The sequence below is a fragment of the Nothobranchius furzeri genome, chromosome 14 (assembly GCF_043380555.1).
Source record: "Nothobranchius furzeri strain GRZ-AD chromosome 14, NfurGRZ-RIMD1, whole genome shotgun sequence".
Classification (NCBI taxonomy): Eukaryota; Metazoa; Chordata; class Actinopteri; order Cyprinodontiformes; family Nothobranchiidae; genus Nothobranchius; species Nothobranchius furzeri.
Genome location: NC_091754.1, coordinates 42,313,993 through 42,386,081, shown reverse-complemented (window position 1 = coordinate 42,386,081; position 72,089 = coordinate 42,313,993). Strand labels below are relative to the sequence as shown.

Sequence of the window (72,089 nt, the reverse complement as noted above, 5' to 3'; positions counted from 1 at the left end):
TACTGTTTAGCAGTGACTACAATTTGAGCTTTTAAAGGAATTATTTTTGTAATAAAAACTGTGTTTTTCCCACACTTGAACCCAGCTGCTGACCTCCGATTTCAAAACTACTGATGCCTTTGACGACTAGACTGTGTGATCAAAAGATTATTTTCTGGTTGTTAGCCTTCACGCACCACTGCTGTGTATAGAAGCAGGAAGTAACTACAGTCAGACTGTGACCTTGAGGGCGACTGGTGAGGTCAACAGCGGTGGATTTCTCTCATATTTACTTACATAACCCAATCACAAGCTCAGAAGATGAATGGAACCACAAACTGTTTCAGGCAAGGCTGCAGGACATTAATTTGTAAACTCTGATTATATATTTAGAGCTGGAGTGAGTTACTAGAGCTGCAAAGCACAACATGAGGAAATTTGGAGGAGAATTTAAAATTGGAGCAGTGACAGAGGAGGACATGGAGCTAAGCCCAGGGCTGGTCATGTGACAACAGAAGGGAATTATCTTTAAATTCAACAGACCTTTGTTAAGTAAAGCCTAATGACTTCACGAGCCAAGGCTTTATAACAGCTCCTTACTGATCAACAGTGACTGCAGGTGGCGGTTTTCTCCTTGTCGCATAAACAGGATATAGTTAACATCACTTATTAGATCGACCAACACTCAGAACAACAAGGGACTCCGCAAACATCTCAGAGCAAATGTTAGCATTTATAGAAACGAAACAAGAACAAAGACGTTTGAACTCTTTCCCAAAGTCTGAACATCTAAACCCAAAGAGAAACCTTCAGCATCAGATGTGTTCTGCACACCAGAAAAATGTCTTTTAGAGTCCAGCTTTATGGTCACGCAAGACAAAGATTTATGTAGTAGGCCCCCGTGTGGAGTCATTTGTTTGGAGTGAAGAAGAGACATAAACCTAGAAGCACCATGCTGTGAGACTGGTGCACATAGGGCATGGACAAGTGAAGACAGGACTTCCTCTTCTTCACCTTCTCCTGACCTCACCAAACCTCGGACCTCAACCTGATTGAAATGTGGACTAGTCTACGTGAGGAACAGTGGTGGTATTGTAGGAATAGAATATGTATGATTTTGGGTGCTTTTAAAGCTCAATATACTACACTACATTTGACCAATAAGATGTGAATTTCTATATAAATATGGAAATTCAGTCTGATTGGTCTTTGAATGTTTAACCAGAAGAATTAGAATTCTTTGTTTATTCAGGGATTGTAAGACACTTTGTATTAATTCAGACAGTCAAGTTTATAAAAAGTAAGACATTTATTTTCTAAACAATTAAAAACACGACAACTAGAAAACACTTTATGTGATGAATGAATCTAAGTGGGTGGAATGTGAGGTGTGATGATGTGTGAACGTGATGTTATCAGAACCTTCGTATCTGGAGAAACTGAGTACTGAGTGGGAGTGAATTTGGTCTGCTATAAACTATACGTGATGCTTCATAAAACCACATCAGACACAATCTGTCAAGTCTACGTACCCTCTCTGAGATCTCCGTGGTAGAGCTGGAATGTGTTGAAGTCCGGGGATCCCAATAGTCCGTAGAAGAAACCGCAGTGCCGACTAGACTGGTCTCGAGATGTCTCCAGGTCACGACAGGTAGTTATTTGAGTCTATGGAGGACTCTTAAGGAGTCGAAGTTGGTTCAGCTTTGTTCTGAAGGAACCATTTGCGGTCAGCTGTACCGTGCAACAGGTTCTGACAGCTCGTCAAAAGATTCGATGGGAGCAGAGTTTCCCTCCGATGGCCAGTCTGAGTTAGGCTCAACTGAATCACTCAGGAAGTGATGCTGTTTAAATAATTGTCATGACTCCCAGGCTGACACCCTCCTCTGCCTCTGCTGCCTCCTCAATCAAGCCCTCAGCCACTTAATTACCATCACCTGCACCCTGTCATCAGCTCATCACACACACCTGCTCCACCTGCTAAATGACACCCAGCCTGCTCTCCAACCAGTGCCAGATTATACTGAACGGTCTTTGCCAGTAGATCTTCCAGCCTTTCACCTTGTCTGATCACAGCCTTACAGCTTTACAGCATTCAAACAATAAGAAGAACAAACATAAACAGGAAAACAACAGCATTCAAACAATAAAGATAAACAGGAAAACAATAGTTTGAATGCTTCTCATTTCTCATTTCTTTCTTTATTGAACATGTAAATCAATAGACAAATTAAAGTATTCAAAAAGAAACCCATACACACACACACACACACACACACACTTATATATATATATATATATATATATATATATATATATATATATATATATGTATATGTATATATATATATATATGTATATATATATATATATATATACATATATATATATAAGTATGTGTATATATATATATGTGTATATTTATATATATATATGTATATGTATATATATATAAGTATGTGTGTGTATATATATATATATATATATATATATATATATATATATATATATATATATATATATATATATATATATATATATATATATATATATATACAGGTGCTGGCCAGTAAATTAGAATATCATCAAAAGGTTGAAAATATTTCAGTAATTCCATTCAAAACATGAAACTTGTACATTATATTCATGCAATGCACACAGACCAATGTATTTCCGATGTTTATTACGTTTAATTTTTGATATTTATAGGTGACAACCAATGAAAACATCAAATCTGGTATCTCAGAAAATTAGAATATTCTAAAGGCCAATGAAAAAATGTTTGTTTCTCTAATGTTGGCCAACTGAAAAGAATGAACATGAAAAGAATGTGCATGTATAGCACTCAATACTTAGTCGGGGCTCCTTTTGCCTCAATAACTGCAGTAATGCGGCGTGGCATGGACTCGATCAGTCTGTGGCACTGCTCAGGTGTTATGAGAGCCCAGGTTGCTCTGATAGTCGTCTTCAGCTCCTCTGCATTGTTGGGTCTAGCGTATTGCATCCTCCGCTTCACAATACCCCATAGATTTTCTATGGGGTTAAGGTCAGGCGAGTTTGCTGGCCAATCAAGGACAGGGATACCATGGTCCTTGAACCAGGTGCTGGTGGTTTTGGCACTGTGTGCAGGTGCCAAGTCCTGTTGAAAGGTGAAGTCTGCATCCCCATAAAGTTGGTCAGCAGCAGGAAGCATGAAGTGCTCTAAAACTTCCTGGTAGACGGCTGCATTGACCCTGGACCTCAGGAAACAGAGTGGGCCAACACCGGCAGATGACATGGCACCCCACACCATCACTGACGGTGGAAACTTTACACTGGACCTCATGCAACGTGGATTCTGTGCTTCTCCGCTCTTCCTCCAGACTCTGGGTCCTTGATTTCCAAAGGAAATGCAGAACTTGCTTTCATCAGAAAACATAACTTTGGACCACTCAGCATCAGTCCAGTCCTTTTTGTCCTTGGCCCAGGCGAGACGCTTCTTGCGCTGTTTCTTGTTCAAGAGTGGCTTGACACACGGAATGCGACACCTGAATCCCATGTCTTTCATGAGTCTCCTCGTGGTGGTTCTTGAAGCGCTGACTCCAGCTGCAGTCCACTCTTTGTGGATCTCCCCCACATTTTTGAATGGGTTTGTCGTCACAATTCTCTGCAGGGTGCGGTTATCCCTAGAGCTTGTACACTTTTTTCTACCACATTTTTTCCGTCCCTTCGCCTGTCTGTTAATGTGCTTGGACACAGAGCTCTGCGAACAGCCAGCTTCTTTAGCAATCACCTTTTGTGTCTTGCCCTCCTTGTGCAAGGTGTCAATGATTGTCTTTTGGACAGCTGTTAAGTCAGAAGTCTTCCCCATGATTGTGGTGCCTTCAAAACAAGACTGAGGGACCTTTTAAAGGCCTTTGCAGGTGTTTTGAGTAAATCAGCTGATTAGAGTGGCAGCAGGTGTCTTCTATATTCAGCCTTTTCAGAATATTCTAATTTTTTGAGATACCAAATTTGGAGTTTTCATTAGTTGTCACTTATGAATATCAAATTTAAATGTAATGAACATTGGAAATACATTGGTCTGTGTGCATTGCATGAATATAATGTACAAGTTTCACGTTTTGAATGGAATTACTGAAATATTTTCAACCTTTTGATGATATTCTAATTTACTGGCCAGCACCTGTATATATGTATATATATGTATATGTATATATATGTATATGTATATATATATATATATATATATATATATATATATATATATATATATATATATATATATATATATATACATATATATATAAGTATGTGTATATATATATATATATATACATATACATATATGTGTGTGTGTGTGTGTGTGTGTGTGTGTGTGTGTGTGTGTGTGTGTGTGTGTGTGTGTGTGTGTAACATGTTCAATAGGAGAGGAAAGAAGCTCTGGTAGCTTATATAATCCCCCCCCCCCCCCCCCCCCAATATTCACAGCTCCCAGTTCACCAACAATTACAATCAAAAGCAACACCCTTACAACTTTTCCTCCTCCTCCATGTAATTACTTAGTATAATTTTTTATACTTCTCTTTAAACTTAGGCAATGAGGGACTTTGCTTTAGATCCCCACTTAGCTTATTCCAAACTCTTACACCCGTAACAGAAATACAAAATGACTTTAATGTTGTTCTAAAATATGTATGCCTAAAGTTAAGTTTGTATCTGAAATTATACAGGTTATCTGGTTTTATAAATGCCATTAATAATTTGTTTGGTAATAATTTCCTATGCACTTTATACATGAACGTCGCTGTATATAGTTGAAGGAAATCTTTAAATTTTAGTATTTTAGAATATATAAATAATGGATTAGTGTGTCCTCTAAATCTAACATTGTGAACGACTCTCAGGGCTCTTTTCTGTATGATAGACAAGGGTGCAATAGATGTTTTATAAGTGTTACCCCACACCTCTACACAGTAAATAATATAGGGATAAATCAATGAATAATAAAGGACATGGAGTGATTTATAATCCGAGTACTGCCGAGCTTTATTCATAATGTAGATGCTTCTCGCAACCTTATGATGTACATGTTTGTGGTTTCCAAATTAATTTATTATCAATTATTAGTCCAAGGAACGTTTGTTCTGTTACTTGCTCAATTTCATATCCATCCATTTGCAGCTTAACCTCAGTTTTATTAGCCATACCAAACAGCATACATTTTGTTTTTGCTATATTTAATGTAAGCTTATTTTCAATAAACCACTCACATTTCAATTTGGACCATCCTTTCTAAGTCGTTAATATTATCTCCTGCACAGAAAATAGTGGTATCATTGTTAAACAAAATAATGTCAGTGTATTTGTTACATTACTCAAATTATTAATTTATAATAAAAATCATTTTGGACCCAACACAGCATTAACAGCATTCAAACAATAAACACAAACAGCAAAACAATAGTTTGAATGCATTCAAACAAATAGAATTTTATGCATTCAATGATAAAATAAAGTTTGCTGATTGAGACAATTAAGAACCTAATGTAAGTTAAAGCATGATATATTTTTTTCCCTGCAGCTGGGAAAATCTGCTCTCAGAAGAGAGCAAGCCTTTCTCCTGAACACGTGGAAATGCTGACTTTCCTGAGTGTAAACCGGGACCTTGTGTGATTATTTAGCTGGATACTTTTATGTGAGCTCAAGTCTTTTTTGTATTTTAGGTTTTAGTTGCATACATTTGATCTGGTTGACACTGTAGCATTTGTATTAACATGTTATAACAAATTTCATTAAAAGCAGTTTAATAAGCTGGTATCTTGGCTTTATTATTAGATGGCACATACCTGATTACACATAGAACTAGAAGCTAATGATGGGTATATTAGAGCATCCTGGTGCATTAAGCTAAACATTTATGAATGACACAATTAGTCAAGACTAATCGTCACCAAACTGGCGACTAGTCAACTAATAAAATAGTCGTTTGTGGCAGCCCTACATATATACACTGAAAAAATATAAATGCAACACTTTTGTTTTTTCCCATTTTTCATGAGCTGAACTCAAACATCTGAAACTTTTTCTTCCTGCACAAAAGACCCATGACTCTCAAATATTGTTCTGAAATCTGTCTACATGTGTGTGAATGAGCACTTGTCCTTTACCAAGATAATCCGTCCCACCTCGCAGGTGTGTTATATGAAGGGGCTGTAAATTACTGGTAACAGGTGTAGAGATTTAAGAGCGGGGTGATGTCAAGCATGCATTATGTTAGGCTGTAGTAAAAACTGTAGACCCTTGAGTGGAATGCTTTGGTTGGTTCCCAAAGTCAGAGACTCTCTTGGTCAGCTTGCTTCTCACACCAAACCTTCCATCAGGAATCTTGGCGTGACCTTTGACCCAGCTCTCACCCTGGATTCTCATGTCAGTTCTCTTGTTCGCTCTTCCTTCTTCCATCTCAGGAACATTGCTAAGCTGAGTCCCATTCTGTCCCGCTCTGAACTTGAGACAGTTCTCCACACCTTCATCTCCTCACGCTTAGACTACTGTAACCCTCTTTTCACGTGTCTGAGCAGAACCTCCCTGAACCATCTACAGGTGGTTCTGAATGCCTGTGCTCGGCTTCTGACCAAGTCCTCCAAACACACCCACATCACCCCGCTTCTCCTCCAGCTTCACTGGCTGCCAGTCAACTTCAGGGTTCATTTCAAGATCCTGGTTCTGGTCTTTAGGGCCTTACATGGACAAGCACCATCTTACATTGGTGGTCTTCTCAGTCCCAGGGGCATAGCAAGCTTTTTTAACCCTCCCACTGTCTTTATGGGTGACTCCGCGAGGAAAGTTGACCATTGAGCAGGATTGATGGTTTATCCCTTGAGGTCCACATGGCAGGGGTGAGGTGGTGCTGAAATGTCTCCTCAGCCTTCATTAGTTTCTACAGGAACTGTTCATCACTAAATCAAACAAATCAGCTCTAAAACATGCAGAACTGTGCTGAAAGCAGGCTGCAGTGCCAGGCATGTCTGCTCCACTGTACTAAGTCCACCAAGGGACCAGACCAGCTACTCTGAAGTTGCAAATGCAATATTTTGGCCACAGACGGCAGTGGGGGCCTGAGTGGAAATTTGTTAACCCTGTAAAGGGTCATTTTGGCACATACTGGATCAAAAAAATTATTTTAACAATAAGAAATAGTAGCATAGTATACCTTTAAGCAAATCTCAGCCCAATGTTTTGTTTTGTGTTTTACCAGCAAATGCTGTCATCAGTAATGAAACATTAACATTTTTGTGAACCCGTAATGCGTTCATGGACCACTAGGAGTGTGCTTAACCCTGGTTGGGAATCACTGACATAGAAAACCGGGACTTTAGGTTCCACACCTGGTACCAAAATGACATCACATGTGCAACTTGTGTTTACAGAAACAACATGGATGCCTCAAGAGCCGTGTTGGTACCATCGACTGACCTGCTTGCTTGTTTTTACGAGCTCCACATTGGTCCACACAAACCAAACTTAACCACTTCCATATGTGTTTAGTTGTGAACACAAGTTTTTTCTTTAATGGGAGGTATGTAGTTTTAAAATACCCAGCTGTGCGTGTACACGACCTAAGACGCAGCAGAGAAGACAGCATTGCCACCCACAGCACACACTTCTACAACAGTTTCTATCCAGCAACAGTCAGGTAGCTAACGATAACCTCACAACTCAGAGCCTCACGCCCTAAACCTCCTAAAACACCAGGGGTCTCATTTATCAAACATTGTGTAGAATCCTTACTAAAACCGTACTGAAGCTCAGCAAAAAATATTTACTTACGCCAAGCAGGTTTGTGATTCATCAAACATGGAGTACGCACAGCTTCTCGCTGTGCGTTTCTCGCTTTATAAATCAGAAACTACCTAGAAATGTTTTCAGGTTTCTGGATCACATCCTGCCCTCAACACGCCGACTTTCTGCCATAAATGGTCAATGCAAAGTGTCTTGTGGATCTCATGCATAAACATAAGCCGGCTCGTTGCAGCACTCCACCAATAACGATGGCGACCGTAGATCAAGGCAGATCAAGGAAGCGCAATTTCACAGACGCAGAAACTGAGGTACCTGTGGGTGAGGTGGAGAAATGAAAGGAAGTGCTTTTGCAAAACAAATAAGAGAAAATCCACAGAGTGGCACATCGTTGCTGAAGCCGTCAATGCTGAGTTCTTCAGAGAGATCTGTGGCGGATATTAAAAAAAATGGACTCCCGGGTGAAAGTCTCACATGCTAACCAGTCACCCAAACGGAGATCTCCCTTGTCCAAGTAGCCAGGGCGCATGATCAATCAAATCACAGTGACAGGACACACACTGTCACAGACGCATGACATTCTGTCTCAATCTGTCCCCTGTCCGTATTCTGCGCTTCAGGCTGTGTGTGTATGTGCGCATGTGTGTGTGTGTGAGTGTGCGTGCGCGTGTGTGTGTGCGTGTTGGGGTCTTGTTCTGTGTGAAAACAAAGCAGTACAAGTGATAATGCTATCTTCTCAGCAGCAGCACTGCAGGTGCTCTCCATGTCCAACATGTGCGTAAGCCAGGTCCTTAGTCAGCTTAAAGTTGCGCACATTTTTCCGCAACATTTTCTTTCATAAATCCCAAAGTTTGCGTGGAAAGTTGCTTACGCAGTTTTCCGACCCCGTTTTGTGCGTAAGCAAGCTTGATAAATGAGGCCCCAGGAACTGTGCAAACACACCATGACACCTCCTGTATATTTGCTACTTGCACTGTGAAAAGCCAACAACTGTACCAGTACCTCAGTCTGGATTTAGCATGAACTGTAGAATATTGTATTAAATCAGATTCATCATAACCACCTCCTCTCTTCTATTTTGTTTCCGCGTGGGCCTTTTTGCTTCCTTTACCGTCTTTTTAAAGCTTGTTTCTTATCTTTTAACAACACACCCACTTTAATTGATCTATTTACTGATCTTTTATTGACATTTTGTTAGATTTTGTTCTGGAAACTGATTCCTAAGTGCCTGGAGATGTTCTTACTTTTCTTTTTTCTGTCATTTCTGACTGATTAGATTTAGATTTCTGTATGAATATTTTAATAGAAGAAAAATGAAAATAATTGAAACTTTTTTGATTTTGGTCTTTATTAAATCAACTTTGGTGCTTCTGATGGAGTTTCAGTCCAGCACCTGCAGAAATCCCTTCCACTCCTCCAGAGCACTCAGACGCTCTATTATAACACATCTTCAATCTCTCTCCCCCTAATAGGTTCATCTCTGTTGGGAGTTGGACTCTGATCTCTGACTTTATACTGAGCTGGAGCTGATGGTCTTTATCCTCCATCCCCCGACCTCTGACCTGTTAAGCCACTTTGCTCACTCACCACAGTGCTAAGCAGGGAGGAGCGATGTGCACCAGGGATCAGGGAGTTTAGGGGTTAGAAAAGTATTTATTAGCTGGCTGCAGACACGAAATGTAAGCAGAACTTCCTGTTGCTTTATTTAGCAAGTGATCTTCACACTCAGAGACAGCTGATCAAACATCTGACTTCAGAAGTAAAAAGCATTAAATTGTGAACGATGCATTACTTCATTGCTGGGACAAAATTCTAAAACAAAACAAGGTTGAAAACCTGACCTGAGACCTTTCCTGAAGGTATTCTGGGTTTGATGTTCACACATGCAGATGAGAGAGAAACTAGTAGTTGATTACTATTTATTTGTGTTTTTGTGAAATATTTATAGCATCTGCAGAATTTTTGCACCTTTTAAGAAACCAAAGGACTCTCATGTTCAAACTCAAGTTCAAGTGTTCAAGTGAACAAGTGTGTTAAGAGCACTCCAGTCAGCTAGCAAAGACGTCAGGACCGCTCTGATCATAAATCTGGGCTTTCAGATATGTTGGATTGTCTTCGGCCCTGTCCACACGTAGCCGGGGATCTGCCAAAACGTAGATATTTTTCTACGTTTTGGCCTGAAAACGTAGGAAAATATCTACGTTTCGGCCTGTCATCCACACGAAAACGGAGTTTTTTCAAACGAAAACGGATCTTTTTAAAAACTCCGGCCAAAGTGAAGATCTGCGTTTTCTTCGCTTTGGGTGTCTGCGTGTGGACAGACAAAACCGGAGTTTTAAGGTCCGCAACGTCACTTTCCGCGACAAAAAAATGCTGACATCACGTGTGCGACCTGTGTTTACACTAGCCGACAGCATGGATGCCCTCAGAGCTGCGCTCGCTTTATCAACTGTCCAAGCGCTTTTTGCTTGTTTGTTTTTGCAAGTGGAATTACTGCTCCTTGCGGAAGACCACAGACGAAGGACGAGGTTAAGAACGGGGGAAGTACTGCCGCCTACAGGTCTGGCATGTCCTTAACAACGTATTTATCCGGGTACGTGTGGACAGAGTTTTTTTTTTTAAACGAGGTGGTGTGGATGCAAGTTTTTGGAGGGGCGGATATTCGTTTTTTAAAAAAAACCCGGCTACGTGTGGACTAGGCCTTAGTCCAACTTTTGAGGACAAACAAGTGTTTTATCTGTTGAATGTGACGTGTAACCAATCAGAAAGCGAGGAGACGCGCTGAAAGCTCCTCCTCCACCATGTTGGTTTTCTCTGAAGTCAAGTTTAGGGAGATTTCTCATCTGACCACCAGAGTAAATTCTTGTTTGAAGGTAGTTCATCTGCCATGTGTTTAGTCTTGACACACGCTGGTCTGTCTGTGATTTGCTACCACCACATGTGTGCTCTTTCATGCTTTCAAAGTTGTCAGACAATTTTAAATCTTGAGTGAACCTGGAAACTCAATGATAGCATTCAGTCATTAGAGCCTTCTGAACATCTCCACAGCCGTGTACTTGAAGGATGATGTCACTGTACTGCCATGTGATTGGTCTTTATCTAAAAGCTTGGACTCGGTGTAAAAACTGAGGTTGGACTTGCTTCAGAACATAAAAATTGTTTTCCTTTCATGTCCAGATTGTGAGCGTCAAAAAAAATGGATTTACAAATCACAAACCATCTTTAAGGGCCGTGATATACTTGCTATTTAACGACGCAAACGCGTGTTTAAAATGGCTACCGCGCGTTACTCGCATTGATTCGAAGCATTGTTTGTGCGCGTCTCCCGAAATTTGTTTCCATTCCAAAAAGCGTTTGAACGCTGCAATATACAAGTAACCAGTAGGTGGAGCTGACTAAACGAGCGAGACACACTCACTAGTAGAGGTCTTTCACATCATCTACATTATCACTGCTGTCTTCTTTCTTTGTCAGGGTCTCAACATTAACCAGTTAGTTAACTCTTTTATTGACGCCATGTTTGTTTTGGTTGTACCTACAAACCTCTCTTTTCAGTCTAGGTTCTCTCGTGCACCCCCTAGAGGAACACTCCAGTATTACATGCAGATTGGAGCTGTGTAGCAGCAAGCATGTGAGCAAAGACACTGCCTTCTGCCTGAACCCTTCTTTCCACCAGAGCCATCAGCAGCACGTTACTGCAGCAGCTCGTCTTGCTCACGTAAGCTGCTGCTTGGCCCTTCCCACGAGACGCGTAGCAGAGGGGAGCAGCTGTCACCGACCAAGCACGAAGTCATACGAGTGACTTCGTCAGTAAACACAACAACAAGCAGGAGAAAACTACAACATGGCTCCAAAATGTTTGTGTTTTATGTTCTGTCCATTTTATAATCGCCAATACGGACCTGAAAAACAAAGGAGACCGCTAGCTAGGTGATAACTTCTCACGGGGCCGCACATTTAGTAACTAATTTTAAAGTAAAGCAACCGGAAGGCAGTACGTTTCTTTATTCTGAAAATCTCGGAAAGCTTCGCTCCGTTTCTGCGTCCGATTTCCTGTCTTTCCTTCCCCAAAAATGTCGAACTTGACCCGTTTCAGAGGCGTCGCGCATAGAAAATAGAACCGGCGCGTAAAGGCCGCGACATGCTGCTCCTGAGACACGGCCGACTCGCGCTGCTGACGGCTTCAGTGGAAAAGGTTCTGTTGACCACAGCGGTTCCTATCAGCAGCTATGACGTGCTGCTGCAGTAACGTGCTGCTGACGGCTCCGGTGGAAAGGAGGGGTAAGCCAGCGCGAGGTTAAACAACAGGTACATCTCGGCCCTAACACTTAGACAGAACGTCCTAAGAAAAGCGGGTTTCCAGTCAGAACTCCAGTTTTCTGCTTGTGGTAAACTACGTTCCAAAGCCGGTGACTACGGTAGTCTCCTTCACGCTCAGCTGACCTGGCAACAGTGACAGCTTCATTTGCTTTCAGAGGTTTCTCCTCCAGTCAAGTGTCAGTAAGTGTCACGTCCTGTCATCAGCCAGTATGTTGGTGTTCACGTCTCAGTTATCGGGTAGTCTCAGCTCTGTCCACTCCCCCATGTGCTGCTACTCAGAAGTATTTCTCACCTCCTGCTCTGAAGTCACCTGAATGTTATACAGTCAGAAATGTGAGTTAGAGCTTGTTCCTGAAATCGAGCCTCATTCTGTAACATGTAACTCCGTTGATGCACCAATCTCTGTCTGCTCCTATTCTACATTAAGGAAACGTTTAAATGAAGGTACCTTGACCTTAAAACAACAGCCTAGTTCTGACTATTTTTGCCATTTTATCATTGAATCAGCAGCTTTGAGCATTTCCTGCTTCGAGTGCAATTACTAAACGCACAAACATGAGTAACCTTGTGCAAAGATTTACTTTTTGCAAGCTCAGTAGCCAGTTGTGTCAGAGCTAATTAGGGGTTTGAAATTTATAAAGAAGTGGGTGTGGAGGCTGACACATATCCAATTCCATCATGTAAATGTGGTTTGGCTGAAAATTTTCCTGCTGTGTTTATGAATTAGCTGATCGATAAGTCATTTGACCCAATGACGCTGCGTGTGACTGACGGCTCAGTTAAAGCATGAGTTTGGCTCTAAACTAACCAAACAGTACAGGAGGAGGGCTTCATCACACTCGCAACAGAACCGAGTCATCATCAGAACCTTGTTCTAACAGATCCTCTTTCACATAAGCTAGGCAGCAACAGTGTGGAGGGTACAGTCTCCAACGATGTTTAAAAGGCTAAATGTTCAAGCCATTCCATTAACTTGTGATCGTTGTTTAATAAATGCAGATTTAGCATTTGGTTGGGTACAAATCTGTTTGTTTGGTTTTTGTTTCATAAAAATCGTCCCTCACCTCTGTCTGTAGTTTTCTACATGAATATTTGAAGAAAACTGTCAAGAAGAAGAAGAAGAAGAAAATATAATTTCTATAGCGCCTCTCAAGATAAAAATCCTGAGGTGCTTCGGAAAAACAAAAAGTGTAAAAATATAAAAAAAGAATTGAGACAATGGTTAAAAATATATTTGAGATGAGCAAAAAATAGACTATTGTGATTAAAAACATATAAAGAAAAAGAGAGAGTGAATAGGAAAGAGGGAAATCAGTGGATCCTGAGGAAGGTGGAATAGGTGGGGAGAGCAGAATAAAGAGAGAGTGGTGAAGAAGGTCATACAAAAGCCAGCTTGAACAAGTGAGTCTTCAGCTGCTTTTTGAAGGAGACCACTGAGTCCACTGATCTCAGGCTCAGGGGAAGAGAGTTCCAGAGTCTGGGGGCCACAGCAGCAAATGATCTGTCACCTTTGGTCTTTAGCCTGGTGCTGCACAACCAGTAGGCTTTGATCACTGGACCTCAGGGACCTGCTGGGGGTGTAGGGACTAAGAAGATCACCAATGTAAGATGGTGCTTGTCCATGTAATGCCCTATAGACCAGAACCAGGTGTCATGATCCGCCCCAGCCTCCCTGACTGTGTCTCTCCTGCCCTGATTTGCCTAATCGTTCTCACCTGTCCCTGATTACTCTGCCCATGTGTTCCTGATTCCCTTGTGTATTTATACCTCCCTCCTTGTTGCTGTCTTTGTCGGTTCATTGTCGTTTGTGCATGTTCGTTCGTCCTGTTGCTCCCAATCTACGATTAAACGTCTTTTTATTTTTTCATCCGTCTGCCTGATCTTCTGCCTCCTGGAACCCACCACCACACATGGTCCGCCATCTCCTCCCGCAGAACATGACAGAATGAACCGACCAAACCTGGACCTGTGGTGAGCTAACACCTCCTTCTGGAGGATTATTTTTTCTTTTTTTTTTCCCCTTTCAGCAGAGGGTGATTTCTGGCCTGGAGTATTGTGTTCGGCGCATCCTACCTGTTCTCGGGGTGGTCGAAGTCCTCTGGGAGATCCTGGCGCATCCTACTTTGTCTTCGGGGTGGTCAGGGTCATTCACCTCCTGCTGTTTTTGCCCCGTCCCGTTCTTGTCCTGGAAGCCGCGGATCCTGGAGCCTCAAGGAAGTTACACCCCCTACGCACGCCATTGTTCTCCGGTGTGGTAGGGCTGGTCTCCCCGCTCTTCTCCGGCTTCCCTTCACCCGAGCCTCCGCCGATGGACCCAGCAGATCGGGATGTGCACCTGCTCTGATTGGATGTCGAGTACCTGCCGCCGAGCTGGGCTTCCACGCGTCGCTCCCGCTGCTCAACCATTTCCTGGTCCACGCCTGCAGGGTCTGTGCCTGCAGGTTCTCCACGCGGCAGTTCCTGCTGGGGCCTATGCCTGCTGCTGCAGTTCCTGCTGGGTCCCACGCCTGCTGCTGCAGTTTGTCTCAGTGTTCCTGGTGTCCAGTGTTCCTGGTGTCAAGTGTTCGTGTCTCAAGTCAAGTCAAGTGTTCGTGTCTCAAGTCAAGTCAAGTGTTCGTGTCTCAAGTCAAGGTGTCAAGTCAAGTCTTCGTGTCTCAAGCCAAGTCAAGTCTTCGTGTCTCAAGCCAAGTCTTCGTGTCTCAAGTCAAGTCTTCGTGTCTCAAGTCAAGTCAAGTCTTCGTGTCTCAAGTCAAGTCTTCGTGTCTCAAGTCAAGTTCTTCGTGTCTCAAGTCAAGTCAAGTCTTTGTGTCTCAAGTCAAGTCAAGTCTTTGTGTCTCAAGTCAAGTCAAGTCTTCGTGTCTCAAGTCAAGTCTTCGTGTCTCAAGTCAAGTCTTCATGTCTCAAGTCAAGTCAAGTCTTCGTGTCTCAAGTCAAGTCAAGTCTTTGAGTCCCTGTGCCAGGTCTTTGAGTCCCTGTGCCAAGCTTTTGAGTCCCTAGTCTTCGAGTCCGAGTTTCCCAGTCTGAGCTCGAGAGACCCTTTGTGAGACAGAGTGCCGCCTGATCTGAGAGGCCCCTGCTCCGCGTCCCTGGTCTGAGTTCGTGGAAACGTCTGTTGGTCGTAAGACGGAGTGCCGCATGATCTTAGAGGCCCCTGCTCCGCAGCCCCGGACTGTGTTTGTTCCCTGGTCTCGTCTTCTGTGTTCCCTGGTCATGTGTGCCCTAGTCTGGTCTTCGTTCGTCCCTGTGTCTCCTGTGCTCTGTGGCTTATGGGCGTCTGGTATCCGCCCCTTAAGGGGGGGGGGGGGGGGTGTAATGTCATGATCCGCCCCAGCCTCCCTGACTGTGTCTCTCCTGCCCTGATTAGCCTAATTGTTCTCACCTGTCCCTGATTACTCTGCCCATGTGTTCCTGATTCCCTTGTGTATTTATACCTCCCTCCTTGTTGCTGTATTTGTCGGTTCATTGTCGTTTGTGCATGTTCGTTCGTCCTGTTGCTCCCAATCTACGATTAAACATCTTTTCATTTTTTCATCCGTCTGCCTGATCTTCTGCCTCCTGAAATCCACCACCACACATGGTCCGCCATCTCCTCCCGCAGAACATGACATCCTGGATCTTGAAATGAACCCTGAAGTTGACTGGCAGCCAGTGAAGCTGGAGGAGAAGCGGGGTGATGTGGGTGTGTTTGGAGGGCTTGGTCAGAAGCCGAGCACAGGCATTCTGAACCACCTGTAGACGGTTCAGGGAGGTTCTGCTCAGACATGTGAAAAGAGAGTTACAGTAGTCTAAGCGTGAGGAGATGAAGGTGTGGAGAACTGTCTCAAGTTCAGAGCGGGACAGAATGGGACTCAGCTTAGCAATGTTCCTGAGATGGAAGAAAGAAGAGCGAACAAGAGAACTGACATGACAATCCAGGGTGAGAGCTGGGTCAAAGGTCATGCCAAGATTCCTGATGGAGGGTTTGGTGTGGGAAGCAAGCTGACAAAGAGAGTCTCTGACTTTGGGAACCAGCTTGTCTGGGGCACAGATGAGGATCTCAGTCTTATCTTCATTCAGCTGTAGAAAGCTCCCAGCCATCCAGGTTTTAATAAGAGTCTAAGCAGGTGTGTAACAGCTGCAGCTTAGACATCTCATGGGGCTTAAAGGAGATGTACAGTTGGATGTCATCTGCATAAAGTTGGTAGGAGATTCCTTTGAAGGAGCTCAGGAAGTGCTGAAGAGGAAGCAGATAGAGGAGGAAGAGCAGAGGCCCCAGCACAGAACCTTGTGGGACACCATGGGTAAGAGAGGTGGTGGAGGACCTAAACTTGGAGACAGCCACGGAAAAGGAACGCTCAGAAACATAAGAGGAGAACCACTCCAGAGCAGTTGCTGATAGGCCTACCCAGTCTCTCAGCCTCTCCAGTAGCAGGTGATGGTCAGCAGTGTCAAAGGCTGCAGTCAGGTCCAGCAGGACCAGAACAGAACAGTTCCCTGCATCACTGTAGTCAGAAGGTCATTAGAGACCCTAAGAAGAGCTGTTTCAATAGAATGAGCTCTACGAAAACCTGACTGGAAGCTATCATAGATGTTATGTTCATCAAGAGTAGCTCTGAGTTGTTTAGCCACAACCTTTTCCAAGATCTTGGAGATGAACAGAAGTTTAGAGATGGGTCTGAAGCTGCTATGGAGAGAGGGGTTGAGACTGGGTTTTTTAAGACGCGGGTGGATTACAGCATTCTTCAATCAATCAATCAATCAATCAAAGCTTTATTTATAAAGCGCCTTCCGCAACCCTGTCAGGAAGCCCAAAGCGCTGAACATGGTACAGTTGTAAGTAATTATACTGAATAAATCAACAATAAAATAAATTCAAATTACAAAATACAAATTACAAAATACAAAATGGAAATAACAAGATAGATGAAACATTCCGGTAAAATACAAATGTGTGAAACACAATTGGATTGAGTGGATGGATTGAGTGTACCAATGAAAACTGTGGAATGGATTCAACATAATAGAGGGCCATAATCAAACATGTTCTGGAAACGCCAAGCGGAGGAGGTGTGTTTTTAGGTGATTCTTAAAGACTGGCAGAGAAGGGGACAGCCTAACTGAGGGTGGCAACTGGTTCCAGAGTAACGGTGCTAGGACTGAGAAAGCCCGGTCCCCACGGGTACGACACCTAGACCGAGGGACAGCGAGCAGGCCTTGGTCAGAGGAGTGCAGAGCGCGTGATGGGGAATGTTTGTTCAGGAGTGTGGCCAGATAGGGGGGAGCACCACCCTGGAAGAAATGATAAACAAAGACGAGTATTTTGAATTGTGAGCGATAGGAAATCGGAAGCCACTGCAGGGAGGCCAGAACTGGACTGATGTGGTCCCGTTTCCTGGTCCCAGTCAGGAACCTGGCAGCACTGTTCTGCACAACCTGTAGGCGACGCAGTGTTGACTGACACAACCCTGCGTAGAGAGAGTTGCAGTAGTCAAGCCGAGAAATTACAAAGGCATGCAGTACCCGCTCCAGGTGGGCTCTCGACAGCATATGCTTGATTTTAGCAAGGCGTCTCAGGTGAAAGAAACTGGACCGGATCACAGAATTGATGTGAGCATCAAATTTAAGTCCTACATCAAGTTTCACCCCCAAACTGGTAACAACTGGTTTTGAGTATGGAGAAAGAGGGCCAAGATCAGCATAACGATCCACATTCCTGCTGTTGGGGTGAAAAACAATGAGCTCTGTCTTTCCCTCATTCAGATGTAGATAGTTGGACATTAGCCAAGACTTCACCTCATTAACACAGGAGACAAAGGACTGAATAGAGTGACCTTTCTCCTGACACAATGGAGAGTAAATCTGGCAATCGTCAGCATACAGATGGAATGATAGGCCATGTTTACGAAAGATTGACCCCAGAGGTAGCAGATAAATGGCAAACAAAAGTGGACCAAGGATCGAACCCTGCGGGACCCCCCACCGGAGCCCCTCCCAAGAAGAAAAAACATCACCCAGTTTAACACAGAATGTCCTGTTTTGGAGATACGATCTAAACCAGTCCAGAGCTAGGGTTGCAAACTCCCTGAAAAATAAATAAGGGACACCTCGCGGGCAGGGCCGGCCGCTCCAGGCCACCCTTCCCAGCGTGGTGATTTTTTTTTGCTCTTTTTTGTGTGTGTGAAAGGATTTTTTTTTAACTATTTGACTTGAAGTTGGTTTAAGAAGATGCATATTCTTTGTGATATGAAAACATGGGAAACAAATGATCATTTAGCCATTTATTTATGGCGTGAAATTACAAAATTATTATAAGTAACAAAGGTAGTTTTCTTAAACAGAAAACTGTTATGCTCAACTTTTTGTGCAAAATGACAAAAAAAAATAATAAAGTAGGTCTCTTTCTTAAACGGTAGCCTGTTATGCTTTACTTTTTAGAATATAAATAGCTCTCTTTAAAACAACTCTGTTCTGCTTAACTTAAAATTGTATAAATTAATAGAAAACAACAGAAAGAGCAACGCTGTAACTGCACATTGAGTGCAATTAGGAAAGTGCAAACAGAAAGTCTGTGGAGAAGCTGTAAACATATTTGTGCCTCAAAGGCCTCGACTGTAGCCTACGGTTGAACTAAAAAAAAAAAGTCCAAACTCATGAACTCAAAAGCTCAATGCTACATTATGTGAAAACAGACTACTTTCTCCATTTGTATTTCTTTTGAGATCTTGCTGCATTTAGGAGTTGTTTGTCTTTCAGTACTGCAGAGTAAAACTCTGAGCAAGACATGTCACAATTTAGAGTGACAATGAGCTCACATCTAATTATTTCAGTAGAACATTTGTTCCGCACATCAGTCCACTTATTCTTCATGAGAGAGAAAATCCTCTCTGCCAATCCAGTGGAAGATGGGATGCTGAGTACAAATGATACAACAGGCTGGATGTTGGAGAGGTCAGCTGCCTGAAGAATTTCTATACACTTCTCAGCTGTTCCCTTGGACTACAACTTTTCCTTCTCCTGAGGTCCTTTGGTGAGGTGCTCCAGAAGGCTGGTTGCAGTGACACACTCGTCATAAAGCTCATCCATAGAGATGTTTAACCTGCCAATGGAGATAAGAAGTAAACCTGGGTTATAAGCACCACATAGAAAACTTACAGAGGTAAATAAATGGAAAACATTTATTGTATATTTATTGCATTGTATAGCTTTTATACAATACAATAGTTCACTTTATTTATTATGTATTTATCCATCCTTTTAGTTTAAAATTATCCAAACAACATATAAACCAAGACAAGGCTACATTGAAACTAAACACCCAAGTTGAAAAAAAAAATAGAAAAACTAATGACAAAACAGACAACAAAAATAATAAAAATAATAGTAAACAAGCCCCAACACTGTGTTTTTTTTTTCTTCATATAAATACCTTCACTTTAACCAGAGGGTTTAAAAAAAGCAATGTTTACTTACCATATCTGCTTCTGCCGTGGCCTTGTGGACGACAAACGGATCGAGGGTTCGCCGTGCTTACACGTCCTTTATGTTTTTCATGTGGCTACTACTAGAAGCATGTTGCTTGAGGTCAGTCAGTCCACCATGCCCTATGGAAAAACTGCGCCGGTACACGGTGCAGTGCGCTTTATAGGTGTTATCGCGCAGTTTTTCCAGCCAGGAATTTTCCTTTTCCCATTCCTCCCTGTATTTTTAAAGCCTTTTTTCTTCTTTCTCGGAGGGGTACTGTCGTCCGAGACTTGTACAGCAGTGTCGGCGTTATTTTCCCTGTTGGCCGTGCTGTTTGCTGTCGTCTGTTTTCTTCCGGTATCTTCTCCCCAAGCGACCGTTCCTCGACCAATGAAATAAGCGGTAATCTGTATCGTCATATTCGTGTGTAAGCATGCGATCAGTTCATTGGTCACAGAGCAGGCGAAGGGCTGGCTTTCAAACAAAGCGTTAATTCCGGTAAAAGACTACAGACTAATTTTGATCCATACTATATTACGGGACAAAGTGCGTCCCTTTTGAGTTCAATACGGGACGTGCACTTTTGTTTCTAAATACGGGACGATTCCGTTTTTCAAGGGACGGTTGGCAACCCTATCCAGAGCTGACCCTTTGATCCCAACCCATCGTTCCAAGCGATCAAGTAGAATCGCGTGGTCAACTGTGTCGAAGGCTGCTGTCAGGTCTAATAACAGAAGCAGCACAGATGTTCCGTGATCTAGTGATAGATAGATGTCATTTAGGACCCTCAGTAGAGCAGACTCTGTGCTATGGCCAGACCTGAACCCTGATTGGAAAACCTCAAACAGATCAGAGTCAGCTAAATGCGAGACCAGCTGCTGATAAACGACTTTCTCAAGCAGTTTAGATGTAAAGGGCAGGGTAGAGATAGGCCTGTAATTTTCGATCACAGAGACATCAGCACCAGGTTTCTTCAGGATCGGCCGAATAACTGCTGCTTTCAAAGCAGCTGGGACCACACCTGTGCTGAGGCTCCCATTGATAATCTGACCAAGTGAAGGGCCAAGGCACGGAAAGGCAGCCTTCCAGAGACGAGGCGGTAAAACATCAAGTGGAGAGCCAGATGGCTTCTGCCTCGCAACAAGCTTATTCAGCTCAGAGTATGAAACAGTATTGAGGGAGCTCAGGGTGGGTGGTAATGGATGAACTGGAACAGTGTCAATAGAGTTACCAGAAATAGCTGCTCTAATGCCTGATACTTTATCAACAAAGAATTTGTGAAAAGCTTCAGAGTTTCCAGCAGCTGTAGGAGACATGGAGTTAGGCTCCTGATACACCAGAACTGAGTTTAGCGTTTTGAAGAGAATCTTAGGATTATTGGAGTTAGTCTCAATGATGTCTGCAAAATAGGCAATTCTGGCGGCCCTCACTGCATCCTGATAAGCAACCAGAGATGCTCTGAACAACTCATGCGAGACCTGTAGGCCATCCTTTTTCCACTTTCTCTCAGAGGATCTACACGCCCGCCTACAAGCCCGTGTGACATCAGAGAGCCAAGGCTCCCTCCTAGGTTGAGACTTGCAAAGCTTGAGAGGGGCAACCACGTCCAGGACCTGATTACAAAGTACATCAAAGTGTTGTGAATAGTGATCAACGTTAGATGGATCTGGGTTAAAGGTCTCTAACCTTACAGACATACAGTCCACAAACTTTGAAATAGTTTCTGCATCCAGGGCTCTGAACCTAGTAGCTGGAGCTTCATACACAGGGACAGGACATGGCAACGTAACATCACAGAGTATTGGAGAGTGGTCAGAGAACACAGGAGGCAAAGTCACAAGGTTCATGATGGGTAGACCATAAGAGATAACCAGGTCCAGGGTGTGACCCCTGGCATGAGTTGGGGATGATACCCATTGAGTTAGATTGAATGACTCTAGCAAATTAAAAAAACCTTTAACAAGCACATTATCAGGACAGCAGATATGGATGTTAAAATCACCAAAAAATAGGACATAATCATATTTTAGGATGCAGTCTACCACAAGATCACAGAAATCATTGAGGAAGTTAGAGTCAGTCTTTGGAAGCCGATAAATCAGCACAACGAGCAGGCGGGGGGAGATGCACAGTTCAAATAAGCACAGTTCAAAGGAAGAAAATGACATGGTGGGTGTAAGCTGTTTACAAGGAAAGCTGGATTTAAAAAAACAACCAGCCCTCCACCTCTGCCCCGTGGTCTGGGGGTATTAAAACACGAGCAGCCAGGTGGTATGAGCTTGAGTAGGGAACTTGTGTCGCCAAACGGGATCCAGGACTCACAGATGCAGAGAAAACCCAGGTCATGCGTTCTTAAAGTAAGCAGGGACCTGACCAGAAACCAGAGAGGCATTAATAATGGAGAGCACGCTGGGACCCATGGACTGAAAAGCACTTTTAAACAAAGATGAGGGTAAGATGTCGAGGGGGCATGCAGAGGTCTTCATAGATTTAACTAGTTTGTTTAACTCAGGCAAAGAAACAGGAGCAAAGCTATCTAGGATGATGGGCCTGGTTGGAGTCGGGAGAGGCGGCGATAAGGCTGAAGGAGAGATGCTAGATCTAACCTTATTGACTTTGTCCACAAAGAAAGACAGAAAGTTCTCACAGTCTGTAACAGAGTGGATGGAGGCTGTAGGAGAGGCAGGAGAGACGGTGCTGCTGATGGTGTTAAACAGCACCTTGGGGTTCCCTTTGCTCTGAGACACCTGGTTGGAGAAATAGGAAATCCTAGCGTCTCTGACTGCAGAGTTAAAGGATGTCAGAAGATCCTTTAGGTGCAGCAGATGGACGTGGAGATGGGTTTTCTTCCACAAACGCTCAAATTTTCTGCATTGGCACTTCAGGCTGCGAAGGCTGTCATTAAACCAGGGAGTAGGGTTCACTGCAGGAACTGATCTGGTTCTGACAGGACAGATGTTGTCCAGAATGGAGAGGCAGTGCTCGTTAAACTGAGAAGTTAAGGAATCTGGGTCGTTATCAGAAGAACAGGGTGGATCAAAAGCAGCAGAAAAATTGCTAGCTGTGCTCTCATTAAGAAAACGAAAACTAACCAGACGGCGAGCAGGACGCAGCAGGACGCAGAAACTGACAAGTTAAAGAAAATGCAATGGTGATTTGAAATATAAACATCCTCAGGACAAACACTGTCAGCATTTAGACTCAGGGTAAAAACAAGGTCTAGTGTGCCCCCTGGTGTGTGTGGGGCCAGAAACATGCTGGGTAAAGCTGAAGGAGTCCATAAGGCTGGAGAAATTAATGGCAAAGTGATCAGAGGGATCATCAACGTGGATGTTACAGTCACCAACAATCACCAGTCTGGACAGCTTCACAGTGGAGAATAGAAAGTCACTAAACTCCTGAAGGAAAGAACTGTTTGGACCAGGTGGACAATAAACCACAGCACAGTAGAACGGGTTCTTACGCCCGACTTTAATCAGCTGCAGTTCAAAGGAAGCAAAGTGACCAGAGGTTGTAGAGCTACATGGAAGATGGTCTCTGAAAACAACAGCTAGGCCTCCACCACGACCAGAACCCCGGGGCTGGCTAAGAAAAGAATAACCACTCGGGCAGAGTTCAATCAGACCAGAATAATCAGATGTTTGCTGCCAAACTTCAGTCAGAAACAGAAAATCCAGGTTTTTAGAGAGAATTAGATCATTGAGCAGGAAGGACTTATTGTTAACAGAGCGGGTATTTAATAGAGCCATGCTGAGTGAGGTAGAGGAATCAGAAACTACAGAAACAGCTGGAGTTAGTGGACGTAAATTAGCAGGGTTAGATCCACGGTGTTTATAAAAACCACTTATGGAGGGAACAGGAGGAGAAACCACTGAGGAATGAGGATAAACCGACCTTAAAAAACTTGGACGGAGAAACTGCGTCACAATGCGGCCTGGCGGGAATGCAGAAGTGGCGCTCAAGTCACCAAACAAAGGACGAGAAGCTAGAAGATCACGCCGATGTTTACTAGATAAACCACGCTTTAAGAGAAGTCTTATTCTCACCAGGATTCCTGCTCGTTTACCTCTTTTCCTCCGACGTTTTCCCGGGACCGGATAATCATCGCTGGAGGCATCCTGGTTGGAATCATCGTTTGGCTCCGGGCCAGCACGCCACTCAGATAAACAAACAGGGAGGTACGTCCTTGGTGCATTTTGGGCGATCGTGAATGAACGGAAGGACAAAAGAGTCTGGCGATCATAGGAGATGGTAGCAGGGACACTACTGAAGAGGATCACAGACAGGAGCAAGGTGGAAAAGAGGAGGTTGGCGGAGAAAAGTTTGAAAAAGTGACCTGTGACCGTGGAACACAAAGTTTATTTATTGTTTAAAAAACGTTTTCACCAGACCTGCAGAATTAAGAACCTTCAACAGAACCTGTCTGACAACATGAAACAGGCTGAAAGATCTCATGTCCAGTTCTAAAGAAGTGTGATGGTAGTCGATGTTCATTTACACTTTTTCATACTCATGAAGTTGTAATCTGATTAAAACCAGTTCACTAATAAATGTTTGTGGCTTGCTGCTACTTTGCATATCTTAACGTTTCCTTGATGCAGCTTTTAGAACATAGGAACTTTGCTTCTTGGGCTTTCCCAAGGACTTCTCAATATGTTAGGATGGAAAAATTGAGGATCAAATAAGAAAATCTCTCATTTTGAGGAAATGTTTGATGTCCTAAAGTACATCTTGGACATTCCAGTGATCCTGGGTAACCTAACCTTCCTGTTGTCACAAGTCACTCTCAAATTCATCCACACCAACACACAAGCAGCTCTGTCCATCACTTCCACTGCCTAACAAGGCCTCCTGGGAGGTGGCTCTGATTTAGCCATATCCGCAGTAGTCAGCCTCGCTGATGGATGGGCCATCAACCGTTTGGACATGTTTTTGTATACTTTCAAAATCCAAGATGAGTCCAAAGAAGCTGAACTGTAACAGGATTTTGTCCCTGAGGAAATCATCTGCTTTGCACAAATGCAGATGGAATAAGTTGCAGTGCAAGCATGAGATAAAGTAAGTGTTAGATAAGCTCTGGTGTGAGTTACACACAAAAAAAGTCCGATCAAGTCAATTGGAGCTTGGTGTCTTCCCTCACAAAATCATTTAGTTATTTTTCCTTCCAGTGAATTTGTGAGCCCCACATCGTGCCATGACCATGATTTCCTTCTTCTTTAGAAACCAAAGTTAAAGGTACATCCACCTACTGTTTTACTGTTTACAACCAAAAGCCTGTTGTGGACAATGTAGTCAATTTAAATGGAACTCAGTGGGGTGGTGGGAGATGGGAAGAGTCAAAGGCCCCACCTGACATATACAGTCATACACAAACACAGTCACAGACTCCCTCCCTCATGCTCACACATACACATACAACCAAAGACTTACAAAAATGCATGCCGGAAACCCACTCATGCTCCCCATACGCACCCTATTCATTCTGGTCCCGGTACTGCTGCACACTGGGTACAACCATCACCCGTTCCCAGAGTTCGACCCTTTCTGCTGGTGTACAGATGAGCAGGCTGCCCCGCCCAACGCCGAGCAAAGCGACCCACCACCCAGACCCCAACCAGACGGCCGGATCCCCCTCCTAGCCTCCAGCCCCGAATAGAGGTGCTAAGACCCCTAGTCAAAAAAAATCATTACTGATAAAAAAAAATGTTCTGCTACAAAAACATGTCAGCCCATCAAATCCAAACCTGATTGTTTCTAGTAATACTTAACCTAGCCTAGATTTGCTTTTAAGCGAGGAGGAAAAGTTAACTCATCAATATCGTGTTGATGCATTAAACAGATGTTAATACAGCACAAGCTCTCATTCACTCCTCATTTCAGTAAATCTGCTGTGGTCTCAGTGTGACTGAAGGCCTTGCAAGTCTTTCTCTGTGGTAAAAGCTCTGCTGCTCCTGTAGAAGGGGGTAGAAGTTTGCCTGAGGAGTTGAGGTGTGTGTGTGTGTGTGTGTGTGTGTGTGTGTGCGCGTGCGTGCGTGCGTGTGTGTGTGTGTGTGTGTGTGTGTCATTTCTGGGTAAATGTCATGAAAGTCTTGTAATCACACGTTTGGTGTGAGAGTATTTATCACGTACTGTCACTTGGCTTCTCAGACAGGACGAAATAATATCTTCCAGTCAAAATTTAATCCAGCATTATTAAATTAGGCTGATGTGTAGTCATTCTTAATGAGCCCAGAGATGATTGTCATGGGTGTGATGAGGCTGGTGTTTCTCCAGGAAGCAGGTCTCTGTGATGATGCTAATTTCACCTCATGAATCATTGACAGAGGGGTGGGGGCATGGAGGTAATTCACTTTGAAGATAAAAATACCTTCACTAACTTCAACGGAAAGACTTTGAAATGTTTGGAAATCAAATTCTGAGTAATTCTTCGTCTTTGTTGCATCATCATTTGTTTTCAGACCAACAGTAAAATAATGCATTAGATCTAAATCTAAACGTTAAAGAGGAGAATGAGAGAAAATTTAAGGATAATACGTGTATTTATAATCATGCAATGAGGGTATACTATTGTTGCTTTTAAGCTTAATGTATTACCTTTACTTATGACCAATAAGATGTGATATTCTATATAAATATAGAATATCACATCTTATTGATCTTTGAATGTTTAATCAGAAGAATTAGGATTCTTTGCTTTTTCAGTGATCGTAATACACTTTGTATTAATTCAGAGAGAACCAAGTTTATAAAAAGTAAGACATTTCTTTTCTAAACAATTAAAAACATGACAACTATAAACAACTGAATCTAAGTAGATGTTCCATCATCACACCTCACGTTTCATGAGGTGTGATGTCATCAGAACCTTTGTATCCAAAAGAAACAGTGCATTCTGGGTGTGAGCGAATTTGTGGTTGTTATAAGCTAAAGAATTGATTCATCAAAACGGCATCAGACGCAATCATGTGTGTCTACCTCACCCTTTTTGGAGACCCTCTTCGCGGATCCGGAGGTCAGGAAGGTCGGATGACCTCTGGGCACCGAGGTTCAGTAGATTAACCACAGCACCGACTTCTCCAGTCCAGAGATGTCACCAGGCACAACAGGCTGGAAGTAGTTTGCGTCTAGAGCAGCTGTTTCTGGATAGCTGAAGGAACCGTTTCGCTGTGTCAGCTGTAGCGTGCAACAGGTTTTGACAGCTTGTCAAAAGATACGATTGGAGAAGAGTTTTCCTCCGAAGGCCAGTCAGAGTTCGGCTCAACTGTCTTAATTCAGGAAGTGACCTCAGTTTTATTAAAGGTTTTACCGAACAAGCCTCAGAGCACTCCTTCCTCAGATAAAAGCTCTGATTTGTGGATCAGAAAATATCTATGTGCAGTGACGTTAACTTTAACTTGCGTCATGAAGATATGCAGTGTGTGTGTGAGTGTAGATCATGATTCCCTTGTCATATCAAACATTACTGATCATCATACATAAATATTTCAATGTAATAATAATATTCATTTCAACTTTAGTAATTTAAGCACAGATTAATCAAAACATTTCATTTAACCATATTGTCCGTTTAATTATTTGATTAGTTAACTCATATTGTTCATTTCATTATATGATTTAATTATGAAAGTTCATCCTTCTTGTTCTGTGTAGCAAAGCAGTCTTAGATGAGAGGGACCTTGGGCGAGCAACAGTATCTTTCTTGCAGATTAAAGGCAGCAGCTGCAGACTAATGTCTCCATCTGACCGAATACTGGAGAGGTCCAACTGTGGATGAAAAACTGACCATTTCTGGACGCAACAATCATAAATATAATATGATAAGTCAATTAAACCTTCAAACTTTTAATAAGTAATAATAATGATTTGATATATATAATGCTTTTCTAGCCACTCAAAACACTTATATGATGTGATAGTAAGCTACCATGTAGCCACAGCCATCCTGGGGTGGTCTGACAGAGGTGAGACTTCAATGTTTGCACCATCAGCTCTTCTGACCACCACCAATGTAGGCAAGTTGGGTGAAGTGTCTTGCCCAAGGACACAACAGCAGAATACCCCTGGCAAGAGATGGAATCAATCCCACAATCTGGAGGCTCTCTCTGGTGAGCTCTCTCTCCACCCTGGGAAGAGCTGAAAAACAGTGAGACACATTTTTATCCTGAATTTGTTTTTGTACTTAAAAAACAAAAACTAAAGGTTGATGGACTAGTAAGAGTGTGTTTGGAAAAACAATTTGTACAAATCAAAACACTCGAGAATCAGAGTCTGAACTGTGATCTGAACATTCAGTAGTTCTCTCCAAAATTCCTAAACTAACTAAAACAAACCCATACAGAATAGAATAGAATAGAATAGACTATTGATCCCACAGTGGGGAAATATACTTGTTACAGCACCACAAACACGAGGTACATGTACACACACATAGGCAGTAAGCCAGTATTGTAACCTTCAACCACTAAAAACCATGAATAATAAATGAAAGTTGGGTTTGAGAACCATGCAGCATACTGTAAGGGACACAGACATACTATGTTAATCTGGTGAGGCACAAGTATCGAACACATACTGAGAATTGCTGCACTGATGTTAATGTGTACCAGGATAATGCCAGTACCAATTAAACTGAGGAGTTCTACACTCACTGCAGAGGGGATGAAAGGTCTAGGGTAGTGTTCTGGGTTGTCTCTGAGATGTCTCAGTCTGCCTCTGGAGGACCTGTCCATGGCCTCCACAATGGAATGCAGTGGGTGGGAGGGAAGGTGGTCATCTTCCCCAGCATCCTCCTTTCACACGTCTCTTTAGCTGAAACCAGTGAGCAGCCCAGAACCGAGCTAGCTTTTTTAACTAGCTTGTTCAGTCTCTACCTGTCTCAGTCTGAACTGTCTGCACCACAACAGACCACAGCAGAGTGGATGACATATCCAAATACAGAGCGATAAAAGGATTTATGCAGCTGGGAATTAACAAAGAAGGACCTCAACTTCCTCACTTCAACTGGAGACGGCTTTGGTCCTTCTCATACAGCGTCTGTGTTGTTGGACCAGTTCAGTTTACTGTTGAGGAGAACACCCAGGTACTTAAAGGTATCCACCACTTCAATGTCTGCTCCCTGGATGTTTACCGGTGAGTGAGGAAGAGTGTTTCTCTGGAAGTCAATCACCATTTCCTTTGTCTTACTGGTGTTCAAGCGAAGGTGGTTACGCTCACGCCAGTCCACTAAGTCCATGATGACTGACCTGTACTCCAGGTCCTTTCCTTCACACTCAGAGAACTTCTGCAGGTGACAGCTGCTGGTGTTGTAGGTGAAGTCTGACGTGTAGAAGGTCAAGAGAATGGGTGAAAGCACAGTACCCTGTGGAGCTCCTGTACTGCACACAACCACCTCAGACATACAGCCGTGCAGTCTCACATACTGTGGCCTGTTGGTCAGGTAGTTGGTGGTGCATGCTGTCAGATGTTCATCCACTCCTGCACCCCTCCTCCTCTGCTGCAGTAGTTGTTGCTGGATGGTGTTGAAGGCACTTGAAAAGTTGAAGAACTTCATTCTCACAGGGCTTTTTTGTGTCTCGAGAGGAGTCAGAGCCCAGTGTTGTAGGCAGATGAGCCAATGTTTGGTTTATATGCAAATTGTAGTGGGTCTACTTCCGGGCTCACCACTGAACGTACACGGGTGAGGATGAGTCTCTCCATAGTCTTCATCAGATGGGAGGTCATGGCGACAGGTCGGTAGGGGTCTGGTTCTCAGTGTAGCGTTAGATAAATGGAATGTTTGGTTAAGTAAACTGCTTTAGGAGCTATTTATATTATTAACACTACTTGTGACCAATAAGCAGTGATACTCTGTTTAACTAGAATATCATCTGCTTGGTTTTATTGTTTTAATCAGAAGATTCTAGGGTTCTCTTATTCATTAAGGGATCGTACACACTTCGCTTTGATTCAAGGAACAGTCAGGTTTATAAATTTTAAGAATTTATTTTACAAACAATTAAGACTTGACAAAATGTTTAAACTATTATTTACTGTGAGTGGATGCGAACTAAACGATGGTGTCTGGAACTTATGTGTGAATATAACGTATTCAGAGTCTCCGTATCTCAGAAATCTGAGTTCTGGGTGGAAATAATTTGGTTTGCAAATAAGCTATAAAGTTATTATCAAAACTACATTCAGACGCTATCCCGCTGTGTTCTAACTCACCCGTTCTGGAGACCCCCGTTTGGATCCGAGATGTCAAGGAGCCGACGACCTCACAGCACTTGGTTCGTAGAGAAACCTCGATGCGACCAAATCAGTCCTGAGATGTCTCCGTGTCACAATGATAGATGAAACCGAGCGTCTTGAAAACAACTCTGAAGGAGTTCGCGTCAGCTTTGTACTGCAGATACTATCTTGTTGTTCTCAGCTTTGCTGGTGCGAAAAAGGTTCAAGGTTTTGACAACGTGTCAAAATCTTTGCCGGTTAAAAAAGCTTTGCTCAGATGGCCGGTCTGAAGCTTTTCTCTAGAACCCTCGAACTGTTGAACTGTTCAAACTGAGGGAAAAAACAGAGCTGACTAGTTTTAACAAATTGATGTTATGACTGAATAGCCAACCACAGGCTGACAAGTTGAGGAATATTACCAAGTGTCTCAGAGACACACCCTCGTTGATCTGGAGACTATGAATATATATTCTGTGGTGGCGGTGATCGGGCCGGTGAAAACTCCGCTGGTGATCGATTCAGCCCCGGGGTTGTAAACCGCGGGAAATGCAGCAGGAGGGGGAGGAACCGCGGGGAAAAAATCACTGCTAGCACGGGGGTGGCCCAACACAGCCTCAGTGACAATAATAATGATGAGGGCTGGGTTAGTTTGGGAGAAGAGGAACATTATTCCAAGTGGATCAGGCATTTTGATGAGCCAGCTGGATACTGTGGAGACAGGGATCTGTCAAATTCAGAACACATTGATTTTCTGTCAGTTTTTTGGGATGAGGAATTCTGGACCCTCATCACAACTGAAACTAACCGATATGCTCACCGGTATTTAGAGAGGGGGGGACTGACATCTAGCTTCAGATATAATGACTGGTACGATGTAACTGTCCCAGAAATGAAAGCGTTCATTGCCATTCAGTTCTGCATGGGGCTTGTGGAAAAGCCTGAGATTGAGGATTATGGGACTGGCTTTTGGCCAACATACACGCCTGGCTTCAGCAAAGTGATGTCAAGAAATAGATTTGAGATCATCCTTTCTTTTCTCCACTTTGTAAATAATGAGCGTGTTGAAAGGGGTCAGCCAGGTCATGGCAGACTGCTCAAGGTGCGCCTCATTAGTGAGATGGTAATTCCACAATTTCATCCATCTAAGGTCCGCAGAAAGAACTGTCCTTGGATGAAATGACCATTGTATTCAAGGGAAGGTCTACCTTGAGGCTATACAACCCCAAAAACCAGACAAATATGGCTACAAAGCATTTGTTCTGAGTATTATTTTGTTTAATATATGTTATATATGTAGCGTGAGGAAGTATGGGTTTTTCTGTGCCAAAGGTTGTATTTGTCCAGCTGGGTCAAAGCTGGGTCACCAGCACTTTCACCCACAGATTAAGACCTGAGCCGCCAGCAAGTCTACAAGGAATCAACAACATCTAACACCTGCATCACCAGAAGAAGGAGTTCTCACAGGAAGTCTAGTCATAATAAAGAGTCTTACGCTTCCTTTGTTTATTAATGCTAAATAATCATTTTATCACTTAACTCATTATAAATGTATTTTAATCAAATGAATTATTATTATGCTTTGGGTAATCATAATGAACTATAATGAATCAATACTTAATTAATAATGTTTGGGAGATGTTAGTGATGACCTTCACACTCGCTCACACAGGTCTGGATTCACAGTAACTCCAAAACACATTTGCTCTGACGCACAAGTTTGCTTTGGGAAGAGAAGTGGTTTTTGGTAAGTTAGTCAGTTCGAGATTGACAACGAAAGAGAGCGGACGTGCTGAACAAACGCCAACCGGGAACGGAGCCCCGCTGGCTCCCCCCCCCCGCTATTTCTGTCAAGCCAGACAGAATAGCTGAAATGCAACCGCTAACGCAGACTTATCCAGAGTCTTTAATTTGTGAGTTAATTTAAACTTGAGAAAGCACATCTGCTAAACTCTTCATCAACGTGTACCAAGGTCAACTCTGGACTGGACCGTCAGCACACCTTCGTCTTCTCTGCCAGCCAAGGTGTCACCTGGATGAACATCCTCCTGTGAAGTCCGGATCTAAAAGAGGGTCCTAAGGTCGGTGAGGCAGAACACAATAGATAGTGTTCTGATGCAATTTTTCTGATAAGAACTAAGTTTAATTCAAAACATAATTTTTCACTCAGATTCACCTTTTCTCTCCCTGAAGCAATCTCATACACATGCATACACGCATTCATAATTCCATCATTCTCAAATCTTAGCACATCCAACACAAGGTCTATTTGTGCAAGCTTAAAATATCAACTGTTAAAGATTGTCCAACAAGGTTGCCAATGTTGATTGTTTTTCCTATGATTGTCATTTCAAATCGTTAGTTTAAATTGAAGAATTAAACCTCTTAAATTTCAAACTTGTCTTTTCATCGAACTGAAACACAGACACACGGATATGATCGTCAGTTTATCGATGAAAACAACCTTTGAGTCTTCTTATCTCTATAAAATTTGGTTATTAATTTATTAAAATTAATATCTCAAATTAATATGTAGGATGGTTCCTCTTTAATAAAAGAGCCAGAAACCATTACACTACATATATATATATATATATATATATATATATATATATATATATATATATATATATATATATATATATATATATATATATATATAATAAACAAAATAAACCAAAGAAGGGATGAGTGAAATGTGTTCATGACACTGAAGCACAAAAAACAGTGTTCTTGATTGATACGCAGTAAACATAACAAAATACCAATAAAGTAATAAATATTATATATATATGCATACATAGTTATATATATGTCTACATAGGACTGTGTATATATGTATCATAAACAACAACACTAAGAAAATAAGACAAAAACAACAAAAATCTGCAAATTTGATGCAATCCAATATGGCTGCCACCTGATGACGTCATAATGTGCAAATTATGTGAGTGAATTTGTTCGTATCACAAAATTTGGCTCATACTGAAGATTTTTCTGATTTACAATATTCCTCTATCTCTAACCAGATTTAAGCTACAAGCTCTTTAAATAGTGATATAAAAAATCATATTTTACTGAAAAAACTATGGTGCCTAAAGGGTTAACCCTCTTGCACATGCAACACTTTGTTCCTTGTTGTAACGTCCCTCTCAAACACGGTTAACGGGAAGTTTAGAATGAGAAACAGTGTTAAGGTTAGGATGGGGTGAGGGGAAGGTTAATAGCAAGAGGTTAAAGGTTAAATGTCGGTGAAATGTGCATTTTACCGCGGGCGTCGGAAACAAACGCTTGGTCACCCATCGTCAGTTTTTGATGCTTCAGGTTTGAGAATGTGTTGGTTTTTCATGGCTTTAATCCTAGCAGTGGAGAGGAAAAACCTCATAGATATTAAATTGCAATTTCAAACGTGATCTTTCTTTTTGGTTTAATGGAGAATGGGATAAACTCGAGGGATTTTGTGATCAGAGACTCTCCCGGTGTACACTGGAGTGCAGTGATTGTTGTGAGCAAACTTTCCACGCCACTGATGCTTCCAGTGTGCAGTACGGCTAAGATACATCAAAATACTCATTCAAAACTTCTGGGGTCACTGAAAGATGACGACTTTAGCTGCACATTTAGATGTAAACAATGCAATATTGAAATGATATAAGGGTGTTTTATTGCATTATTATCTTCAGTCAGTTTATGTGAGGCAGTTTTAAGTATAGGCTGATAACACACAACAATCTCAAAATGATGACTGTAATCAGATTAAACAATCTTTAATCACAGCAACACCATAACCTCATATTTAAAAGCAAACATGACAATTATACGTCACCAAAAATGCTCTGTTGGAGTTGTAAAGTTGACTTCCGGTAGACAAAAGGAGAATTTTAGGAAAACCGGACAGAGAGTGACTGTAGACAACGAGAATAGGGTTCCTTCTGACATCTATTCCCTGGTACCTGGTAATGCCTTGTCATGGGTAATGTTAGCAGCAGGTGGAGGCTATTGTTGAAGCTGTCCCACAATCCAATGGTCACTCCCCCTCCCTCCGCTTTCGTTCCATTGTCTTCCATCCCTTCCTGTTTTGAATCAGTTAACCTTTCTGTTTGGGGCGTAGCTGCGGGGTCCTGCTCTACAGATTAGCCACTGACGCATTTATCAAGGGATGACAAATGAGCTGTCTTTCCAGATGCCTGATTACTTGACCTTTTATTCCACAGGAGCCATGCAGTTAGCAGGGAGGAGGGAGGTGTTTTCCTGATGGAGTTAAGTGGTGCCAGCCTTGTATATGCTGGCTCGTTGTGAGGGAAAACCACGGCGATGCAACACCTCAATGCTGATGTGAACACGAATTAGGCAAGCAGTTATTAAGATTGGCTGGCACTGAGGCGAGGTAATTGAAATTCTCACATACCCCAGAAACATGCAAGGAGTGGGGATATCACTTTCTATTTGAGGTAAGGAGGTTGATGAGTTTCCTACATTAAAGCCTAGGGAGGAAGATTTTCAGTCCATTGGTCTGATTGGAGATCGTTACATGAGTGGAACAGCATCAGCCCCTGGACATCCCTTTTCTTCTTTTTTCTTGGACCAGCTCATTTCTGATGGTGGAAGCAGAATCTCCTTCACCACCTTAATCATGTGTTGTTGCGTTTTTTGTCCTTTGCTGTTTCCCTGCTCCCACACAGGCCTGTGGTTTCCATGGGTCCACACCACAAACACAGGCTGTGTTCACATTTAGGCCTAGTCCACACGTAGCCGGGGTTTTTTAAAAACGAATATCCGCCCCTCCAAAAACTTGCATCCACACCACCACGTTTAAAAAAAAACTCTGTCCACACGTACCCAGATAAATACGTTGTTAAGGACATGCCAGACCTGTAGGCGGCAGTACTTCCCCCGTTCTTAACCTCGTCCTTCGTCTGTGGTCTTCCGCAAGGATCAGTAATTCCGCTTGCAAAAACAAACAAGCAGAAAGCGCTTGGACAATTGATGGATCGGGTAGTGACAGAGCGCAGCTCTGAGGGCATCCATGCTGTCGGCTAGTGTAAACACAGGTCGCACACGTGATGTCAGCATTTTTTGTCGCGGAAAGTGACGTTGCGGACCTTAAAACTCCAGTTTTGTCTGTCCACACGCAGACACCCAAAACGGAGAAAACGCAGATCTTCACTTTGGCCGGAGTTTTTAAAAAGATCCGTTTTCATGTGAAAAAACTCCGTTTTTGTGTGGATGACAGGCCAAAACGTAGATAAATATCTACGTTTTGGCAGATCCCCGGCTACGTGTGGACAGGGCCTTAGAGTTAGGACCAGTTGCAGCAACAAACAACTTGGCCTGTTCATTTCCACAGAAATCAGACACCGTCAATGAAGGAGAAGAAGCAAATACATCCACTTTCTAAATAAATGACACTATCTGCTCTTGTCTCAAAGAAAATCTCAAGTCTAAATCATCCAAAGTTGATGCCAAAGCCATTTCAAATGAGCGCCGTTCCCGCGCTGATGCCATCTTTGTTGTTTTTCTCCACCCAACAAACAGAGGGCTGTGACTGGCCAGACACAAAACTTCTCAGGCCAATGGTGAAGAGGTGATGAGCACCGGTAGCTGCAGAAGCTCAGAATGGCGCCGCTGCTCCTTATCGAAAGGAGTCAGATGAGTTAGTTGGAGAATCAGACCAGGATGCCTCCTGACTGCTTTTCTCTGATGGTATTCTGGCACGGCCCACTAGAAGGAGACTTCAGGGAACACCCAGAACTCACTGGAGGGATTACACATTCTCTTCTGGTCTGAGTACAGCATGGGGTTGTCCAGGAGGAGCTGGAGATGATGTCTGGGCTTCCCTGGTGAACCTCAGCTCCATGATCTTGGATAAGATGTGAATGAATGAGCTGGATATCATTTTGGTCCAAACAAACACTCTTTGCCTAATTCCAGTCAAGTGTCTCACCTATTTACAGGATGTGTAATTCCTACCAGCGTCATGTCCAGATGCTTTAGAAGCACTAAATCTATTTTAACTAACATATTTCTATTATTATAAGCATCATTTGACAGGGATTCACTCAAACTTTGTTTTGCAGTTAATCCAAAAATGATCACAAGTCACCTTCATGCATTTCTTTGCTCCTGGAGGCCGGAGTCAGTCCAAGTCCATTCATGGAAACAAACTCACTGATTAAACTGAATAGCTGCCTGACTGCTAAAGATTATGTACAGCGTTGTTAAAGAAAAAAAAAAGGTCAAACTTTATTCACGTGTCGGCTGTCGTCGCTCTTTATAAACAGTAAAACCACACAGGTGATTGAATGCACTAAAAGTTTGGATGCATGTTAATAAAAGATTACGCTGCTACAGCTAGTGACAAAGAGCAGGAAAACATTTTTAAGGAATGAAATCTTCCTTAAAACATCTTGGGTGAACATTTCAGAAATGTTGCAGGGTTAAACCCTACATGCATCACTTTAAATGGTCTTCATGTATGTTTGTGTTGTTTATGTTTATGTATTTAGCAGACGCTTTTGTGCAAAGCGACTTACAAGTTATAATCGGCATGTTGCCCTTGAGGCTAACAACAACAACAACAAACAATTTAAATTTATCAAATGATTTAGATGAAACCAATAAATCTTAACATGCTCAGTTTATGAAGTCCAGTAACTCCATGGCCATGCTTGAAACTTTTCAATTTCTCTTTCAACTTACGTGAGTAGGTGTTCACTTGGAGCAGGAGGAGTATGTTCTTAATCCTGCGGGTTCTTGGGAGTGAGGTCACTCAGGACTTCATCAGGGCCCTCTGGGACCCTCAGAGCCCCTCTCTCATCTCTGCAGCAGATGAGGGGATCAGCAGGGTGTGAAATGACCGTGGTGATTGCTCCGAGGCCACCGGGCCTCCAGCCCATTCTCAGCCCTGTCAGCTCTAATAGAGCCGGACGAGATTAGAGACATCCCCACAGTTACCGAGCCTGCCCCACCGCCAGCACCTCCATCACCGTTGCACATTTAAAGGTAAACGATGGAAATTTTAGACAAAAGTGTTTCCTGACTTTTTTTATTACTGCTACAGTTTTAGAGTTTTACTTTAAGTCTGTGCAGTTGGTGTTGTTCTGCTCGCGCGCGTGTGTGTGTGTGTGTGTGTGTGTGCGTGCATGCGTGTGTGTGTGTGTGTATACACATTTTTAACTCTTCATCTTATGAGAAAAAGATCTGATGATGCAAGAAAACTCGGGATCTGGTTAAAGGGGAAGTGGGCAGTTTTAGCCCCCCCTGGTGTCCATTTGTAGAACCAAATCCTATCTCCTTTCTGTGCCTTCATCTTTTTAACACCTAATCTAACAGCTGAAATGTCTCCCCAGCCTTCATCAATGTCTGGAGGAGTGATTAATCACAAAATAAACATATCAGCTGTGTTCTTGATCTAAAACATGCAGAGCGGCAGTCAGTCTGAAGTTGCAAGTGGAATATTCTGGCCACAGGGGGAGATAGGGGCTGGGTGGTCTTTCGTTAACCCTGTAAAGGGTCGTTTTAGCATGTACTGGCTCAAGAAAATGATTTAGAAATATGAAAAAGTTGCAAAGTAAAAGAAAGAAAGTAAAAGAGGAATGAGGACACCTCCGTGTTTTCTTCTTCTTCACTGGTAAGGCAGGCTGGACGCCTTGCAGCGTATTGCTGCCGCAGCAACACTAGGTCTACAGACATACCTGGCTACAGCCTGTTATAGACCCCCATCGCCCGTAGAGAACGCAACAACGCCTCCACCCTGCACCACTCCACCACCTCCAGTAATGTCCTCAGACTGAACACAGTCACCTCCAACGCATCCTAACAAGGTCTGCCGCTCCGCCGCGTATCGGCCACACCTCAGAAGAACATGCCCAACTGTCTCCAGATCTCCACACTCACATCTACCATTTGGGTGCCTACCAACCAGAAACAACCCCCTCCCACTCAGGCAGCTATGTCCTAGCTGCATCTAGGTCTTGACCACTGAGTCATGCCTCCTAAGAAAAATATCCAGCCCACGACCACCCACCCACCTTTGCAAAACATAATAGGACTGCCCAGGGCTCCCCACATGCCAGGAGGCCTGCCACATCTCCATAGCCACCTGACCAATCGCGGAGCGACACTCCGGAGGCCCCAACTCCACCCCGAAATCCATATCCTGCCTCCCTCGTGCACCCTTAGCCACAACATCCACCCTTTCATTACCCTCTACCCTTACATGAGAGGAAACAGGCGCGCAGTTAGGGGGGCGGGCGCCGGGGGTTGCGGGATCTGTCCCCCCCAGATTCAGATCGACCCCGATCCGTCCCCCCAACTAAGGCCAGAAAGAAAACAAAATCTGAGGTTTAGCGCTTGAAGCTCCTTTTTCCAATTACATTGAATGCAGCATGACGTAAACAAACACCGACTCCAGAGGCACCAAAGAGGTTACTGCTAGGACGCAGGATGAAGCAAAAAAGACAAGCAACGATTACTGCGTATTTAAAAAAGACCAACAGTGTAAGGCGGGACTGATCTGTCTGTTTATGCATGTTGGTTCTAGATTCAGTACGTTGTTGTCAGTGTTGGGACTTACTCGTTAAAAGTGCCAAAGCCTCATTGCTGACTTTAACAAGTCTCATCTACAAATATGATCCCTCATGAAGTTACTACTTTACACCAGAAGATAGTGTAGATGTGGAACCTTCAGGCTGAGCAAAGTTTGGGAGTTTTTAGAGTTTGAAAATCGCCTCCCGCCGAGAGGCTCCCAGTCGGGGAGAGGAGGAGATGCGCGCAGCATGAAGAGCGCAAATATTATATAAATCGTATAATTGCCGGCAGGTCTGGTCTTTGCTGACTAATCACTTTGTCTGGTATGACTGACTCTGATTATGAAGCAGAATATTGACTCTGATGAAGAAATTCACTCATCCAGCCGGGAAGATTGACGCTGCTGCAGCATCAGACAGCTGGTGCTGCACGAGAGGTGTGTGGAGTTTACAAGCTCCAGACGTTGGGTTTGATGTTGGTTTAACCTTCTTTAGGACGTGATGGATGTAGAAATGGTGGTAAAACACCGCTAACGTGAGAGACGTAGCGACAATATGAAAGAAAAGGCGTAAAAAGGGGCAGATGCGATGCGTTTATATGGAAGTCAAGTGTGCCACATAATCACAAAAAAAGTAAAACATAAAATTTTAAAAGAGATTTATATATTTTAATATAAATTAAAACGTTCCATATATAATGAAAATTTATAAATAAATTAAAAATCTGAAGGAACATCGGTTGGTCAGGCTGAAAAGTTTGGGAACTACTGCTCTAAGTGATAAGTGAATATTGCTTCTCATATATTTTATGTGCAGTTTTTTTAGGGCTTTATGTTGGTATCATCAAAGATGAGCTTGTGGGGCCTTTTCGGGTTGAGGATGGAGTCAAGCTCAACTCACAGTCGTACTGCCAGTTTTTGGAAGACACCTTCTTCAAGCAGTGGTACAGGAAGAAGTCTGCATCCTTCAAGAAAAACATGATTTTCATGCAGGACAATGCTCCATCACACACGTCCAAGTACTCCACAGCATGGCTGGCAAGAAAGGGTATAAAAGAAGAAAAACTAATGGCATGGCCTCCTTGCTCACCTGATCTGAACCTCATTGAGAACCTGTGGTCCATCATCAAATGTGAGATTTACAAGGAAGGAAAACAGTACACCTCTCTGAACAGTGTCTGGGAGGCTGTGGTTGCTGCTGCACGCAATGTTGATGGTGAACAGATCAAAACACTGACAGAATCCATGGATGGCAGGCTTTTGAGTGTCCTTGCAAAGAAAGGTGGCTATATTGGTCACTGATTTGTTTTTGTATTGTTTTTGAATGTCAGAAATGTATATTTGGGAATGTGGAGATGTTATATTGGTTTCACTGGTAAAAATAAATAATTGAAATGGGTATATATTTGTTTTTTGTTAAGTTGCCTAATAATTATGCACAGCAATAGTCACCTGCACACACGGATATCCCCCTAAAGTAGCTAAAACTAAAAACAAACTAAAAACTACTTCCAAAAACATTCAGCTTTTATATTAATGAGTTTTTGGGTTCATTGAGAACATGGTTGTTGTTCAATAATAAAATTATTCCTCAAAAATACAACTTGCCTAATAATTCTGCACTCCCTGTATAAAAAATTAACACCGTCACATGGTACATAAAATAGACCGCTTTGCAAAACAAGTACCATATAAACATGAAAAACAGCAGATTTAAAGTTTTTGCCATATCTTGCAGGTGTTCTGTTTGGAAAAAATAAAATAAATAAAAACGTTCAAACAGGCAGCCGCTCAGTAACACAGGCGCCTAATTAACAAATAGCAACAGATCGAGTGGCTCAAATAACACTAATAAATAACAAAGATAACTTACTAATTAATCACATGGTTGGAATATTGCTGTGGAGGAAGAGGATACGGCTGACAGACTGCGGTCCCAATCCTGTGTGTCTCTCTTCTAAGATGCGCCCACAGACACTGAAGGCCCCGCTCTGAAGGCGCACTGGATGCAGGGATACTGAAGATGAAACACGCCGGCTTTGAGAGCGCTTGGAAGCACTCTTTGTTGAACTTCCACCATTGAAGCACGTTGTCTGGGTCTGGGTTGTCAGAGAGCCAGGAGGTGAGGTATTCAGAAATTGTAGACTAGTATTTTTGCACATTTATCACAACTGACAAAGTCCACTTCATTTCCAGCTTTGTCACAAACTACCGAGAAACTCCTCCAAATGTCTGACTTGCCTTGCTTTGGTTTTTTTGTGTCATAAAGACCTCGTTTCAGCTTCTTTTCAACATCAGTTGCCGACTCCATCATGCTCATCCCGATCCCGCACTGCTTCTTTTAGCCGACCATTCCCGCCCACAGCAAAATTCCCACCGCCCGCTCCCGCGAGATTTGTGTTGGGTCCTGCAGGATCCAATCCCAATGCAGCTCTCTATGAACCCCCTGAAAGTGAGCTGCCAACATATTCGCCTTCGCCCCATCATCCGATGCCAACCGGCCCCCAACAGGTATCCTGTGCCGCACCTGCACACCTGACATCCTGCGAACCATACCCCACAGCGACGTGACAGTAGTACGGGGCACCAACGTGCCACAAAAATCCCTCCAGCCAGCCTTCTTCACAGCCCTCACCACCCACCTAGCCTGCGCTCTCAACTTCTTAAGGCCAGCACCTATGGCCAGCACGTACACCTCCACCAGATGCTTCCTGAGCTGCCTATAGGCCCAATTTCTGGCCCGTATGGCAACGCCACATGCTTCAGTCCACCAAGGGACCATTGACCGCCTAGCAGGGACCCGCTTCCTAGGGATGCTGGCCCCAGCCACTGATTTCACACACCCAGAAATGGCCAAATACCATTCGACCTCAGCCTTAATAAAGGACATTTGCTTTTTACCTCCTCATTCTGGAGCCTTGCTTTTGGGTCCAGCTCCTGTTACTTGACACAGACTGAGCGGGGCACCAACCAGCAACCTTCCGATTATGGGGCAAGCACTTTACTCCTGTGCCACCATCACAGTGTATTACTGTACATTATACAGATTTGTTTTACTTTAATAATATTGTGTAGCGACATGAATGGTCTCATTTGTGACCCAAAGGTCACACTTCCCCAGCTGGGTCAAGCTGTCCTGGCTATACTTCTATCTACAGATTATCTGTTACAGCAGACATAAAGTCTGCTAAAACCATCTTTAGTCTGACTGCCTTTTATCTGTCTGCTGTTCCATCTCAAGATGAAGGACACTCCAAGATTTAAAATAATCATTTTTAATAAACTCTTTTCACTGTCTATTACAAGGTTCATAAATAATCATCATAAATAATCATCATGGTTCATTATAAATGTATTTAATTACTGAAATGACTTATTATTCTTTGGTTAATAATAGTATTATTTATGATAATCAGTAATGTTTAACAATACCAGAAGGTCATGTACACTTATACACACCATGCAGGACTGAATTCAGGTTAAAGGTAACCACTTCACATGTCTTTGCTCCATAATCAAAGCTTTCTATCTCTGACAGGGCGTGTCCTGAGGTTTGTTAAAACCAAACTCCTCCGTTCAAGTTCAGTTCTGAACCAACCAAAGTCTCTCCGTGGCACGAGAGTCCATGAGGATAAGGGTCAGCCGCCCGAAGCCTCCACCTAAGCTGTTCTGTCACGCCGATAGAATCGTTCCAAATAAACGCCACCTGCACCAGCTGACGCAAAATTCCTTCAGAGTTAAGTTTAGAAGCAAGCTCAACACCTGTGTACCCTGCAGCAACTCTTGGACGAGAGAGTTGGTACTGCTCGGGTCTTCCCTACCGGACCGAGTACCCAGAGGCTGACAACATCCTCCCTTTGACCTCCGGATCCACACAGAGGGTCGTCTGATCGGTGAGGTAGAACACAGATTGTGTCCGATGCTGTTCTCTCTAAGAAACAACTTAGTTAGCTGCAAAACAACTCTTTCACCCAGAACGTGTTTCTCTCTCTGATAGGAACCTTCTGAGATTCCATCCACACATCCAAACACACACATTTCAATTTAGCTTCCATCCAGACACAGGTTGCTTTTAATACCAAGTTTAATATCAAAGCTGTTATAAATTGTCCTTTTTAAATTGTCATTTTAAATTGTTAGTAATAAATTCTTAATTTTTTAAACCTGACTCTTCTTTGAAATGATACACAGAATGGTGTATATTTGGTTATTGAACATGCAAAGATTCCATTAAGTCCTCTGGTTTAATAAATTAACTTTTGCTATTAATTAAATCTCTTAAATTAAATATTAATCTTTGGATTAAATATAGACCAGGCCAGTTGGTGTATGAACTTCTATCGACTATATAAATATCCGTGGATATTTATATATAATATAAGCTTCATAACCCAAATTGTTTGATCTTTTTCAGGATTTAACAGAGCTGAATAGCAGCAGCGTTAAATTCTAGTATGTAGATTATCCACGCTACAATTGAGAGGCACAATTTCCAACTGTCAGTATTTCTTTTGGTATTTGCTATTAATTATTATAATAGAAACATTCATAAATACAGAGTTTTATTGATCCAAAGTGTGAAATGTGAATTTTTCATGTTTCTTTACAGTTCCAAGTAGGTGCAGTTAACATTTCCTTTACACACGTTGAAAATTATTGCATCAGATGATTACATATACTGTAGTTGACAAAAATAGCTTTGTTTTTTGTCAACTAAAATAAAAATAAAACTCAAATTGGACAACTAAATTGTGACTAAAATTAAAAAGAATCATAGACAAATGACACTAATTTCTTGTCAGACTTAACACTGCTTCCAGCCCTGCTGGCTAAGACTGGACAGGAGGATCAGGGGAGGGGGTGAGCAGGTGTATGCATGTCTGTGAACTGTATTGGGGTGAACGTGCATGCACGTGTGCCTCAGTAAGTAAGTGAGTCCCTTAAAGAGGCGACCTCGAGAAGTGCTGATCAAGATGCTCACAGGCCCGTTTGCAGATTCTGGGGTAGGTAGGACAGAGCATCAGTCTACATAAACATTCTGGGGGGGCAAGGGCGCCTCCAGAAAATTTTGATGGCCTGATGGGGCCGAAAAATTTTTTGGGGTGGCACACCAAATTGGTGCTTGTGGTAACACTGGGAGAATTGAAGCCTGTGGAGATGTACTGCATTGCACCTTTATTCATTTTTATTAAAATAAAAGTACGTATCCAAAACATTTAACTTAAATTTTAAAAATGCAAACATTTAAGAAAAATACATTTCAGTTATTTAAAATGTTACCCCAAGTTCATTAAAAAATTTATTTTTTAAAGTTAATTCACCTGTGTTGCTGTGTTCACAAAAAAAACTATGGAGATAAAAAACTTTTTTTAAATGGTGAGCAGCAGAAACATATGTATACGTTTTATTCTGATTATTTCTTTACTCATTAATTGTAATATTTTAATTTTGTTTTACAATCATGTCTTGAATAAACACAGTTAATACATGGCTTGACTGCACATTAATATGATTTGTTAACACTGGCATTTCCGGGGGGGGGGGGGGGGGGGGGGGGGGGGGGAGCAAATTTCTAGGGGTGGCCATGGGTTGCATTTTTCAGCCAGATTCACATTACAGCGATTGTTTTGGTACAGGCCAGAGCTTGTTACCTCTGCCTTAAGGTAGTCTCAAGGGCGACTCCAAACAGCCACCATGTCAAGTAAAAAACGTCTAAACTGTTTTCCATTTCACGAACGCGTTCTGAAACCGCAGCTTGCTGCCTCCAAATTAGCTTGTGTGACACGCAGCACAACACATCTCTTCGTAGAGTTCAGGTAACTCGCTAACTGCTCCTAACATCAGGAACCCTGTGAGCATGAGTCCAATTATTAAAAAATATCTTTTACATCCTCCACGGACAACAGCAACTGACACGTGATCTTTTGCATTTACAGACCTGAACAGGCTTAACAAGTCTGGGTATTTGGTTATTTGTATGTTTCTTTTTTATTTGTTGTTTAGTGTTTGAAGGTTACAATGATATCTTAATGCCTTTGTGTGTTTACCTGTAATTTATTATTTTCTTATTTATTTATTTATTTATTTATTATTTTCTCTCTTCTTCCTTCTCTCTAAGTGTATGTGCTACTGTAGCAAGTGAATTTCCCCACTCTGGGATTAATAAAGTCTATTCTATTCTATTCTATTTTAAAACAAAATGTCCTGAAAAAAAAAGCAACCAGGTCACACGCGCACACACACCTACACACGCATAAACACATGCACGTGCACACACACCTACTCACGCACAAACACATGCACGAGCACACACACCTACACACGCACAAACACATGCACACACACTTGTTTTTGCAACCACGGGACATTCGTCATAACACACTGCTTTTCTGAGCCCCTCATCTTAACCATCCCAACTGAATGACTTTCCCTAGCAAGTACCAAAGTGATGAGCTGGTATTAATATCCCAAAGCAGACTTAGTTTCCTACACAGACGAGGTGCAAGCCGCACGCTGTGGCTCTCACTAATTGTAGTTGTGTTGTTTTCATATTGCTAAATTTTAGAGATGTATAATTCATCACACAAATAATCTGGAACAAAACAAACTCCTCTGAGCTCCCGAGAGGCTGAGCATCTAATGAGTTCACTCTATAAAATATTCATACCTCTGCCAAATGTACTGTCACTTCTGGTGCAACACACACACACACACACACACACACACACACACACACACACACACACACAAACACACACACACACACACACACACACACACACACACACACACACACACACACACACACACACACACACAGAGTCTGACGTCCCATTGGATATATTAGAAGGGTGTACAATCTTAACGGCTCGTTGATCACCGTCACCCTGATGCTGCGGCCTCTCTGCACGACTGCTTTGGTCCAGTATAGAAACAAGTTACCCATAATGCATCAGGAGTTGTCCAGTTCATCTGTCTCGGGTGTTCCAGGTTAAACTGTTTCTATGAAATTTTAAAACAAAACCAATGAATAATTCAATAAATTACATTTGAAACAATTATCTGTTTGTTTGTTGGGGGGGTGGGGGGGATGGCAAAGGGGTTAAGTACTCACAGGTTCGAGCCTCGCACTGTCTGTCATTGTGTCCTTGGGCAAGACACTTAACCCGTCTTGCCTGCTGGTGGTGGTCGGAGCGACCAGTGGTGCCAGTGTACGGCAGACTCACCTCTGTCAGTGTGCCCCAGGGCAGCTGTGGCTACATCGTAGCTCATCACCAACAGGGTGTGAATGGGTGAATGACTGATAAAGTTGTAAGCACCTTGGGGGGTTCCAGGACTCTAGAAGGAGCTACATCAAATACAGGCCATTTACCGTTTTTAATAGTTGTTCCTATAATTCGGAACACAAGTCAGTCCACGGGCACTAGAAGGGTTTTTTGGAGGTGTACATCTTACAAAATATGGGGTACACCCTAACAACACCCCAGCCCCTACAGCACAAAGAAAGTGAAGCAGCACTCCTACCACATCCCAGTCCATCACCCCCAACAGAGACCATAAACTGAACACAGCCCCCCGAAAAACAAACAAGGACCTCCTCTCCTCAGCATAAAACCAGCATGTCCTACAGTCTCCAACTCCCCAGAGTCACAGCAGCTGTCTGGATGTTTCCCCACTAAAACCCCCACCCAGGCAACTATAGCCCAATCTCAACCCGGTTGAAACCACTGAGCAATGCCATCCATACACATGTGCCAACCCTCCACCTCCCACCCATTGCTGCAACCAATAACAGGACCGCCCTGTACTCTCTGTGTCCCAGGTGGCTTGCCACATCTCCAAGTTGACCTGACCTATCGCAGAATAAAACTCCAGCCCCAGATACTACACCCCCAACAAGGGACCACCACCCCCACTGCCGCCCTACCACATATTAGATCCCTGGACCCATCGGTAAACAGCTGCAAAGGCGTTCCCCAAACAGACTCCATAAAATCCTCAGAAGCGCTAGCCCACACACCTCTTCTACCCCGGACCAAAAGAGAAAGGACCACTTCAGGGTCCAGCAACAGCCAGGGCGGTGCCTCAGGCCAAATCAAGGTTGAACACAGCAGCCACTCAAGGAAGCCCAATTCAGTCGCTTTCTCTCGAAGCACATCGGGAAACCCTCCCCCTCCTTGTTGCCTCCCAACCGCTAATACAGGCTCAAAAGAGCCAATGTAGGGGTCACGGCACCCGTACTCTTAATCCTCATCTCGTATGGCATCTCTCCCATCTCAACAAAGAAGTGCAGACACTGGAGTAGACCGAAAAGCTCCACAGCACACCCTCAATGGCGCAGCCTGCACCACTTGCAGGTAGTGGGAGTGGCTGAACCGTACAAAGATCTATCGTAGTCTAAGGCCGGCCTGATCAGACCTTCAGGCAGTTTCTGCTGGTTCTCATTTGCTCTGACATGCACTGTGAGCTGTAAGGTCTTATACAGACGAGTCCAATCAGTAAAATCAAACACAGCTGGACTCCAATGAAGGTGTAGGTGGGGGTAAAGTAAGAATAAATATCTCCCCTGCAGATTTGTGAAAAAAAAAAAAAGAAATAACACAGGCGAATCGGGCCAGGGTTTTCCATCATCCCAGAGCTCATGCGAGCTTCTAATAACTTTAATTTTGTCTTCAGTAAGCTTCTCGCCAAACCTCCTCCTGTCTTTGGATGGTAAAGTGTCTATTAATCTGGATTTTGTACGTCATCTTTTTTAAAAGTGTACATCACATGTTGATAGCAGGTGTTGGTTTTTGCCACCCAGCCACTTGCGCACAAAGATGAAAGATGTTAACACAACTCTCCTTTTTTATGTTTATGTTTTTTTTTTTGTCAGTTTCAGAAGAGGAAACCTAAATACCCGGCAATCAGCACACAAAAGCATGTTGCAATTTTCATAAATAAAAAGTGAAAAAATCACCCGCCCCCCTCGGCTTTTTTCACTGTTCGCACATTGGGTGTAGAACCATTTCAAGAATGATCAGAAGAAATGGAAAGCACCTGATTTTAACATAAGAGTGTCACAGCAAAAGGTCTGAATACCATGTGATATTTCTTCTTTTTCTTGAAAAAAAATAATAAATCTGCATACATTTCTAAAATTCTACTTTTCTTTCAATATGGGATGCTGTGTGAACATTAATGAGGAAAAAATAATTAATTGATTTTAGCAAATGGCTGCAAGATGACAAAGAGTGAAAAATTGACAGGGGTCTGAATACTTTCTGTACCCGCTGCATACCAGCTCTCACCTGCTGAGGCTCAGTGGGCTGAATCTGTCAATGACGATTCGGAGACTCGAGTTGGTTGGCATCTATTCTCATCACCAGAAACCCTTTCAGAATCTATGCTACCGTATGAGATGCAGGACTGGTCAAACAAATATTGTTGCTACTTTTGAACTCAATCATACCACAGACAGGCCAAACAAGTTAGGGACCAAAAATAAGCAAACTGCTAAAATAAACCGAAAAGTGCATTGTTCCATTAGAGAACGAACATGTCAGCAGAAGGACACTTTAAAAAGTCTGTGATGCTGCAGGAGCTATTATTAATTTATTTTTTGGGAATGGGTTCCCTCCCATTTCTCATACTTTTGTGAGTAACACATAAATCACCATTTGTTTGCTGATAACCTGTAAAGATAAGTGTCTAATAGTGCTGTAGACAATGTGTAATCATTGAAGTTTACTGCAACTTCTACGTCACGTAGACTACGTGTATCCTTTAAAAAACATTCAAAAAGGGCACACGGATAAGAGGGCCAGTGCGTGCGTAAACATACACGGTTAAGATGTAACTCAGGATCATTTAAGATCCAGTGCAGAAACTTTACAAGTCTATTTAAAGCCTAAAATTGTCTTCAGCAGACATGAGTCAAAGTAAAGTTTGGTGATTTTTATCAAAAAAGTTTTTATGTGATGAAGTGTGGCGTGGGGGTGAGGATCCAAGCACTGGACCACGAGGAGGAGGCAGGTACACTGAACCAATCCAGGACACAATCGGGGCAGGTATGACGAAATCATGAGGAGACAGGAATAAAACACAAAACAACGGGGGCCGGGAAGCAGCTCCTGAACTCATCACATGGAATTTGTTCACCATCACAACAAAAGCTGACAGCATAGAGCTCCATGCGTTCATCAGATGTGTGTGTCACACAGGGGAATGTGTGTTTTTGTTGCTTTAAATTCTTTTTATAATTGTTGGAATTTCTTAACAGTTTTGTGTTATTGCATTGTTTTGTTGTGTGTTGTTGGTTTTATGTGCATGTTTAGTTTACATTGTTTTGCCACTGTTGACATGACAGTCACCTGAAGAGGTGGGCGTGACTGTGAGAGCGCACCAGGTGTGCATAGTTAGCAGGCTGATAAAGGGAGGAAGCTGCAGAACTGCGAAAAGTAAAAAGAGACCAAAGAAGCAAGAAGGCAGAGGGACTGGACTTTTGGGCCATTCCCATCTGTACCGGGTCGGCCCGGGCCGGGTAGCCCCAGTCGGCCCCAGCCTGGCCCGGTTGATTCCACACATCCTTGTCTTAAGCCCATGTGGAATGATTCTACCCACCAATCAGAGGCTTGCTCTAATGGAAGGTGTGAATTTGCTGTCAGCAGTGGGTGTGTAGGCCCTGGTCGGCCTGAAGCAGACCCCCTCGAGAAGAGGGCTGAGAATGAGCCTTGGTTGGCCCGGAAACATACCAGGCCACCCAGATATGTAAACAACCTACGCTACCCGGCCCGGGCCGACCCGGTACAGATGGGAATGGCCCATAATATAAGAGGACGTAGCACGGAACGCGTTGGATCGCAGGAGGACCGGTTCATCCCTGGCGTGCAGTGACAACGAGTGGGAGCAACGCCTTTGAATGACAGCAGGCAGAGGTTGGACCTCTGCCTGCATCCGTGAGTAGACGGCTTCCACTGTTGTATGCTGGGTGACGCGCCGTATGGGCCGATCCTAAGAGAAAGAGATTGCACCGCGTCACAGACAAAGGTTCTGCCCCAGTGTTCTGTCCCTGTCAGGGAGGAGCGGCGAGAGCCCCCGGGAGATCACGCCTGAGACGAGTGCCTGCTGAGAGCGACCAGAGACCACTGGAGTCGGACGCTGAAGCCGGGATGTCGCCTTTCCCATCCTGGAAATTCCCTCCGCGTGACTTTGTGGATCTGGGAGGAGCCCAAGTATCTTTGGGGGTCTTCTTGAAGAACATGTTTTAAATTGCTTTTATGGACTCAAACTTTTTTTAAGTCGTATACTTTTAGACGGGGGCTTTATTTAGTTAATAAAAGAGGTCGCAGACAAACTTCTGCTCTCTGGTGTCTCTGTCCCTCTGGTTTTGCACCCTCGCTCTCCACCTGTGTCGTTGTGAATCCCTGGTGTGGCGCCTGAGCTCTGCAGCTCCAGTGTTGCCTAGGTTACATTTAAACAAGCCTAACACGTTCAATTCATAACCAGAAGGAAAATAATCATTAGTTTTAAGCTGCCCAGAGTAGGTCTTTGGTTTGGATTATAAATCCAGGTTAAACGGTCTCCAGGCAACAAAGTAGACGGGCCGACAAGGCTCCTTGATCCAATCACATCCCATAATGGCCTAGGAATCCAAGGATGAGAGATAAAGAGTGGGCAAAAAAAATCAGAGTGGGTTTTTCATTTCATGCTGGGAGCCCACTATCCTCTGCTGACCCTTTCATCTTTCAGAGGAGAGAATTAAATTTAAACTCCTCATCAGGAAATCATCTTTCTGCTTTAATATTCTCAGATGCCATGCAGCTTCTCAGCAAGCCAAGGTGACAAAAGGTTGAGGACTGGCTTCATGATCAACGACCACATCAAGACACCATCAAAAAGACGACTGATTTTGATTAAGATGGACTCAGAGCGCTTGTCTTATTAGAGGGTCGTTAGGCTCTGCATGGCCGACAGATTGGCTGAACAGGAAGCGAGGGAGAGGCAGAAGGTAATTGGACTTGGAGTGACCACATAGGTGCCTAATCGCCTAGCGCACCTTGATTGGTTAATTAGGGTGTTGTCAATCAGCCCCATCCAGCAGCTCGCCATGCTTAAAAGGTAGGCGAGTTTCTTGTCACAGCTCAGGGTGATTAAACACCTTAGTTCCATGGAGGGGAGAACAAGTGGACACGTTTAGGGATAGCTCATTTTCAAAAAGCATTGGTGTGAGAGTAAAGAGATCCTTTCATCTTTATATTGTTGCAGCAAACTCATAGACCATCAACAATATTACATGTACAGCAGATGCACAAACAATGCACAGCATCTTTAGTTGTTAGACAGCGGTTGTTTGTGACTCTGGCGATCTGCTTCATCTTAACATCAGGTTCAAAAAGGAAATAGCTCTAATTACATGCTGACACAAATATACTTGTGTCACAATCTGCCCCTGCCTTCCTGACTGTGTCCCTCTCCTGCCTGATTAGTCGCTATTGGTTTCACCTGCCCCTTGTTAACCTGCCCATGTGTTCCTTATTTTCCCCAGTGTATTTATACCTCCCGTCTCGTTATGTCCTTTGTCAGATCATTGTTTGTAGTCACCGTTGTTTTGTTCCTGTCGTTCCCATTCCACCATTAAAACCATTTTTATTTTTCATCCGTGCCTGCTCTCCTGCCTCCTGAACTCTCCACCACACATGGTCCATCACCTCCAATCCACTCAACATGACAACTTGGCAGATTTCAGATACTTTCAGTTTTTCTGACACTCATCACTGGAAAAGATTAATTTGAATATTATAACATAACTGTTTTGTTTTTGAAGACAATGGCCCTACTGGTTCTTTTTCCCATTGGATGCTAAAACTATCTCTCAAAATGTTATAAATTTCACAATAAATGCGCATCACAACAAAGTAATACTAAATGTATTAGGTAGATGGATGCAAAAGCCTCAAGCATTCACACTGAATGCAGAATGTATGTGGTCCCTTTTCCTTATAGCTTCTGAATAGATTTAAAAAATCGAGTTTATTCAAAACGTTCACACCGGCTGCAGTGCAATTCACATCATGACAGATGGTGTATTTCTGGATGATTAAATTAACAAAGCACTACTGCTATTTGAACAAATCTACAAAGCTTTACAGCTATTTAAATTATTCAAATCAGTACAGCTATTTGGTTGACTAGTGGTGATACGACAGCGCAAGCGGGGACAGCAGCACAGATCCAAGTACTCTTTCTAACTGGCTGTCACAGTCTGGGATACGTTACACCTCACTTATCAGGTCTGGGCCTTCTGCTGCAGGTGGGCATGTCTGGGAGTGGAACCAGCTGCAGACCATCAACTCATCAGCTGCCCAGGGATATAAGCTACTGAGAGACGTCCTCATTTGCTGGATGATTATCTCATCCTGGGTACCAAAAAGGCTCAGCCACCTCTCCACAATCACTTGTTGTATTTTAAGTCCTCTATTTCTCCTTGCCACACCTATTAATGCCTACCACTCTCTCTTCATCATCATTCAGATTTCAACCTCAACGACAACTGGACGTCTTCTCAACTTGGACACCCGGCCCATAATCTCTCCGTCTGTCCCTGGCCTCCCACTCTCGACCATCCACCCTTCTCTCCTTGGACCTTCCAGTACTCCTGTGCTCAGCTCCCTTGGCTCTCGCTCGGACCCTTCACTTTTCCCCCCACCTGGATGAACATGTGAGTTACCCCAGACCTGGCCTCCTCCCCTCACGAGCTTCCCCATTCACACCACTGTAAGTTCCCCAAACTTCAATATTCACTTGGATCATAAACTCCCGAACTAACCCCCTCTCTTCTTAGATCTCCCACCCGAATCCCCACTCCAGGAGTACCAGCTGGATTGCCTGCTGCGCCTTTAGTTAACCTTTTCATATAATTCATTGTTTTCACCCTCACCTGAGTTTTTGTGGACTGATTCTGTATGCCATTGTTTAGGCTTCTATCACACCACATGGCACTGGCAGCCTAGGCATTTGTAAGCCTCGGGTGTCATCAGTCGATTGGAAGTTGTGTTGCCTGCCTTCTGGAGAGAGGGGGGATAGAAGCCCAAACTCAATGCACCACTGGCCCTAGTGCTTATCACGGGGAACAGGAAGAGGCGCTGTCTGTGGTGCTGATCACCTACCTGCCTTTGGGATGGACAGTTAGCGGCTATAACACCCCCTCCCTTAACAAAAAAAAAAAATAAATATCCCACCAGCAAGTTACATCACCCTTTTTACACCACCCTGTCTTAAAGTACCCAAACAGACTTGTAGAGATGTAGGATGAAGTTGGAAAATATTTTTCTAAGTTTGTGCCATAAGCAGCTCATCTACTAATCCTTCCTCTGCCCATTTGATAAGTTTAGCTCTGACAAAGCCAGAGATGGATGTTATATTTGTTATGCTCAATGTAATGCTGTTTTTATGCCGAGTTCGAAAACTCGTCGCTGAAGATGCCTGAGAACTAAACTGATGCTGAAATTGAGTTCAGTTGTCAAAGTTAGCAGAATTTAATGGAAAATAATAAAGCTTAGCAGCAAATGAGACGGAGCTTAAAGTAGATTAAAACTGGTGGAAATATCCTAAACAGCTGAAAGCATAAACTGCTGATCTGGACAGCTGATGTTGTTTTGTTATGGTCCTTATATTTGTCATTTGTTTATGGCCTGGCCCTTGACTTTCAGATATCATTTGTAATGTAATTTATTAGTTACTCTGTTACTGTTTCCCCCGTGATCTATGTGGCCCAGCTGCACTCAGCATTCACCCTCCCGACTCTTAAATATTCATAATCAGATATTTATGTTTACTTGCCCAGTTCGTGTGTGTGTGTGTGTGTGCATGCACATGCATGTGTGTGTATGCATGCACATGCATGTGTGTGTGTGTGTGTGTGTGTGTGTGTGCGTGCATGCGTGCACATGCATGTGTGTGTGTGTGCGTGCGTGCGTGCACATGCATGTGTGTGTGTGTGTGTGTGCGTGCGTGCGTGAGTGAGTGAGTGAGTGAGTGTGTGTGTGCGTGAGTGAGTGAGTGTGTGTGTGCGTGAGTGAGTGAGTGAGTGAGTGTGTGTGTGCGTGCGTGTGTGTGTGTCGCTGTGCTCCAGCAACCCACACAGTGTCGATCAGATGCCTCGACGTCTTGGTAGATGCATGCCAGGGGTGGACAAGGCAAGCAAGAGGATTTTGCCCCCACTGCCTGGCTCGGGCCAATATAGCCTGTGATGTGGATGAGATTCTTTGGCTTGACCCAGACAAAAGACAAGATGCTGAGGAGGAATAATGTTTTTGGTGTGTGTATGGTACATGAATACAAATGCAGCACTGTATATACATTGGTTGTGTCTCTGTGTAGCGGTGAGTATTGGCTACATATGTTTTAAGTAAGATGTAATATTCCATATAAATATAAAATATCAATCTGACTGGTCTTGGAATGTTCAATAAGAAGACTTTAGGTTCTTTGACTAGTCAGGGAACACACACACACACTTCATATTAATTCACACAGAGGCAAGAATACAAAAATGAATTTAATTCTATTTTCCTAACTAATGATTATACAGGACAAAGTATGAATTAAATGATGGTTGTACGTATAATAGATGACGAATGAAATGGTGGAATGTAAGCTAGATGTTTTAGCAGAACCTTGTAAGTATCTGAGTAAATTTCAGAAAAAAATCTGTTTCTGCTGTATGGTTTGATAAGATGAACTTTATTCATAAAACCACACGGCACCATTGTGCAGAGTCTACGTTACCCTTGTGTGACTGTCGCTCTGGGCGGTCTGGAAGAGAGGCAGCCAGAGTGGTGTTACGACCTGTCTAGGTGGGTGGAATCCCCCTTCACCAGCCATCAAAACAACCACACGCTCTAAACATATAACCAAGGTATTTATTTACCAAAACGGCAATTAATACTCTTTACACTCAAATCTACAAGCTAACAAAAATTCAACAACTGAGGTAGGAAATCAAACTCAGGGTGAGCCAATGCCTAAAATTATAAACAAAAATGTCCCTTACTGAGTGTTTGTCTAACCTCCATAAAATAAAATTAAAAGAATGACATCAGTCCCTGGCAGCACAAAAACAGGAGACCAAATAGGGTTTAACAAAAAAGGTGACTCACCCCTACGATTCCACCTTTAAAGACTCTAATAAGGATTCACCCTTGGGATCTCTAAGTGTGACACACAAGGAACACACACACACACACCGTGGCTTATTATGTGAAGTGCCTTGAGTCGACTCTTGTGATTTGGCGCTTTATAAATAAACATGAATTGGTTGGGGACAGCTGAACAGGAGATTCCCAATGAGAATTTACACTGAAACCTGACCCTGAGAAGGTCCAAGCGGTTCAGGACTGGCCTATGCCCACTACCCGTAAGTAGTTGCAGAGATTTCTGGGCTTCTTCAATTTTTTCAGAAGCTTTATCAAAGGTTACAGTCAGACAGCCACACCCTTGACACGACTAACCTCCGTTAAGAGGCCTTTTGTATGGAACTGTGAAGCCGACAAGGCTTTTTCCACACTGAAAGAAAGGTTCACACAAGCACCTGTTCTGACCCGTCCTGATCCGTTACAGCAATTTACACTCGAGGCAGATGCCTCTGATACAGGTGTGGGTGCTGTGTTGTCTCAAGTCTCTCCCACAGACCATCGCCTCCATCCATGTGCCTTTTTCTCACGACGCCTCTCGCCAGCTGAGAGAATTTACGACATGGGGGGATCAGGAACTTCTGGCCATAAAACTTGCCCTGAAGGAATGGAGACACTGGTTGGAGGGAGTTGAGCCCCCCATCATTATTTAGACAGATCATAAGAACCTGGCTTACTTAAAGGAGGCAAAGAGACTGAATCCACGACAATCACGGTGGTCCCTGTTTTTTTCTCGGTTCCATTTTGTGGTCTCTTACAGGCCAGGCACAAGGAACACCAAACCCGATGCCCATTCTCAACAGTTCTCCGCTGATTCTGATCCTGAGCCAGCTACCATCATTCCACCAGACTGTGTCCTTGGGGCCATCACATGGGAGATACGAGACCAGGTACTCGAGGCACTGAAAACAACACCCAGTCCAGACAAGATTCCCCCCAACACACTGTTTGTCCCAGTTTCAGTAAGGAGCAAGGTCATTCATTGGGCCCACACAGCAAGGTTTTCGGTACACCCCGGAGTCAGCCGAACAGTGGTACTCATCAGACGCTCATTCTGTTGGTCCACAATGTTTAAAGACATTAAAGAGCAAGTCACCCCCTGCCAGATTCTTACTCAACTCCCACTTCCTGTTTGAAAAATGCAACAAATGCTGTTGCCTAGCAGACCGAGCGGGCAGAGCCTCTAACAAATACACACACTCACGACATTGTAACATCATAATCTACCATCTAACATCATAGTGTACCTCTTAGCCAATAGCGATGGCAGATTTAAATTCAAATGCAGTGCTGAGTTTTTGCCTGACGATGGCGCAACACTGACAGTTTTAGGCAGAATATATAAATTTTAACTAAGACCAACTAAAATGCAGAATTATTGACTACATTTGTCTGCAGCACAATTGGACACTCATTTATATAGTTTATCAGCAAAAAAAAATGGTGATTTGGAGTGACTTGCTCTTTAAAGAATACGTAGCCGTCTATCAGATCTGTGCCTGTAACAAGGGCAGCAACCAACCACCTTTTGGCCTACTAAACCCGTTACCTGTTCCTTCCAGACCTTGGTCCCATTTTACAATGGATTTTGTTACTGGTCAACCCCCTTCTCAAGGATTCTCAGTAATCATGATGGTGGTGGACAGATTCTCCAAGGCCTGCCACCTGATACCTCCAAAATCCCCTCCCTCCTCCGCCGAGTCAGCCAATCTGTGAGTGAAACACATTTTTAGATTACACAGTATCCCAGTAGAGATTCTCTTAGACCGAGGTCCCCAGTTTATACCCCGGGTCTGGAGAGACTTTGCCACCTATCTCGGAGCCAAAGTCGCACTGACCTCTGGGTTTCATCCTCAGTCAAATGGTCAATGTGAGAGGATGAACCAAGAGCTGGAGGGGATGCTTCGCTGTCTATGTTCTTCCAACCCCTCCAGCTGGAGTTCACAGTTACCCTGGATTGAGTATGCACACAATTCCCATATTTCCTCTGCCACTGGCTTGTCCCTGTTTGAGGCATCTATTGGTTTCCAACTCTGCCTGTTCCCCTTTGAGTTTCCCTCCACAGTCACCTCGGTTCCCCTATGCCTCAAGAGAGCTAACCATACCTGGTCCTCCACGCAAAGGGCACTACTGAGGAATGCTGACCGCAATCGGCGCCTGGCTGACCAGCATCGGAGACCCGGACCACACTATGCGCCTGGACAGCACGTCTGGGTATTGACGAGGGACATCCGGCTTAAGGATCACTGTCGGAAGCTCTCTCCCAAATATATCGGTCCCTACACCATCTCGGCTGTCATCCACCCCTCCTCTGTCAGTCTGGTCCTCCCACCAAACATGAAAATACACCCCGTTTTCCATGTCTGCCTCCTGAAGCCTGTTTCCTCCAGTCCCCTTTGCCCATCCCCTGATCCTCCGCCTCCTGTCTAGCTTGCTGATTGGGGTCTTGGCTACCGAGTCCAACGCCTCCTGGATGTTCGCCGCCGTGGCCGGGGTCACCAATACCTGGTGGAGTGGGAAGGTTATGAGCCCGAGCACAGGGTGGGTCGTGGATTGATGAACCTTATCTCATCTGGGATTTCGAGGCTGCTCGTACTGCCTCCTCCTCTGCCTGGACGCCAGGTGGCGTCCCTTGAGTGGGACAAGCTGCAGATCATCAGCCTGCCAGGGATATTTGAGCAACTGAGAGACGTCTTCATTTGCTGGATGATTAGCTCAACCTGGGTATCAGATAATCACAGCCTCTGTTTTCGAGATAACTAGTTTAAGACTTAGAATTTCAGCTCAGCCTTCGGAACGTTTTTTTTTATTCCCACTCGCTCTCTCCTTTTGCAGACTTCCACCGACACCAACAACCGAATGCTACCAACCTGGACTCAAATACTCACCACTTCATCTCTCAGCTCATCCCTGGCCTCCCCACTCTCCACTGCCCACCCTCAGCTTCTTGGATCTTCAGCACCATCAATGCTCAGCTCCCTCAGCCCTTGGGTACAGGTTTACCCCCGTGGATCTCGCCTCATGTAAGCACCCCAGACTGGACATCCTCCCCTCATGAGCATCCTCCTCTTCCTGACCCTAAGTCCCTAAAACTCCATTATTCCATCGGGATCTCAAAGGACCAGATCTAACACTTTGTCTCTAGATCACCCCGTCTGTATCCCCGCTTTGGAGAACCCAGCAGGACTTTCCGCTGCGCCTTTAGTTCAACCATTTTCTAATAAAATATTGTTTGTTTAGTTCCTACCTGATCTTGTGGATTGATTCTGTATGTCATGGATTAGGCTTCTACCACACAACATGACAATCTGACTCATGTGTTAAAGCATGGAATAGTGTGTATGGTTCAGGAATGGGTGTGCTTTTTGAAAAATGGCATTATGGTTTTGGAATTTGAGTTTAAAAGGTTGGTTATAGTGTTTAAGCGATCGAGACAATTTATTGCATCAATGTGTACGGCTATGTTGTAGTGTGTCTTTTTGAGGCCTTCTGTGTTATGCCTAAATGCAAAAAATTTTTTTTCTGCAAGAGTGAATGGTTTTGAGGGTAGAACTTAATTTTGACCTGAAAATACGAAGTTTGGAAAATTGGGTGAGATTTTTTGTGGATTTGTGTTTACTGTTTTCAGAATACGAGAAATAGTTTCAAGAAATGTGTTTAAGCAATGGAGAAAAACTGTAATGAATCACAAAGTTGTATGGAAAGTCACTTATGCAGTTATCAGACCCTGTTTTGTGTGTGAGCAAGCATTTTAAATGAGGCCGCAAATACCCTAGTTAGGATGCATTGTACATCATTTTTACTTTTTGTATTTTTTTGTATGCATGTGAGTTGAGAAGGAGGCAATGCATCTGAAACATGAGATCTTGTTTGAAGATTTTGTTTTAGGCTTGAATGTCTAAGATCTTCTATTTTACAAAATTTACAAAGCCAGACTTTCAGCAACAGACCTAAAATTATCAACGAATCTTCAGAAAACCAATCAGAACTGGTCTAAGTAAATATGACTTCTACTGCTTAGCTGAGGTGTGTGTGTGTGTGTGTGTGTGTGCGTGTGCGTGTGCGTGTGTGTGTTTATGAGGTGGACACTTTTAATTACCCGTCTGCATGGATAATTAAATCCAACTTCAAAGCCGTTATAACCCCGGGAGAACCCACGGAGTCCTTACGAGCCAGACGACGAGCAGAGGATGTCCAAAATGTCTGCTGCTAATTTCAGGATGATGATTTTGAAAGTATTCATACAAATCCACCAGGAACTGCACTAAATCAACCAGGATAATGAAACACAAATAACTGACACAGATAGTTTTTTGTTAACATAACTCATTAAAATGTTTGTCAGCCTTAGAAAAGACTCCACAGTCTATTGAGAAAGAACATGAACACATTTCAGTCACGTGCTTTAATTCCTTTCTTAAGCCTCAAATTTCAACAAGTTCAAACATTTTAATGCTAAGAAAATATAAAAGTCAACTTAAACATTCAAAGGAATGTAAATGTTGTTCTTACAGTTGTATTCAGTTATGCCCATTTGAAATGGGAAGACAACTGTAGGAACAGGGAAATGGGCCATCTCTTACTGAAAAAGTCTCAGTTTGGCTAAACTTGACTCAGCAAAGGGGTTCGGCACCCGCAGCACTCGAAATCATCACCTAACACTAAAGTAGAGCAGGGTGATCTGTGTGTCACACAAAATGGTAAATGGCCTGTATTTGATGTAGCACCCTCTACCCCCAACCCCCTAGGCACTTTATAACACAATCAGTCATTCACCCATTCACACACACATTCACACACTGGTGGTGATGAGCTACGATGTAGCTACAGCTGGCCTGGAGCACACTGACAGAGGCGAGGCCTGCCGAACACCGGCGCCACCAGTCTCTGCGACCGCCACCAGCAGGCAAGGTGGGTTTAATGTCTTGCCCAAGGACACAATAACTAGCCTGGCCTGCCAGACTCGTCCTCTGTTTAATTCTGCACAGAGAAAGTCTGGCAACTCACAGGCAGAGAGGCACATGAGGGGCGGGACTAGGCAGCTCAAAAATAACCAATCAGAAAAAAGATGGAAATGCCGACTGTACCGCGCGACGCTGTAGTTTTTTAGCTGTAGTAAAACAAGGTGTCGGGCAATGGCACAAACATCTTTTTTTTTTTAGAAGAAATGCTTTTAGCGCTTCTGCTTGTTTTGGTTTTTAAGACATTCAAGTCATTTAGAGCAGAGGAAGGAGCCGAAGCGAACTCCGCTTCAGTCGTCATGTTTATGACAAACGCAGCTTTGTGGTGTGTAACATACGCTGCTCCGCTCTGATTGGCTCGGTTAGAATTCTCAGGGGGTGGGGTTATTTGAATAGAAGACTTCCCAGAGCCTTTCTCTGTGCAGAATTAAACAGAGGAGGAGTCTGGCAGGCCAGGCTACACAACAACAGCATTCTCTTGTCAAAACCGGAATCAAACCTGCAACCTTCCGATTACTGGACAACCCGCTCTACCTCCTGAGCTACTGCTGCTCATACTGAGCCATGATCTTTAGGAGGTAGTTTTCTATGAAAGGGGAGGCTTTTCTCCACTGTTGCTACATGCTTGCTTAGTGTGGGGATTGCCCAAAGGAATAAAAGGAACTCTTAATCAACAATATGTAACTCTAAGTCAATGACACTTCAGTGAAATCAAACTGTCCACTTAAAAAGCAACACTGGCTGAATATCCAACACATCAACCACAACAGCTGTCCTCTGTTGTTTGTCTACCACCACAATGTCCGGTTGGTCCACCATCACCATTTTGTCAGACTGGATCTGGAAGTCCCAACAGGAGCTTGGCTCTCTCGTTCTCTACCACCTTAGGGGGTGTTACCCACTTTGACCTTGGGGCTTCCAGTCCATACTCTGCTCAGATGTTTCCGGACACGATGCCAGCCACTTCCATGTATGCTTTTCCTGCCAGCATCTCACACCCTGCAGTTATGTGGTGGATTGTCTCAGGGGCCTCTAGCCTACACCTTGGGTCTTGTCTGGTGTGGTAGATCTTGGCCTCTATTGCTCTGGTTCAGGGCCTGTTCCTGTGCAGCCACGATGAGAGCCTCTGTGCTGTCCTTCAGACCAGCTCTTTCTAGCAATTGGTAGGATTTCTTGATATCAGCCTCTTCAGTTATCTGTCTGTGGTACATCTCATGTAGGGGTTTGGGATGGTAATTCCATTGTCTGAGACGTTCACTGAGAATGCCATCTGTTGGAACCTTGTCCTTGATGTACTTCTGGATCTTGGATGTTTCATCCTGGACAGTGGCTCTCACACTCACTAGTCCTTGGCCTCCTTACTTATGGCTAGTGTACAATCTCAGGGTGCTGGATTTGGGATGAACCCTTCATGACTGGTTAGGAGCTTCCGTGTCCAGTAGCGGTTTTAGGCACGGGCAGACAGGGCAGTTGCCCGGGGCGGCATTTTTTCATGACACAAAGGGGCGCACAAGCGCTGAGTAAAAAAAAAAAAAAAGGAAATCTGCGCCGCACCGAGGTTTTCTATTATCTGTCATATGACAGTGTCTGGATTGGAAACAGCAAGTTGGCGCCCCCTGCAGCTGCAGGCGCTCCTGCTGACTGAGAACGTTCACGTGCACCGTGTGTCTATGAAGAACAGGAAGGGGAGGGGTGCGGCGGGGGAATTCACCTCTGCGTCTTTCCCAAATGAAATGAGCGTTCAGGGGCTGAATCAACTGTATTAACATGGCTAAAGTCAATCACATCTTAAAGTTCTTCCATATTTCATTCATAATACCATAAACACAGGCCTATCATTCTTTCAGGTTTCTCTGAATTGTGTGAAATGGCCGAATAAAAAAAGGAAAAACAAAACGATTTTGTGGTCACCCACCCATCAAGGTCAAATTGTTTAGTCCTGACTAAAGGAAACTTACTGAGTCAGGAGCCAAACAGAAGAGATGAACATAAAAAGGCTAAAACCACCAGGTGCCCCATTCAGGGGGAAAAAAAAGAAAAAAGAGGAGAAAGATAAAGGTATGTAGCTCTCATGATGCATGTTTTCAATTTTTTGAACCAGTTAACTGGGATTTTAACGGTTAAATGCGGTCAACTAATTGCTAACAGAGCTAATAGGGCTGAAATATTGAAACGAATATTCAAATGATTCGAAAAAAGTCCTTGAATCGTTTTTTACTGATTCAAACTAGGATTTGTTAAATGCTCGCTGCAGCCTGTGGCCTGCCTGAACAACAACAAACACATGTTGATCATGTTCACATAATAAATAAAACAACTCTACAAGCAGAAGAATACTCCCAAGTCACCACTAACTATGCTGTTTATTTATTGCAGATGGCTGCACTGATTATTTTTTACCTGATTTTTTCTGTAAAAGTTGGCATTTTTGTTAGTCTACAGTTTTTTATGTCAGTTTAAATTACAATTTCAGAGGCAATTCTAAAATATTATGGATCATGATAAAGATCTATTGGAGATCTACCCCAACTTTTGGACTGCTCTGCCAGTCACTGTGGCTCAAGCTGAGAGGAGCTTTTCAAAACTTGATCAAGTCATACCTGAGGTCACCTATGTTTCAGGGGCGGCTCACTAACCTGGCTCTGATTAGTATCAATCACTCAGTAGGGGAGCAGATTTCATATGATGACATTATTGATGACGTTGCATCAAGGTTAGGTTTTAATTTTAGTTTGTGTTTTCTGTTCTAAGTGCAATGCTGTAGTGATTATCTTTAGTTTGTTATGTGTGAAATATTTTTGCTATTTAGAATATTTATTATCTATTATGTTCATATATTCTTAATATTTAGTTATTGTTTGTTTTTGTATATTTGATTCTATATATTTTGATACAGTATATAATGTATAGTGCTTTACATTCTGACAACTTCATAGTAATTAATGTAAATATGTGCAACTTAGAAAAATGAATGTTCAATAGTCGTTCTAATAAAACATGCCTGTTTGTAGAAAACATGCATGCGTTCATGCAGGTGGGGTGGTGTGGTGGTGGTGGTGGTGGGGGGCGGTTGGGGGGGGGGGGGCGCTCAAAGGGGGCCTCGCCCGGGGAGTAATTCGATGTAGAACCGCCACTGTCCGTGTCTTAATATCTGTGGCCTGCATTTCTTCCTTTGTCCAGCTTACATTCCTGCAGGATATTTGATAACTAGCAGGGTGTAGCTGTGTATTGCCCAGATCTTGTTCTTACCATTGAGCTGACTGTTTAGGACTTGCCTTACTCGTCTGGCTCTTTTACGTTGCAACCTCGTCAAAGTTGCCATTTGCTTGTGGGATCCCATAACATCTGCTATTGTTCCTATATCAATGGTACACACACACACACACACACACACACACACACACACACACACACACACACACACACACACACACACACACACACACACTCACGTTTGTGTTTCCATTAGGGGTAAACCTGGGCCACGGCAATAAACAACTTGGCTTCTGAAGAAAGGTCAGTGATAGAGTGACACCACCACCAAGTGGTTCAATGATAAAATGCTGGGCTGATCTTGGTTTGACTCAGACCATTAGAGGAATAATTGGAATAAATATTTTTTAATGATCCCAAAAATCATTTAAAAATTAGTTTCTGAATCCCTCAACCCACTTCCATTATAAAAATGTTTTTAAAAAAAAGGAAATTTTCCCAGGACAAACAGATGGAGGCTATGCGGTATGGTCGACAAGGGGGATTGGACCGTTTTGCTCAATATCAGGGAAAGATGGACTACATAGTTTAACATTAAAAGACACATATGGTTTGGAAAGCCTAAATTTTTTTTAGAAATCTCCAAGTTAGGTCCTATTTCAACAGTAATAAAATACGGAAGAACATAGTGGCAGCCTAGTCTCCCTTATAAAAGAGGCATATCAAGGTAGGGGAAAAAATAAACTGATTACCAAACTTTATCAGAACCTACAATCACTCAAAGACCACTCAACCAATCATCTCAAAATTAAATGGGAAAGAGGACTTAAAGTGGCTGTGCAGTGGTTAGAGCTGTTGCCTTGCAGCAAGAAGGTCCTGGGTTTGCTTCCCAGCCTGGGATCTTTCTGCATGGAGTTTGCATGTTCTCCCTGTGCATGTGTGGGTTCTCTCTGGGTACTCCAGCTTCCTCCCACAGTCCAAAAAACATGACTGATAGGTTGATTGGTCTGTCTAAAGTAAGTGTGTGTGTGTGTGTGTGTGTGTGTGTGTGTGTGCGTGTGTGTGTGCGTGTGTGTGTGTGTGTGCGTGTGCGTGTGCGCGTGTGCGTGTGTGTGTGTGTGTTGCCCTGGCTCTCTGTCCAGGGTGTACCCCGCCTGACTGCCCATTGACAGCTGGAGATAAGCACCAGTGTGTGTATGTGTGAAACACAGAGGTAACTATTAGTTCTGGTTACTGGAGGGAATTCACATGGAAAAATTTGATCAGGTTTTTTATTACCCCTAAAATAAAATGCAGACAGACAGGCCAACCGAGAGAAGGACACTGCTGGAGACATTGTGGGGAAAATATGGCAGACCACTTCCATATTTTTTGTAATTGCCCAGTAATTCAGCCATACTGGAGGGAGATGGTCGAAACAATCACGGATGTGATGGGTCTCAGGTTAGATAGGGGTTTTGGTATTGTATATTTGGGCGACATCCCATTGGCAGTCTCCATGAGGGACAAACACTTACTGAACATCATGCTGGCAGCAGGCAAATAAGCGCTTACCAGGAAATGGCTAGAGAAAGAGCCCGCAATGAGGAAAGATTGGAAAGGAATAATGGAGGAAATATATAGGATGGAAAAACTTACAGCCTTCTTGAACCTTAAACTAGACCAATTTCATAAAAATTGGGAGAAATGGGAGAGATTTATTGAACGCTGTGACATGCAATGATGGATTGTAGGTTGTGTAACTGATGTTAAGCCAGATGTTCTTAAATAAGTATTGGAAGAGGAAGAGCCCGCTGAGGATGCAGACAGTTCATAGCGGACTGGATACGCTCCTTCAAAGCATCACCAGAGGCGGAATGTAAGGTGCTACATGGGCCCCGATAGTAGGACATAACATGAGGACACAGGCTGGGCTGGGCTGGGCTGGGCTGCATGGTGGCGCAGTTGTTAGCACTGTTGCCTCGCAGCATGAAGGTTGCAGGTTCGAAACTCGGCTGCGGCCTTTCTGCGTGGAGTTGCGTGTTCTTCCCATGCATGCGTTGGTTTCTTCAGAGTACTCTGGTTTCCCCCACAGATCACAACATGCCCTATAGGTTATAAATTGTAAGTCACTTTGGATAAAAGCGTCTGCCAAATAAATAAACATGGAACTCAGATGAGAATGATGGGCGCTCTCCCAGCCTTGGGCGGATCCGATGGTTCTACTGTGCCAATAGTTATTGTTGCAATTGTAACGTGATGAAGGAGCCATTTCTACCCTCTAACAGCTGTTTCCTTTTGACACAGTGCCAGAGTGCATGAAACAGCCTCAAGTCATGCATTCGCTTCTAAACTGTTTACGTTCCAGCAATGAAGACAGAAGAACGAAGAATGAACTCTTTTCTTTTAATTAATCAAAGAACTCTATTTTAATAAAGCTAATCCATCAAAGTGTTAGTCAATAATAAGATGTGACCGACCTGTGAAATTTAAACATTAATTACTTTATTATGATCTTAGAAATGATAAGTACTGTGACTTTAAGGATTCCAACAGGACTCATTTCACATAGTGTTAAAAAGACATAGCACATTCTTTTAACTGATCCAATCAGAACCTTACAGATCTGACAGAGGTGTGCTTCTGACGGTGTTTGGTAATTTTCATTCGACAATAAACCATAACATCCGAGGTATAAAACTATGCCACGTCAGCTCTAACGCCAGTTCAAAAGCGTTCCAGAGCAAGCGTCGGAGTGGCCAATCTGACCTTTAACTCTTCAACCGAAAGAACCACGACAAGCTGAAAAATCCAGTCGCTATAACAACCAGCGGCAACAACAGCTCCTTTCAGAATAAAAGCTCCACTGACCCAGACTTGGGTCTGAACAGACGCCAATAAAAGTGTCGTGTGCTGGAGGTAACTCAAGACGGGTCTGGTCGGAACAGCGGCTTCTTCTACCAGCTCGGTTTCCAGAGGGCCTGCTGGACCTCGGCATTCCTGATCTACAGAGGACTTCCACCGAAGGCAGGTAGACACAACATGATGGGGTCTCATGCGGTTTCTGAAACTAACTAAAGCTTAATTCAAAACAACATCTTCAGTTCCCGTCAGAACTAATCACTTCTTTGGATTTGCTGGTTCTGATTTGACATCACACGTCATCCATTCACCGTCTCATCCATTTTTAGTTACACTATACACTTAGATCTGAAGTCAGTCTAGCTTAATTTGTTAGTGATAAAATTCTTAACTTTTAAACTTGACTCTCTCTGTTCTGTTGTCTCTGAGTGAATACGTAACGGTTACCTAACCTCTGCAATAAAAAAATCCCATCTTCTCGTTTGAATAACCCTAAATGCATAAGGTGGATTTTATATTTACTATTGAATCCCACGTCTTATGGATCATTAAATAAAATGTAAGAACCTCTCATTTTCCTTACACAATGTATGTGTTACGTTTCTATGTACCTAAACAAAAATCTCAATCAAAAGAAAGTCGTCGTCATCTTCCTCCGCTTATCCGGGTCCGGGTCGCGGGGGCAGCATCCCAACTAGGGAGCTCCAGACCGTCCTCTCTCCGGCCTTCTCCACCAGCTCCTCCGGCAGGACCCCAAGGCGTTCCCGGACCAGATTGGAGATGTAACCTCTCCAACATGTCCTGGGTCGACCCGGGGGCCTCCTGCCGGCAGGACATGCCCGAAACACCTCCCCGGGGAGGCGTCCAGGAGGCATCCTGACCAGATGCCCAAACCACCTCAACTAGCTCCTTTCGATCCGGAGGAGCAGCGGTTCTACTCCGAGTCCCTCCCGAATGTCCGAGCTCCTCACCCTATCTCTAAGGCTGAGCCCGGCCACCCTACGGAGGAAACTCATTTTGGCCGCTTGTATCCGCGATCTCGTTCTTTCGGTCATTACCCAAAGCTCATGACCATAGGTGAGGACTGGGACGTAGATCGACCGGTAAATCGAGAGCCTGGCTTTCTGGCTCAGCTCCCTCTTCACCACGACAGATCGGCTCAGCATCCGCATCACTGCAGATGCTGAACCAATCCGCCTGTCGATCTCCCGATCCCTCCTACCCTCACTCGTGAACAAGACCTCGAGATACTTAAACTCCTCCACTTGAGGTAGGACCTCTTCCCAGACCCGGAGTTGGCAAGCCACCCTTTTCCGGTCGAGAACCATGGTCTCAGATTTGGAGGTGCTGATCCTCATCCCAGCCGCTTCACACTCTGCCGCGAACCTACCCAGCAAGAGCTGAAGGTCAGAGCTGGATGAAGCTAGGAGGACCACATCATCCGCAAAAAGCAGAGATGAGATCCTCCTGCCACCAAACTCGACACACTCCACACCACGGCTGTGCCTGGAAATTCTGTCCATAAAGATTTTGAACAGAACCGGTGACAAAGGGCAGCCCTGGTGGAGTCCAACCCTCACCGGGAACAGGTCCGACTTACTACCAGCTATGCAGACCAAACTCACGCTCCTCTGGTAAAGGGACTGAATGGCTCTTAACAGAAAGCCACCCACCCCATACTCCTGGAGCGTCCCCCACAGGGTGCCCCTGGGGACACGGTCATAAGCCTTCTCCAAATCCACAAAACACATGTGGATTGGTTGGGCAAACTCCCATGCCCCCTCCATCACCCTTGCAAGGGTATAGAGCTGGTCCACAGTTCCACGGTCAGGACGAAAACCTCATTGCTCCTCCTCAATCTGAGATTCAACTATCGATCGGACCCTCCTTTCCAGTACCTTGGAGTAGACCTTTCCAGGGAGGCTGAGGAGTGTGATCCCCCTATAGTTGGAACACACCCTCAGGTCACCCTTCTTAAAGATGGGGACCACCACCCCGGTCTGCCACTCCACAGGAACTGCCCCCGATGACCACGCAATGTTGCAGAGACGTGTCAACCACGACAGCCCTACAACATCCATAGCCTTGAGATACCCAGGACGAACCTCATCCGCCCCCGCGGCTCCGCCGCTGTGTGGTTGTTTGATTACCTCAGCAACTTCTGCCCCCGAGATCTGACAGTCCATCCCCAGGTCTCCCGACTCTGGTTCCTCCTCGGAATGCGCATAGGTGGGATTGAGGAGCTCCTCAAAATATTCTGTCCACCGTCCGACTATAGCCCCAGTTGACGCCAGCAGCTCCCCATCCCCACTGTAAACAGTGTGAGCGAGTTGCTGCCTTCCTCTCCTGAGGCGCCGGCCAGTTTGCCAGAACCTCTTTGGAGCCGATCGATAGTCTTTCTCCATGGCCTCACCAAACTCCTCCCACACCCAAGATTTTGCCTTGGCAACTGCCACTGCTGCACCCCGCTTGGCTATCCGGTACCTGTCTGCTGCCTCCGGAGACCCACAGACCAGCCACGCCCTGTAGGCCTCCATCTTCAGCCTGACAGCTTCCCGAACCTCTGGTGTCCACCAGCGGGTACGGGGGTTGCCACCACGACTGGCACCGGCCACCTTGCGACCACAGCTAGCAACAGCTGCCTCAACAATTGCAGAGTGGAACAAGGCCCACTCGGAGTCAATGTCCCCCACTGCTCTCGGGACGCGGTCAAAGCTCTGCCGGAGGTGGGAGTTGAAGACCGTCTTAACAGGTTCTTCTGCCAGGCGTTCCCAGCAGACCCTCACTATGCGTTTGGGTCTGCCAGGTCTACGCGGCATCTTCCCCTGCCATCTGATCCAACTCACCACCAGGTGGTGATCAGTTGACAGCTCCGCTCCTCTCTTCACTCGGGTGTCCAAAACATACGGCCGCAGGTCAGATGATACGACTACAAAGTCTACCATCGACCTGCAACCTAGGCTGACCTGGTACCAAGTGTACTGATGGGCATCCTTATGTTCGAACATGGTGTTCGTTATGGCCAAACTGCGGCTTGCACATAAGTCCAAAAACGAAACACCACTCGAGTTCAGATCAGGCGGGCTGTTCCTCCCAATCACACCCCTCCAGGTCATGCTGTCATTGCCCACGTGAGCATTGAAGTCCCCCAGCAGGACAATGGAGTCCCCTGATGGACCACTATCTAGCACTCGTCCCAGGGACTCCAAAAAGGGTGGGTACTCTGAACTGATATTTGGCCCATAAGCACAAACAACAGTCAGGACCCGTTCCCCGACCCGAAGGTGCAGGGAAGCTACCCTCTCGTCCCCTGGGGTAAACTCCAACACACAGGCAGAGAGTCTTGGGGCTAACAAAAAGCCAACCCTGCCCTCCGCCTCTCACCCGGAGCAACTCCAGCAAGGAGAGTGTCCAACCCCTCTCAAGGACTTGGGTTCCAGAGCCAATGCTATGTGTCGAGGTGAGTCCGACTATATCTAGCCGGTACCACTCAACCTCTGCCACAAGCTCCTGCTCCTTCCCCGCCAGCAAGGTGACGTTCCATGTCCCAAAAACCAGTTTTCATGTCCGGGGATCGGACCGCCAAGACTCCCGCCTTGGTCTGCCACCCGATCCACATTGCACCGGACCCTTCATGTTCCTCCTGCGGGTGGTGGATCCACAGTTGGATGAGCCCATGTATCCGGTTCGGGCTGGGCCCGGCCGGGCCCCATGGGCGAAAGCCCGGCCACCAGGCGCTCGCTCGCGGGCCCCAACCCCAGGCCTGGCTCCAGGATAAGACCCCGGTAACCCTCCGGGCCAGGTATCAGACTCTTTGTTTAACGTCCATGAAAGATCCTGTGAGATCCTGTAATTTCAAAAGAAAGTATATAAAATAAATTGTTTTAAAATAAGTTTTTACATGGTTACGATCAAAATTAGTTTCAATATTAACCCTCTGGAGGCCTGCCTACCTGGTTACTGCACACATGTATTTCATGAGCATTTTTTTACCTCGCAGTACCCCTGAAGGACTTAGTTGTTCGTACTTTTATCAAAACTTATTTTGAGCCTGAGCAGGTTAAAACCCTCTTCATTATTATTATAAAGAAATCACTTAAGTATCCTGAGTTTACTTGCACTGTAAAATATTTAAAATACATTTTGAGTATAGAAGGAACCCTTATTGAAGCTAAGATAATAAAAAAATACATCAATAACATCTGAAGATCTGGACGTGAAAGAACTGATGCAGGTTTCATGCATGGTGAAGGGATACGGACACACAACATGAAATATTTAAGAATATCTTAAAAAAGACCAAACATCACAGATTTAAAGTATTTTTCTGGAGTTTTCTACTTTCAGAAACTATGATTTGTCAGAAATCTGTAAAAGTGATTTTTTTTTTGCTAAACACGCCTCCTGCCCCGCAGAGCTCCGTGCAATAGGAAACTGAGTGCCGACCAGAACTAACCAATAGCTTTACTACCACTTACTTGCTTCAAATTTAAGGAATACCTCGGTTGATGCAGAGTTGATGAACTTTTCACGGACAAGTACGTCTCTAAAATATAAACATATGAAAACAGAACATGACATGAGAATAACACTAATAAAACAACGTGTTTTAGCTGTTTGTCGCTACAAAAGCACATTTATAAACAGAAACGTGATGTCACCATCTTAAAAAACAGAGTGGCAGACTTTTTGTGTGATATGCTCGTCAGCCACTAGATGGTGCCATCGGATAAGAGAAATACTCCGGAAAGGGACTTTAGGCTAAGTTTGAATAATAGAACAAGGGGGTATGCTTATCGAAGTAGAAAGCTATCGTTTAATTTTAAATAGAATGATTACAGTTATAAGTGACAAACAGATTAAAAGGCAGGACACATTCAGTGATTCCATAACATATTTTAATTTTCAGTGTTTTAGTATAAAAAATGTCACCAGCCTGCTGTGGGCTGGTTTCTGTGCCCGTCAGCTACAACTGTTTTTATTATTCCCAGAGAATCAGCTAAAAGTACCAAATCTATTTACACACAACATCCACATCCAGAGGGTCCAAAGAAAACAGCTAGGCTACCCACTGCTTCCCCGTCTGAATAAAAAAACAAACACTATCACCTCACCGCTCAAATGTAATGCTAAAACCCAAATGATAATTAAAAAAAAGAAACAATCACAACAAAAGACAAAGGGTCTCTATGTGTCGGTTCTAGTGCCTGCAGAGCCGTCTCACCACAGCCTCTCCATAAAGTGATGCTTTACAATAAATTATTACAGGCACATGGTCTCCGCCGCCGCTCCAGTTCAGCTAACACAGAGATGACGTGATACTCTAAAGACTTCAAATCATCACAGCACACAAACCCAAAGGCCCAAAAACCGGAAACACAAAGGAGTTTTTAAAAGAAAGCAAACAGTTTAGTGGGAAACTTGTGGGCAGCAGATTTCTTCTTTTTTTGGTTTTGGTGTGAATGATGCACTTCAGGCCTTTAAACGTTCAGAGCCTCTATATAGATTTTATATAAATATCTACAAACAAAAAAGTAGTCCAGTAAAAACATTTAGGTAAAAAAACAGAGGTACACACACACACACACACACTTGCATGCACGCGCATGCACACACACACAAACCCGCACGCATGCACGCGCACACACAACCACACACATGATGCGCGCACGCACGCACACACACACACACACACACACACACACACACACACACACACACACACACACACACACACACACACACACACACAATAATTAATGCCATGAAGAACACAAACTTGAGAACTCAATAACTTACAAAAACCGTAAAAAGAAGTGAGAATAAAAGAGTTTAGTTTCTCTCTGAGGAGATAGCACCAGCAGAAACACCAACGCTGTCCGCGCCGGTCGTGATGATGATGATGACTAGATAATTATGAGGGCGACGTCGTGTACCAAAGACAGACTGATAGTGTCAGGCCATGTAGGGGTATTTACACGATCTGCTGCTGTCACTCACTCACACGCATACGGACAACTTCATGGCAGTGACATCGTCGCAGCAGTCTTGCAGCACATGTAAAGTGGTCAGAAGTCAACATCTGACACATTCATCCTGCAGCGTTTCATTCCTCACAGCAGAAGTCGTGGTTTTTATTGGGTTTTTTTACTATATGCAGCTGCTAACTGAGTTGTTTTAATTGCATAGCTCTTTGACAAACAGGATCACCAAATACAGTAATTCAGATCGTTGTGTGAAGAGACAATCTGATTCCAGTTCACAGGTAATGGTAAACACAAATATGTGTGTGTGTGTGTGTGTGTGTCGTCTCTGCTGTGATGGTGAATCTGACAGAGGTGGCTGGTGGAGAGGGAGGTTGTTCACTCTGTGACTGTGAGGCTACTGCTCAGCTCCAACTTCCTGCTGACACGGTTCAGGTGGTCCATGGCTCTGTCAAACGCCAGCCGCACAGACTTTCTGATGGAAGAAGCACGAGCCTCCATCATTTTTGCTCGGTCGAACGTCTTGTCCATCCCGAAGGGAGCCATCTTGGATCTAGGAAGCCATTGCCTGCAGAGAGATCATGTAAAGATGAACACAAGTGTCTACTTAAAACAAAACTAAACATTATAGGTTAACAATCCTGTATTTTATCAGTCATGGAAACCAGAA

General features: G+C 43.8%; 1 protein-coding gene across 2 annotated transcripts in view; it reads right to left on the bottom strand.

Annotated features, from left to right (window-relative positions):
- Nucleotides 1-71,590: 71,590 nt before the first annotated feature.
- The window catches only part of LOC107396078 (bromodomain-containing protein 1), a 22,988-nt gene continuing 22,489 nt past the window's right edge, over nucleotides 71,591-72,089 (bottom strand). The window contains exon 12 of one of the 2 annotated variants that reach the window (XM_015975606.3): nucleotides 71,591-71,987. In XM_015975606.3, the coding sequence (XP_015831092.3) occupies nucleotides 71,798-71,987 (190 nt within the window). In that variant the 3' untranslated portion in view covers nucleotides 71,591-71,797. The remainder of the gene's footprint in view (nucleotides 71,988-72,089) is intronic. The other variant, XM_054734162.2, reaches the window with a different exon arrangement.